General features: G+C 43.3%; 2 protein-coding genes and 1 long non-coding RNA gene across 5 annotated transcripts in view; 2 read left to right on the forward strand and 1 right to left on the reverse strand.

Annotated features, from left to right (window-relative positions):
• Positions 1-27,644: 27,644 nt before the first annotated feature.
• On the reverse strand, positions 27,645-31,447 carry LOC118944366 (uncharacterized). The gene is made up of 3 exons (XR_016491560.1): positions 31,327-31,447; positions 28,999-29,038; positions 27,645-27,826 (listed from the first exon to the last, which is right to left on the reverse strand). It is a non-coding gene; the product is annotated as an uncharacterized LOC118944366 (long non-coding RNA).
• On the forward strand, positions 30,796-59,547 carry LOC110505766 (G2/M phase-specific E3 ubiquitin-protein ligase). 2 transcript variants are annotated; one of them, XM_021585195.3, is made up of 15 exons: positions 30,796-30,967; positions 32,342-32,426; positions 32,603-32,700; positions 33,069-33,170; positions 44,710-44,834; positions 46,505-46,673; positions 46,893-46,999; positions 53,347-53,463; positions 53,580-53,704; positions 53,852-53,963; positions 54,328-54,641; positions 56,124-56,305; positions 56,969-57,141; positions 57,327-57,538; positions 58,747-59,547. In XM_021585195.3, exons 2-15 carry the CDS (start codon positions 32,384-32,386, stop codon positions 58,992-58,994), a joined length of 2,127 nt encoding a protein of 708 aa, XP_021440870.1. In that variant the 5' UTR covers positions 30,796-30,967; positions 32,342-32,383; the 3' UTR covers positions 58,995-59,547. The 2 variants fall into 2 exon arrangements, with proteins under 2 accessions (XP_021440870.1, XP_021440871.1); XM_021585196.3 differs by lacking the exon at positions 30,796-30,967 and adding an exon at positions 31,533-32,143.
• Positions 59,548-61,653: 2,106 nt separating this feature from the next.
• The window catches only part of LOC110505767 (sec1 family domain-containing protein 1), a 15,811-nt gene continuing 5,375 nt past the window's right edge, over positions 61,654-72,089 (forward strand). For both annotated transcript variants that reach the window (XR_016491559.1, XM_021585197.3), the window contains exons 1-15: positions 61,654-62,218; positions 62,932-63,091; positions 63,473-63,563; positions 63,786-63,908; positions 64,138-64,225; positions 64,382-64,471; positions 64,887-64,942; positions 65,407-65,492; positions 65,892-65,991; positions 66,720-66,859; positions 69,431-69,521; positions 69,643-69,722; positions 69,833-69,914; positions 70,157-70,253; positions 71,310-71,380. Coding sequence is in view for 1 of the 2 variants with exons in the window: in XM_021585197.3 (XP_021440872.1) it covers positions 62,188-62,218; positions 62,932-63,091; positions 63,473-63,563; positions 63,786-63,908; positions 64,138-64,225; positions 64,382-64,471; positions 64,887-64,942; positions 65,407-65,492; positions 65,892-65,991; positions 66,720-66,859; positions 69,431-69,521; positions 69,643-69,722; positions 69,833-69,914; positions 70,157-70,253; positions 71,310-71,380 (1,386 nt within the window). In the remaining variant the exon portion in view is untranslated. The remainder of the gene's footprint in view (positions 62,219-62,931; positions 63,092-63,472; positions 63,564-63,785; positions 63,909-64,137; positions 64,226-64,381; positions 64,472-64,886; positions 64,943-65,406; positions 65,493-65,891; positions 65,992-66,719; positions 66,860-69,430; positions 69,522-69,642; positions 69,723-69,832; positions 69,915-70,156; positions 70,254-71,309; positions 71,381-72,089) is intronic.

Genomic DNA, 72,089 nt, shown 5'->3' on the forward strand with positions numbered 1-72,089 from the left:
AAGGATTTCCCTACTTGCCAAACCCTCCCTAACCCGGACGACGCTAGGTCGCGGCCGGTTACGACAGAGCCTGGGCGCGAATCCAGAGTCTCTGGTGGCGCTGCAGAACAGCACCCTTATGATGTTGTTTTAAAGGTACAAAATGAACATATTTAATCATATTGGTTACCGTGATGACATTTCGCCCTCAAAACAACAGTTTACGTTCATAATTTTCCACGTCACAATACTCTGACAAATTACATTAACAATGGTAATTCAACCTGTTTATGCCCAGTGGGCTTGCATTTCCCTAAAGCAATAAAAACACATTTGACCTTGTGCTTGAGCTTAATTACTATCATAATAATTCAAATCTGAATACAACACTGACAATTTTATGCATGTAGAGTCATATGCAAAAACATTTAACCCAAAACATTCTTGGAGCAGGTGACAAACACTGACTAATTAGTTCGCCTCACTATGCCTCCATAGTTTGTTCTACTTTTAACCTCCATTATGTTCTCTCTCTGTAGGGCAACAGCGTCTTCCAACTCACATTAAGTCACATCAAACATGAACACTCAATCTAACACATCCCCCACGTGCTGAGGCAGGCAGCATTGAGGCAACATTTGTTATGGCAATCTGGCACAGTTGGGTGACCCAAGTAAACTGTAGCTAGTGTTGTTGAAGAGGAACCCTTAACACAGAAAACACAGCATATAAAATCAATTCAGAATGAATTAAATGAAAATACATTTTCAGTTTGAATAAATTGTGTGCAACTTGTACCAAATTATTTTTGAGGCACCACTTTTGAGAAAATATGGAAAACTAGTAGAATATTTACTATATATTAGATCCCTCTTTTGGATCCATGTAATCTACTGTACACACCGAAACATCTCTGTCACTGTATGAATCAACAGGAAAAATCACTGACGAACCTTGATGGCCTAACCCTAGTCTGTAGTGTCCATTATCAACTTGACGACTGAGGATCAGTTTCAAATCATAAATAAATCCAGGAACAAACACATATGCCCCCCCCCCCCCTTCATGATGCCAGATTAAGGGGCTCTGGGGGGGCTGTAGTTGGGTTACCTGACATGCTCCCTCTCCCCTGACCTTTTAGAACTGCCGTCCTTGTCACAACACATTTCCTCTGGGCTATGACCTACTACTCCTCTGTCCACCCTCCCCTGGCTCAGGCAGGCTCACTCTCTCTCCCTAGGCAGCACAATATCCAGCACACACACACTTGGCATGGATGGAATTAAGGCGCCTAGTGTATTTGGGGCAAGGATAATCCTCCCCGTATATCTCAGTATGGATCGCGGAGCGAGGAGAGGCCAGTTTGGGTTAACTGACAGAGCCAGGCCCAATGTTAGAACTGTTTATCCTCAACTACAAATGGCAGGTTTCTGATTATAAAGATTCCCTTACTTCCTGTAAAGAGGAACTAGGAATTTTTTAAATATGATCTGGGTATAAATCTAATTTTTATTGGTCACATACACATGGTTGACAGACGTTATTGCGAGTCTAGCGAAATGCTTGTGCTTCTAGTTCCGACCATGCAGTAACATCTAACAAGTAATCTAACAATTCCACAAAAACAACCTAATATACACAAATCTAAGTAAAGGGATGGAATAAGAATATATACATATAAATATATAGATGAGCAATGACCGAGCGTCATAGGCAACATGCAATAGATGGTATAAAATACAGAATATACATATGAGATGAGTAATGCAATATATGTAAACAATGTTATAGTGGCATTATTAAAGTGACTAGTGACCCATTTATTAAAGTGGCCAATGATTTCAAGTCTAAGTAGGCAGCGGCCTCTCTGTGCTAGTGATGGCTGTTTAACAGTCTGATAGAAGCTGTCTCTCGGTCCCAGCATTAATGCACCTGTACTGACCTCGCCTTCTGCATGGTAGAGGGGTGAACAGGCAGTGGCTCAGCTGGTCATCAGTCCTTGATGATCTTTTTGGCCTTCCTGTGACGTCGGGTGCTGTAGGTGTCCTGGAGGGCAGGTAGTTTGGTATATACCTGAGGTTGTGACATCCTAACGGACACTATTCTGACATTTATTTGTTATTATTTGCATATGAAATGACTGTTATAGAACGAACATGTAGAAATAAATACTGTACTGCACTGAAATAAGGGATCTCTCTTTCCCTTTAAAAGTGTTTTCCTTTTAGACTTGCCAGACATCCTTAACACATCCTCCTCATGGTAGACTTACTGTACTGTTGTAGTCTGCTGAAGAATGGTTATTCAACATCCTGGCACCCCAGTCAGTTGTGGGACGTAACTCGACAGTACGTGGCACCCTATTCCCTAAAGTGCACTACTTTTGACCAAAACCCTATGGTCCCTGCTCAAAAGTTGTGAATTTCATAGGGATTAGGGTGCAAATTGGGACGCAAGACTGGAAGTCCTCTCATAACCACCATCTGTGTTGGAGTGAATTCAGGAGGTCATTGCGCATTAATGAACTGAAAGGAATGCGTCTACAGTAGCATCAGAAAAAGTAAAACACACTCATGGTTTATCTACATGTACATTATACATTAGTAACTCTATTCACGTATACAGTAAAAACATGTTCAGAGTGCATGTGTTTTACTAATACAGTGTGATGGTGAGATTTGGCACATACAATGTGAACACTGCATTATCTACCGCATTATCTACCAAGAGAATTCTCTTCGATTATAATCACAGCCGTATATATTCCCTCCCAGCAGACACATCGATGGCCCTGAACAAATTTTATTTGACTCTATGTAAACTGGAAACCATATATCCTGAGGCTGCATTCATTGTAGCTGGGGATTTTAACAAGGCTAATCTGAAAACAAGACTCCCTAAATTCTATCAGCATATCGATTGTGCAACCAGGGCTGGTAAAACCCTGGATCATTGTTATTCTAACTTCCGCGACGCATATAAGGCCATCCCCCGCACACCTTTCGGAAAAGCTGACCACGACTCCATTTTGTTGCTTCCAGCCTACAGACAGAAACTAAAACAAGAAGCTCCCGCGCTCAGGTCTGTTCAACGCTGGTCCGACCAATCGGATTCCACGCTTCAAGACTGCTTCGATCACATGGATTGGGATATGTTCGGCATTGCGTCCAACATCAACATTGACGAATACGCCAATTCGGTGAGCGAGTTCATTAGAAAGTGTTACTAGCCACTTTAAACTAAGCCACTTATGTTTACATACCCTACATTAATCATCTCATATGTATATACTGTACTCGATACCATCTACTGCATCTTGCCTATGCCGTTCTGTACCATCACTCATTCATATATCTTTATGTACGTATTCTTTATCCCTTTACACTTGTGTGTATAAGGTAGTAGTTGTGGCTATTTTAGGTTAGATTACTCGTTGGTTATTACTGCATTGTCGGAACTAGAAGCACAAGCATTTCGTTACACTCACATTAACATCTGCTAACCATGTGTATGTGACAAATCAAATTTCATTTTGATTTGAACAAACGTGAGGTTTTCTTATTCTGTGGTTTGCCTGGTCTGTGACATATGCTAAGCCAGTACCTGGCCGAAAAAGCAAAAACATTGATCGGGAAAATGGCAAAAATAGCATTATATACTGTCATTTTGATGTATCCAAAATGGTATCACTATAGATCGAAGATATTGAAGATGTGTCCTTAAAATTACACACAATTCTAGCGCTCATAGAACCACTGAAATATGTACCTAACTGCAGCTCCCAGATTACGTGACATTCCAATTTGTGTAATATTTACAGTTACCAAATCAATCTATGATGATTTATCAAAATGAATGTGCAAAATGTACATGTAAACATTCAACCGACAAACCAACAAATAAATCAAGGCGAATAATATGTAGTGTAGTAGGTATAGTAAATATACTGATAAGAATATCTACTGTAGTATATATATATATATACAGTTGAAGTCGGAGGTTTACATACACCTTAACCAAATACATTTAAACTCAGTTTTTCACAATTCCTGACATTTAATCCGAGTAAAAATCCCCTGTCTTAGGTCAGTTGGGATCACCACTTTATTTTAAGAATGTGAAATGTCAGAATAATAGTAGAGAGATTTATTTCAGCTTGTATTTCTTTCATTACATTCCCAGTGGGTCAGAAATGTACATTCACTCAACTAGTTATTTGGCAGCATTGCCTTTAAATTGTATAACTTGGGTCAAACGCTTTGGGTAGCCTTCCACAATAAGTTGAGTGAATTTTGGCCCATTCCCCGTGACAGAGCTGGTGTAACTGAGTCAGCTTTGTAGGCCTCCTTGCTCGCATATGCTTTTTCAGTTCTGCCCACAAATGTTCTACGGGATTGAGGTCAGTGCTTTGTGATGGCCACTCCAATATCTTGACTTTGTTGTCCTTAAGTCATTTTGCCACAACTTTAGAAGTATGCTTGGAGTCATTGTCCATCTGGAAGACACATTTGCGACCAAGATTTAACTCCTGACTGATGTCTTGAGATGTTGTTTCAATATATCTACATAATTTTCCTCCCTCATGATGGAATCTATTTTGTGAAGTGCACAAGTCCCTCCTGCAGCAAAGCACCCCCACAACCTGATCCCCCCCCCCCGCTTCACGGATTGGGATGGTGTTCTTCGGCTTGCAAGCATCCCCCTTTATCCTCCAAACATAACGATGGTCATTATGGCCAAACAGTTCTATTTTTGTTTCATCATACCAGAGGACATTTCTCCAAAAAGTACAATCTTCATCCCCATGTGCAGTTGCAAACCGTAGTCTGGCTTTTTTATGGAGGTTTTGGAGCAGTGGCTTCTTCCTTGCTGAGCGTCCTCTCAGGTTGTCAATATAGGACTCGTTTTACTGTGGATATAGATACTTTTGTACCCGTTTCCTCCAGCATCTTCACAAGGTCCTTTGCTGTTGTTCTGGGATTGATTTGAACTTTTCGCACCAAAGTACATTCATCTCTAGGAGACAGAATGCGTCTCCTTCCTGAGCGGCATGACGGCTGCGCGGTCCCATGGTTTTATACTTGCATACTATTGTTTGTACAGATGAACGTGGTACCTTCAGGTGTTTGGAAATTGCTCCCAATGATGAACCAGACTTGTGGAGGTCTACTATTTGTTTCTGAGGTCTTGGCTGATTTCTTTTGATTTTCCCATGATGTCAAGCAAAGAGGCACAGAGTTTGAAAGTAGGCCATGAAATACATACACAGGTACACTTCCAATTGTCTCAAATTATGTCAATTAGCCTATCAGAAGCTCCTAAAGCCATGACATCATTTTCTGGAATTTTCCAAGCTGTTTAAAGGCACAGTCAACTCAGTGTATGTAAACTTCTGACCCACTGGAATTGTAATACAGTGAATTATAAGTGAAATAATCTGTCTGTAAACAATTGTTGGAAAAAGGACTTGTGTCATGCACAAAGTAGATGTCCTAACCGACTTGCCAAAACTATAGTTTGTTAACAAGACATTTGTGGAGTGGTTGAAAAACGAGTTTTAATGACTCCAACCTAAGTGTATGTAAACTTCTGACTTCAACTGTAGTAAATATACTGACATCTACTGTAGTGTGTATATATATATACATACTAGTAAATATACTGAGAAGAATATCTACTGTAGTATATATATTAAATATACAGAGACACAGGGACACAACTCTGCTATTCCTATGCTGTAGCCAGCTCCTGCAGTCTCTCAGAGCTCTCCTCCTTCCCAGCCTCTCTCACTCTCCCTGGCTTTCTGAATGGCCACGCAGTGATAAAGCATGCAGTCAGGCTCCTGCAGCTCTGGGTCTCTGTCTGAATGGCCAAGCAGTGATAAAGCATGCAGTCAGGCTCCTGCAGCTCTGGGTCTCTGTCTGAATGGCCAAGCAGTGATAAAGCATGCAGTCAGGCTCCTGCAGCTCTGGGTCTCTGTCTTAATAGAAAAGCAGTGATAAAGCATGCAGTCAGGCTCCTGCAACTCTGGGTCTCTGTCTGAATGGCCAAGCAGTGATAAAGCATGCAGTCAGGCTCCTGCAGCTCTGGGTCTCTGTCTGAATGGCCAAGCAGTGATAAAGCATGCAGTCAGGCTCCTGCAGCTCTGGGTCTCTGTCTGAATGGCCAAGCAGTGATAAAGCATGCAGCCAGGCTCCTGCAGCTCTGGGTCTCTGACTGAATGGCCAAGCAGTGATAAAGCATGCAGTCAGGCTCCTGCAGCTCTGGGTCTCTGTCTGAATGGCCAAGCAGTGATAAAGCATGCAGCCAGGCTCCTGTAGCTCTGGGTCTTTCCCGTGCCATGCTTCGCTTTTTTTTTTCTGTCAGAGTTTGCGTGCCGTTTTATAATGTTTTCATTGATGTCAAGACCTTGGTATAAAACATGACTAGCACTGCACTAATTCCCCTCGTGGTCCCCTGTGTCCTACCCTACCTTCCTCCATCAGCAACTGACATAGCTGCAGGACTATTTACTCTACGCCTTATTTCCCCTTTATCTTAGATGTCCCAGGATGTCAAAGGCTGTGAATTTAATATTGATTTTATAAAGTACTTTTACTGTAACATGTCCGTTTGGATTAGGCTCAGAGGCAGCCAGGCTTACGCAGTGAGCTGGGTTTGCACGCAATGTGGCTGTGCCTGCTCTCATGGAGTGGCTAGCTGGAGCGAGCGCTTTATTTATTAAAGTGACAGTCTGCTGTGAAAGCAGGGACAGCACACAGCTCCCAGCTATCTCGGTGTCTTGTGTACACAACGTCCATGCTCTGTGTATACATTATGCCTCAAGACGAGAGTGGATTGGAGAAACGTATCATTAGCTGCTATGTAAACAGACAGATGAGTTTATAGATTGTATTAAACCCCAGTGGCTTTATGTGGACTGGCGATGGAAACAGGGGGCATGCAGGGTGGCTTGCTGTGTGACCTGAGTCCCAGTGCCGCCTCCTCTCTCCACCAGTCTTCCCCCACACTCTTCCCCCCTCTGTGAGCTGTTGGGGTGGAGGATATTGTGTGTGGCAGCCATCACATCCCCACAGTCCTGATACACACTGATAATGTCTATTGGTGGGGAAGGCTGCTTGTTACAGCATTGACCATATCAACACACCTTCATATCCAAAACAAACATGATATCCCCTGTGCTCACACAAACGGTTATCTGGGATTTGGGAAAACACAATTACACATTCCTATTGCTACAGTACACTTCAAACATTATTGCATGCAGTCGTTATTGGTATAAAACTAAATGATAACTACAAATATACATTACAAATATACAAATATACAAATATACGTCACAAATTCACTGTTTCAGATTTTGGAAATCTGTGAGAAACAGTAAAAAATAAAAGACAAGCACCACTGTGCTCATGTGACTGGTTGTTCGCTAATTGCTAGTTCTGATGGTGGTGTCAGCCCACCCATCAAGTGAACTTTCCTCTGCCAAGTTCAAATATTTTTCTGGGAATCTGGGTTGAGGAAAAGGCGGTAGAAGGCAGCTTATTGGGCCATACTGCCACCAGCCAAAACATTTATCATATTTCAGAGTCAAACAGACATTTTCATCATTGATTAACATCATAAATTAGGTGGTTCGAGCCCTGAATGCTGATCGGCTGACAGCTGTAGTATATCAAACCGTATACCTCAGATATGACAAAACATTTATTTTTACTGCTCTAACTGCCTTATTGCCATTATAAACCTGGATAGAAAAATAGGTCATTTGTTTAGTTTTTTTGAACTCAAAGATGTTTTACATGGGTAGATACAAATGATAGAATAACATGTCAACATGCATAATGAGGTTGAGAGGGCAGTGCTGCCAGAAAATCCTTCCTCAACCACCTCTGGCCCTGAATACAACTCCTCAGCACGCACGCTTATAAAATATGCAGCACATATTGAATTTTAGATGCAGCCCAGTTTATACACAGCAGCTGTCCCGGGGACTCAGATAGCAAACATCCTAGACAGAGGCTGGAGGATGGTTGACATCCTGCTCTCTTGTCTGTCCGTGCACAAATCCCAAGATGCCAAAACTCAGCTTGTTACTATTCAGTTGGCAGTTGCTTTTAACTTAATTGAGATATTTTTTAAATTAGCCCTTGTGTTGTGTCCCTGTCTCTTTACACAGTAGGTGATTTTCAAAAACAGATGAGGAACATGTTCTGTCAAAGATGGATAGAATCGTCTACAGAACTCTGTCTAAGACAGTGTTTCTAATTTGAAGAGGGGAGGACCTATACCAACATTGCAAGCCATACAACTCACCAAGCTCTTCCTGATGGAAATATTGTTTGACAGACACTATCAAAGGGAGGGGAAAAAGAGAGAGAAATGTCCCTTGTTCTCTCCCTCTATTGTGTGTTCTCTGAGGCGTGTTGTATTATAAACACATGTCCATTTTGTAGTGTGAGGGGGTTCAGAGTAGTCGAGTCTCTGCTCTTATCCATGCTTCATTAGGCTCCAGCCAAAACTGGTATGTGGTCTTCTCACCCAGGAAAGCCCCTTGGCAGGAAGCGGGAGGCAAGGGGAGACAGGAGAGACCAGGGGGGGCGAGGAGAGACCAGGGGGGGGAGAAGGAGAGGAGAGACCAGGGGGGGAGGAAGGAGAGGAGAGACCAGGGGGGGAGGAAGGAGAGGAGAGACCAGGGGGGGAGGAAGGAGAGGAGAGACCAGGGGGGGGGGAAGGAGAGGAGAGACCAGGGGGGGGGAAGGAGAGGAGAGACCAGGGGGGGGGGGGGAGGAGAGGAGAGACCAGGGGGGGGGGGGGGAGAGGAGAGACAAGGGGGGGGAAGGCGAGGAGAGACCAGGGGGGGGAAGGCGAGGAGAGACCAGGGGGGGAGGAAGGAGAGGAGAGACCAGGGGGGGGGGGAAGGAGAGGAGAGACCAGGGGGGGGGGAAGGAGAGGAGAGACCAGGGGGGGGGGGGGAGGAGAGGAGAGACCAGGGGGGGGGGGGAAGGAGAGGAGAGACCAGGGGGGGGGGGAAGGAGAGGAGAGACCAGGGGGGGGAAGGAGAGGAGAGACCAGGGGGGGGGGGAAGGAGAGGAGAGACCAGGGGGGGGGAAGGAGAGGAGAGACAAGGGGGGGAAGGCGAGGAGAGACCAGGGGGGGGGAAGGCGAGGAGAGACCAGGGGGGGGGGAGGCGAGGAGAGACCAGGGGGGGGGGAAGGCGAGGAGAGACCAGGGGGGGGGGAAGGCGAGGAGAGACCAGGGGGGGGGGAAGGCGAGGAGAGACCGGGGGGGGAAAGGCGAGGAGAGACCAGGGGGGGAAAGGCGAGGAGAGACCAGGGGTGGGAAGGCGAGGAGAGACCAGGGGTGGGAAGGCGAGGAGAGACCAGGGGTGGGAAGGCGAGGAGAGACCAGGGGTGGGAAGGCGAGGAGAGACCAGGGGTGGGAAGGCGAGGAGAGACCAGGGGTGGGAAGGTGAGGAGAGACCAGGGGGGAAAGGCGAGGAGAGACCAGGGGGGAAAGGCGAGGAGAGACCAGGGGTGGGATGGCGAGGAGAGACCAGGGGGGAAAGGCGAGGAGAGACGGGGAATCAAGGGAGTCCGAGTGAAGGAGGGGAGACGAGTTAGGGAAGCAAGGGAGACCGGAGGAAGCAGGGGAGTCCGGGGGAAGCAGGAGGAGAGCAGGTGGAAAGAAAGGAGAAACCAGGGGGAGAGCGGGTCGGGCTAGCCCAGCCTAATAAGGTCTGGAAGTCAGGGAGCCTGGACATTTTATAATCCAGAGAGGAATTCCAGCGGGGCATCAGACCTGAGTGGTTGGGGTTTATACACTATAGCTGGCAGAGCTCTGATCCGTGTTCTTCCCATCATTAGCACCGATCCAGGCCTGCAGAGCCTGACCTGGCAGAACAAATTAGTCCACCTGCAGGCCCCCTGCCAGGTTAAGACCCAGGATCCATCTTGTCAGGTTGGCTGGGGCCCGCTTGGTCGGCTTATTAATGAGTACATATTTTCATCCAGAATGAGCTCAACACTCAACTCTCTCTCATCATTCAAATGGATTTCTTTGCTCAAACTTTTTTCTAAAACATAGGGATGCTGTACTGACTGAACTATTCCTCATCCTAACCACCATGTTGTGCATATGCTCCCCCAGAAACCTTACTGATTCCGCCAACACTTGTCATAACACTAACGATAATGCATGTACAACAAATTGTTCAAATGTCAAATCAGATTTAGATATGCATCAGTTTCGTTTCAGTGCAGGAGGCGGCACAGCTGTGCTCGTTGGTTGTGGGGTTGTGTTATTTAGGAACCAAACAGGTGAAACAGGACTGAAACAGAGAGGGACTACCTGGATTTATCCAGTAAGAAGTGATCATTTTCATTTTCCGTTTTGCAACAGTGTGCCCTAATAATTATGACACTGCTTGTCCACTATACTGGAACACTCTTAATCCTTTGGTTGAGACCTTGAGTGCCTCGGATGCACGATGGTCCTCCCACAACCCTCAATATTTCATTAAAGCAATTAAGAGGGCCGGCGCAGATGCTCCCCCGTTGACAGAATCACTCACTGTTGAGAAACGTCTGCACTATGATGTGTTGCCTGAACCAAACCATTAAAAGAGCATGAAAACAATTGCCCTGTTTGCACCAAGTCTGCTCCTCAACCACAGCTCAGAGCTATTGATGTCAAGTTGGATTAAGAGCGCAGCATTGCGCTCTGGGGCCCGGGTCGGACTGTTTTTGCATGTGAATTTACCCATGATGAAGCTGTGGTTCACTAATCTCCTAAAAGCTGATTAATAATACTCAGGAATTCAACTTAACAAGGCTGAAAAGACCAGTCCTAAAATACAGGGTAAAGGGAGGCTGCGACCTGGGGCTGGAGAGGAGGATGGAAGAGGAATATACTGTATAATCCAATTACAAATGGCTGGTGATCCAGCCATGATTCAGACAGGCATTTCTCACACGCATGACGCTCATGATTTCAGTACCTTTTCTCTGAACAGTTTTGGTGTCACGCCGGGCCCCGCTCCCATCATTACGCACACCAGGCACCATCATTACACGCATCTGCGCAATAATGAACTCACCTGGATATTGGACTCATTACTTTGTTGATTGCCCCTCTATATCGGTCCGCTCCTCTGTTTGTTCCCGGTGTCAGCATTAATGTTATGTTTTCCATGTCAAGATGCTGTCCTGTTTCATGTTTGTTTATTCATTAAAAATGTTCACTCCCTGTACTTGCTTCTTAACGCATAGCGTTGGTCCTTATAGAATGCTGACACCACAATTTGAAGAATCAGGGAGTTTTTTGTTTTTGTAGGTGACGTCGGGTCTCAGCTGGCTTGGCAGGCTCCCATCCCACATCATGCCTCAGCCAGCTCGTTGGGCTCCCATCCCACATCACGCCTCGTTGGGGCACCCACGCCTCAGCAGTCTCGTCGGGCTCCCATCCCACATCATGCCTCAGCCGGCTCGTCGGGCTCCCATCCCACGTCACACCTCGTCTGGCTCCCATCCCACGTCACACCTTGTCGGGCTCCCACGCCTCAGCAGTCTCGTCGGGCTCCCATCCCACATCATGCCTCAGCCGGCTCGTCAGGCTCCCTTCCCACGTCACACCTCGTCGGGCTTCCACGCCTCAGTCGTCTCGTCTGACTCCCATCCCACGTCACACCTTGTCGGGCTCCCACGCCTCAGCCGTCTCGTCGGGCTCCCACGCCTCAGGTGGCTCATCGGGCTCCCATCCCACATCACACCTCGTCGGGCTCCCACGCCTCAGCCGTCTCGTCGGGCTCCCATCTCACGTTACACCTCGTCGGGCTCCCACGCCTCAGCCTGGCTGAGCCTGGCTCAGCCTCCCACGCCTCAGTCTGGCTCCCATCTCACATTACACCTCGTCGGGCTCCCACGCCTCAGCCGGCTCGTCGGGCTCCCATCCCACGTCACGCCTCGTCGGGCACCCAAGCCTCAGCCATCTCGTCGGGCTCCCATCCCAATGACATGAAAGTATATAGATCAACAGAATTCTGTAAGTTTGACCCATTATTTTAGTAGGTAGAGTATTTGAAAAGGAATGGTACTGGTGTTGGAAACAGTATCCCAAGTATGGATTTCCCATGGTATTCCATTCTATCCCAGTCGAAGAGATTACACAGGAATAATGGTATTACCATCTCACTGTACAAGTGTCTAATCTTCCTGTTGAGCATGACCCCAATGGCAACAAGCAATTTACAGAACTTGATTGTGTGGCATTGTTTTCCAACCGGCGGGCGTCTAGCTTAAGCTGTGGGTGTTGCTAGTTTTCCAATGTTGTCAATAAGAACATAATGCCTGATTCTGAAAGCCCAGATAATCCAGGGAATTGCCTGCCAACTCGAAGGCCCAAGTGGAGCGAACTTAACCTAACCTCCGCTTCGCACTAAGCACCCCTGGCTTTACCCTGCTGTGTGGAAGGAAGCACGCTTGGAAGACTGAGCCCTGGTTAATTATGCATTGCTATGTTGGTACTGGATTTATAGAGCATTTATGTGATTGGAAAGCAGCAAGAAATAGAGAGAAGGGCCATTTTCCCTGACTGGGGCGCATTTTACTTTGCCCTATTCATTAGATGGCTGAGGGATGGAAGGCTAGGCTATTAGGGGCTGTAGCTAGCTGCGTAGTTAATGAATAACATTCTGATTTTGATTGGTGCTCCTGTAAATGTTTGTCTTGAACGATGACCTTGGAACGACCTCAATCTAGGAACTAGCAAATTTGTCATTATAATAATAACTAGTAGTAGTACTGCTAGAGTCAACCAATCAATCTTTTTATTCTATAGATGAAGTATGACAGTGAAATGAAAGACAAATATGATGCCCATGTTAATGACTTGAATTTCATTATCTTGACAAAACATTCAATGTTGAATAAGACATTATGTTTTTCTTTTTAAATTATTTTATTTTTTGTTCAAGGTACCTCTCCTTGGTTTATCCAACTTGATTCTTGCTCCTAGGGAGAAAAGAATAAAAAAATTCAACACTCAAACACAATAACAAGAACATGTATTCTATACTAGTAGGAGTGAGAATAATAGCAATAGCTTGTGGCAACAACAATACATTCAATAAAATGGACATATGGACAATATTGCTTTTGTTGTGGCCTATACAATGCTGCTCATCACAAAAGTACGATATTGTCAGCACCTCTCATCCAGAAAGTAAAACACAATAGCTGGGAAATATTTAGCTGTTGCCAATGGTTACCTCCAACAGTTCAAACAGGGGCAAGTTGGGTTTTCATCCTTCATTAGTTTCTAGGCAACATAGTTCTGCACTTCAAACTGTACCACTGATAGTCTACAAATAAACATCCTCATTCTCAAGTAAACTGTATTAATATTATTACAGTGGTTACTATGTGCCTAATATTCTTGGATTGATTATTCAGTATAAATATTATTGATTATAAATATTAGTAAGTATTGTTTTGTCTTGATATGGTAACAACATTGCTAAGTTTAGCAGTTGTAGTAAGTGTAACAGCTCCATTTGTCAACGTTGTTGAAATTGCCATATCAAGAAATTACTTATCAATATTGTATGTCATTGTCCATACTACAAACAAAGTCTGTTAACATCTAAGGGTTACTACTGTACTCTGTGGGAAAATGAAAACACATTTGCAAAGCTGAAAATCTCCCTACAAAAAGGCACTGTAGTGAGTGCAACAGTTCTAACAGTCTTATGTCATTATGACATAACATAAGCCTAACAACTACAGCAGGGGTTTGCTTTATTTCTGGCACAGACAATTCATCCTTTTTCCCACAGTTTGATATCAAACTATGTTCTTGAAGAACTATTCCACTGTGCTCCAAGATAAATACTAAGGGAGGACTCCTGAAACAAAGGCTGTGCCACGGTTCCATCAAACATTGATGTCTAGTGCTAGCTGTCCCACTCGAGATCCTGGTTTGAGTCCAGGCTCGGAAGACCCATGGGGCGGCGCACAATTGGCCCAGCGTCTTCCGGGTTAGTGGAGGGTTTGTACCCGGCCGGAATGTCCTTGTCCCATCGCCTCTAGCGACTCCTGTGCATGCTGACACAGTGGCCAGGTGTACGGTGTTTCCTCCGACACATTTTGGTGTGGCTGGCTACCAGGTTAAGCAAGCATTGTGTCAAGCAGTGTGACTTGGCTGAGTCGTGTTTCGGAGGACGCACAACTCTCAACGTTCGCCTCTCCCGAGTCAGTGTTGCAGTGATGGAACAAGACTGTAACTACCAATTGGATACCACGAAATTGGGGGGGGGGAATAATGCGCTACAATAACTATATTTTTTACATCTCGGCTACAGTTTGCTTGTTGTATAAACATACAAATATTTACCTCAAAACAGAAAATCAACATTGTTTCTGATATTAGAATGGGCAGAATATTTATACCACCAGATAGTCCTGTCTAGCTGCATGATTTGCTGTGGTGCAGGCAGGCAGGATTTGAACCCGATAAAGCATCATCAACAGGGATAGGCCATGCCAGCTCAAGTGCAGGGCATATGCTGATCTCCTTGTGGATTTCGATTAAGGGGCTCAATGCTCACAGGGGTCACGACACTGAACCAAAGGGGGTTTAACCAGGAGCACATGGCAGCCGAGAGTTGGGTTAAGCAGGGGGCCTGCAGTACAGTGGGGTCACAAGGTCATGATTAATGTGTAGGCTGTCAAAAGAGGGTGTCTGCTTAGCACAAGCAGACCCAATGGTTAATGCTACGTAAGCCAACCGAACCGACCCACATCACCCATACAACTGATGACGAGAAAAAATAAGACTGGACGATTGTAGTCCGTCTGTGGATGACTGTCACTTATGATGAATGATAAGCTCTCATGCTTGCGGATAGATTATTAACGACAGTGTAATATATCAAATATATTTTATCACATGCACCAAATACAGCAGGTGTAGACATTCATATAAAATGCTATTATGATTTTTGTTTGCTAAAAAATAAAGGAAATAGTAACAATTAAAATAACAATAACGAGGATATATACAAGGAGCACATGTCAATGAGTCAATGTGCAGGGATATGAGGTAGTTGAGGTAATTGACATTATATGTGCATGTAGGTAAGGGTAAAAGTGACTAATAAGGGTAAACAGAGTAGCAGGAGAGTTAAAACGGCAAGCTTCAGTCAGGTGATTCTAGCAATCCCTTCCGGTTAGTTCTAGTTGGGCAGCTTAGTCTCCAATTCTGAGGACCCCCACTTTTGTTAGTGTCTCATTGGTCAAGGTCACGCCAAATACTTGTCATCACATCTCCTTCTGCCTATCAGTGGCCTTGATTCCCGCGACTTCAGTTTCAGTTAGTCTATGACCCCAGCACGCTTTGTGGTCAGAAACGTGCTTTCCCCATCCTGGTGAGCACATCCACAGTTTTCCCTCCTGCTGAACTTTTCCTCCTGTGGACTGAATCCCTGTTGGTCTGATGTTTAATTGTGCGTGCATCTAAATGACCACATAGTTAATGCCAGTTCTCACTGAACATGATTCTCAGTTATCTGAACCATGAATAGTCAGATTTGTGTGTGATGTGAACATCTTCCATTTAACTCCCCTTAACCTGGACATCCGCCTCATCCTTGTTCTGACCGGACATTCTGTAGTGGTTACTACCGGTCTTAAGCCAGCACTTAAGATTTCTTATTACATTCATGGTCCTTCGATTCTCTACAACCATAACCCTATTTTTCAAGCAGCATATGGAAAGAATGTGAAAGTGTATGAGTAGGGCTGGGTGGTATACTGGTATTGATGCACGGATCGGGTTTTTACTTTAACTTCTTAACGGTATTTTAATATTTGGTCAATGCAGCATATGCAACCTTGTTGATGACAATGATGCAGCTACCACTTTTCCTAATATAAATCCACAAGTGTTCAATAATTAAACTTTGTTTGTGTTTCTTACATCTGCAAACAGCTAATTTGTATTTCCTTAACAAGTTTTAGTTCAACCGTGTTAGCCGCTAATTAGCTAGCTAATAAATGTACTGAGTCAGATCAAATGTAGCTAGCTAATACAGCCCGATACCAGTGATGGTGTAGGCCTAAATCAGCATGTTGCTTGTGTAACAGTATCTTCTAACAAAGAGGAATAGGCGAAGCATGAATATGTTGCCTACATGGGCTGCCTTTCAAACGCATAAAAGACACACTCTCCTCCACTTACCCACACCTTATGCCCTTGGGGGAAACCCTGTTGCCATCTTTGCTGCAGCCACAATTAGCCAAGCAAGGGATGTTGGCAAAGTATGCCCTTCAGCCCTCATTTATGATTGAGTTTGCGAGTGTACAATACTGTTCACTCCAGGGCCTGAAACACCCTATAATTCAATTTGGGATGATTGTACATCCGCTAAGAAAAGTCTTCCAAAACTTAAAACCAACATCAATATGGAGAAGTCAACATACAAGTGTAAGTAAAAATTAATGGAAATAAGTTAGAAATTGTGCTACTAAGTCACATGATGGCACAAACACGTATCGTAAAAGTAATTATGTTTTTGTTTGGTTAGCTTTTGGAAACGTTAGCTAGTGCATACAACTTTCCCTGACATCACACTCAATTTACCTGATATCGTCGGATGACTAAAATTCGACGTCTTCGGATGCGTTGTCTTCTAGCCAAGATATGAAATGCAATCATAATTGACTGAAGCACACATAAAAAACACACAACAGCTACCGGTGGTTCCATGATGACTGAAAACCCAACCATGGGACAAACGAGTGACAAAATTCATTCATTCATTCTTCCCTCGCCCTGCAAGTGTCAACTCATCATACATAATGATACATCATTAGAAGTGTCCACTTGGAGGGCTGAGGGTGTATTTTATGCGTTTGGAATGCAGCCATGAAGAAAAATGTAATGCAGCCAAACATTATCTGGTCCCCTAGAAAACACTGACCAACATTATGGTTCCTACCCTGTAGCAATAACTTCTCCTTGGCATGTCAAACAACAAAAAGCTTGCTATTATTTATATTAGAACTATATAATTAGAATAAACATATTTCCATGATTCCAAAAGTTCACCCAAGTGTTTTGATCTAAAATCACAAGTAAAAATCGCAATTGCAACATATTTGGTTAAAAAATACAGCAGAGATTTTTTTGCCAATATCATGCAGCCCTACATGGCATTATGGAAATTATCTCAAATGAGTGCAGGAAATGCAGAAATAGATGAAAATGTAGGAAATAATTTTGGGTTGAAGTTTATTGTATTATTATTGTATTATTGAAAACCATAAAATAATGTCAAACACCAAAAATGTAATAAAAAAAAGAGATATGATATGTTTGCCATATCGCCCAGCCCTATGTGGGTGTGTGTGGCATCAATATGCATGTGTGTTTGTGTGAGTATGTAGAGTGAGAGTGGGTGTATGTTGCGGTAACAGTGTGATGTGTGAGTATGTGGGTCCGGTCACTGTGCATAGAGCCAGTACAAGAGAGTCAGTGCAGAGTCAAGGAGGGGGGGGGGGGGGGGTCAAACATATAGTTCGGGTAGCCATTTGATTAACTGCTAATGGCTTGGGGGTAGAAGCTGTTCAGGAGCCTTTTGGTCCCAGACTTGGCGCTCCGATACCGCTTGACATGCAGTAGCAGAGAGAACAGTCTATGACTTGGGTGGCTGGAGTCTGACAACTTTTAGGGCCTTCCTCTGACACCGACTGGTATAGAGGTCCTAGATGGCAGGGAGCTCAGCCCAGTGACGTACTGGGCCATAGGCACTACCCTCTGTAGCTCCTTGCGGTCAGATGCCAAGCAGTTGCCAAACCAAGTGCTGAAATAGTATAGAGAAATGACCCCTATGACTCAGACTAAACAACTAATCCAATTGGCCAATCCAGACAAGCCACCACTGGGATATACTGTGTGTGTATACACACACACACCTAGTGGTTAGAGCGTAAGGTAAAAATCTGTCGTTCTGCCCCTGAACAAGGCAGTTAACCCACTGTTCCTAGGCCATCATTGAAAATAAAAATTTGTTCTTAACTGACTTGCCTAGTTAAATAAAAAAATACACAGGTCATTTTTTGTTGTTTTATAGCCAATTTCCTACAATTCTGCATTTTGCCATGAGGCTAAGATCAAATGTAGCAGTTTTAAAGCAAATGTCCTACATTTCTACACCTTTTTCAATGGCTTATGACGTGTTCATATGCTATTTGGGGGCACCCCGATCTCCCCGACGCAAGTGCCCTGCGTTCCTGGTTGGTAATCCAGCCCTGATGCTACAGACAGCCCCACAGCTGCTGTCTATCCAGCATGATAGGACTGGGAATGTTATGTCTTGAGGGACTATACATGCCAAATGCAGAGTCAATTTAACAAGCACTTTACAATAGCCCTCAGCCTTTTCTGGGGAAATAGTGTATTGTGTGCATTATTTAATAATGTAATGCAATGTGAGCATGAAATTACAGTATATGGAACAGATACATTCTAATGTTGAAAAGTACCCCGAGATTAAATTCAGGTTTGTAGCATTGTCTTCTCCCTATATGTTACAATAAATGTATAGCAAGTTATGCCTTCTCCCAGAGGCTTCGACCCGCTGCCGTTCATTCTAGCTCTATACGAGAGCTTATCTATTTCTTCACCATGTATGCTGTTAAATTAATTATATTTTAACTATTTGACACCTTAAACATTTTGACAATAATAAATTATGTATTTGAATATTAATTTACAGTCCTTAAAGTGTTTCACTCCTTTCTCTTTGGGGATAGCACAGGTGTTAACACGTATGGCTAATTGACAAGCTGAACCAATTAAGGCTTGGCATAAATGAATAATAGCCTAATACATTATTCTAATAACTCTGCTATACCTACAGAGCTGCATATGGGATGTGCATGGAGCCACAACAATTATCTGCATTTAAAAACTATTTATTTACTTACTCATTGGCTGAATAAGATTTTCTGTATATTTACTAACTTCGAATAACTTCTATCTGCCATAACAAGGGCAACTGTTATCATAATTCTTCACTGCCAGGAGGACCTAGTCTTAGTGATTGTTACTTCAATAAATATTTTCACATCATTGTGCCAACCAGAACCGTACTGTGTTGGCTCAGGTATTTTATTTTTTGCATTGTTATTTCCAGCATAGTTCCAGCAACTATGCTGAATGCGCAACTAGGCCAGCACAGTAAAGCTTAGCTTGGCTTTCTTCAGCTTGGCCCAGTATAGTGAAAGGGCATTACAGTCCTGTCTGTCTCCAAGCCTGAACCTGTCAACCCCCAAACCCACCAATCCCAGCTCAACTCCTCCCTCGGCCTGGCCCGGAGCAGTTGCTATGAAACAATCTTGCATAATTCATTTACCAAGCTGCATGCAAATATGTGGACAATTAACCCCCTTTGTTTGCATAATAAATGTAGATATTTAATGGGAGCTCATCTGCACGCACACTGCTGGCAGGAACAACACAAAGCAGTGGTATTGTGAGAGAGGCAGAACACACACCCCATGTCCATCCTCTCCCTGCAATCATTCCCCCCAATACCTGATGTTATAGATGCGCCAGATAGAGACTGAATTAGCCCTAGCACTGCCACACTACTGTAATTACAACCCTGCATGATGCACCAAGAGGCCCATTGATGTGCAGATGAAGATGGCCTGTGTGTGTTGCTCTGAAAGAACCCATGTTTTGGTTGTGCTCCATCAAAAGAACAGCTGGGTTGCCATTTTCTCTCAAATTAGATTTCCACTGAAGCACTGTGCTGTAAAATTCAAAGGCACATTATAATAAATGAAAGGGGAACAACTTTGATAAAGAAGAGGCATGAGGGCAGAGTGACAACTAAATCTAGAGCGATTCAAATTTGGCAAAAGGAGGGAAAAGCTATATCCTCTATTATAAATTTGAAAGGTTGAAAAGGTAAATGGTGGCTTCTATAAGTTCTGTCATACACAAAACAGCTGGTATGACTTTGGGGATTTGGATTGAACTGAAAATTATATTAACTAGTACATATCTGGGTAAACGATTCAAAAATGTAAAATCTACTGCTAACATATTCAACTGCTATACATCAATGTGTGTGGAAAAAAAACGCCAACTGATTAATTGCCAAACCTTTAACTAACCAAGCGTTTCTCCAGTCTTCTCAATTGAGATGACATACTTGAATAAATCCCACTCACACACTCACAAAAAAAAGAAAAAAATCCAAAATAGCTGAAATGTTGAAGAAAAAAAAAAAAGAAAAAAAAAATCACAAAATGAATAAGTAGTTAGTTAAAGCTCAGGAAAAGTTATTACCTCTGTGCAGTATCCTGGGCTTTCAGTAGTCTGTGTAGCTCCTCTCCCTCTGTTTGTTTTCATTTGGCAGTTAAAAAAAATATAGATATAAAAAATTTAAAAAAGAGGGTGTTACTCCTTTGTGGGGAAACAGTGGTCAGTGATACCCCTGCCATCACGTGGAGAGACACTGGAGATCCCAAACATAGGCTCCACCCTCTTTGGAACTCAGTGCCCTGAGGATGACATGCAGAGTTAGGGTTGAGGGATAGGGGAGAGCAAGCAAAGCTCAACTCCCCTGAAACCTCACTGCCATCAGGACATCCCCAGTCCCAACCCTGTCATCCAATCAGAACAGTCATAACATGCCAGTAATAAACAGAACACTGGATATGTAGAATACTTCCTCACATACAATCATAAGACAGTAATCTACCTAATGCTGCATATGTGTAGCATACTCCCTCACGTCCAATCAGAACAGGGCTCTACAGTGCAACCCTTTTACTCACATACACGCCTAAATATTTTGCTATGTGACCCAGAATTTTATTTGGGAGTATCAGTGCGCCTAGAAAAATTAAGGATTCAAGCGTTATTACATCAAATACATCCTACATTTCTGTGTGCTCACCTACATTTCTCTCACCTACGTGCTCCTTTTTTTTTAAAGAAAGAGTCCTGCATAATATAGTCTTCTACGCTATACTGGTTGTGTCTCTAATTACTTATTTATTACATAAAAACTATGACATTTGGACTCATCAGACCAAAAAGACAGATTTCCACCGGTCTAATGTCCATTGCTCATGTTTCTTGGCCCAAGCAAGTCCCTTCTTATTGGTGTACTTTAATAGTGTTTTTTTTTTGCAGCAATTCAACCAGGGAAGCCTGATTCACGCAGTCTCCTCTGAACAGTTGATGTTGAGATGTGTCTGTTACTTGAAATCTGGGGGCTGCAATTTATTTGGGCTGCAATCTGAGGATCAGATAACTCTGGGTATTCCTTTCCTGCGGTGGTCCTCATGAGAGCCAGTTTCATCATAGCGCTTGATGGTTGTGACTGCACTTGAAGAAACTTTCAAAGTTCTTGAAATGTTGCAGATTTACTGACCTTCAAGTCTTAAAGTAATTAAAGTAAAGTAATGTCATTTCTCTTTGCTTATTTGAGCTGTTCTTGCAACAATATGGACCTGGTACCAAATAGCGCTATCTTCTGTATACCAACCCTACCTTGTCACAACACAACTGATTGACTCAAAAGCATTAAGGAGGAAATAAATTCCCCCAATGAACTTAAGGCACACCTGTTAATTTAAATGCATTCCAAGGGACTACCTCAAGAAGCTGTTTGAGAGAATGCCAAGAGTGTGCATAGCTGTCATCAAGGCAAAGGGTGCCTAGTTTGAAGAATCTCAAAAATAAAATATATTTTGGTTTGTTTTTTGGTGACTACACGATTCCATAGGTGTTATTTCATAGTTTGGATGTCTTCACTATTACTCTACAATGTAGAAAATAGTAAAAAATAAAGAAAAACCCTTGAATGAGCAGGTGTGGCCAAACTTTTGACTGGTACTGTATATCTGTGGAGAGGATTTTACAGCCTTTTAGCCAACACTTTCTTTTTGATCAGTGTTGATATTTTCCTTTTCGGCTACTGTGACAATAAATTCCTACCTCGTGAAGTGGTACATATCAAATATGTATATGAAACACAAACACAGAGTTTTGGGAACAATTATCAAAATGTGTTACTGTTATTCAAACAATGCTACCTTACCATCTTGTGATTAACTACAAGTATAGACACATGTACTTTTTGACAGAAACCATAGACAGGTTGTAATAAGAGTAGAGTTCTGAAAGGAGAGTCAAACAGTGTGACTTCCTAAAGCCTAGTGTGATTTGGATTTATTCAGTGGAACGAGAGACAGCAAGAAAGTAAGGGACCTGGTGTATCAGGGCTCAGAGCCTTTTCAAATGTCTGATTAGCAGTCAATTGTAGAACTCCAAAGACAACTCAAATTTCGTTGAGGGGGTCAGGAGGCAGGCAGGGCTGGAGGGATGACATGGTGACCCTAGTGAGCCGAGAACTGATAGACTTTGGGTCAAAGGGACAGAATTATTTGGGTTGTATAGACAGCAATTTCCTCAAGCCACATGAGATATTACAAGCTGTTACAAATGGTACAGGGAATCCATGCGAGAGTGTTCGAAGTCAATTTGATATTTTCCACCGAAATCCCAATATTGAAAGCTCCAACTAACTAGGGACCAAATCATTTTATTTGACTCCTTTCGAAGGGAAGGGCTGTTCCTCAGTCTCAGCATTGCCTTCAATTTCAGGGTCTGGTTGAGGTCCCAGCTCTAACATAGCATGATACTCATGTCGGATTCCTCCTCGCTTTATTTCAGACAAGTTGGATCTCGGGTTACGGTTGGTCATATGACAGTCATGTCACTGTCACTCATCAAACATGGTTGAAGTTAATTAAGGGTTTGACGTCTCCTGTGTATGCTCTTCCACTTGGCCCATAAAAAGTGCATTTCAGTGAGCTATGCCTATATAGGCTACTGTACTGTATGTGTATATGAGTGGAACCCTGTGTCCAAGCTCACAAAACAGACTTGAAAAGATTATGGAAGAACAGGTATCCCAATCTATGACTCAATAGTCAACACAAGGATTTGTTTTAAGACAGTCATAGCATGGATCATGTAGCTATTTGATTTTTAGGACACTTTCAGGCATTTACAAAATATTACATTTGGCCTTTCCTACTGTAGCCCATAGAAATGCATTGATTAAGATTCATAAATGGCAAAAAAGACAGCCAAAAAATAAATCACAACGGATAAGGTTTTGAAGTGTCTGTCGTATATACACTGCTCAAAAAAATAAAGGGAACACTAAAATAACACATCCTAGATCTGAATGAATGAAATATTCTTATTAAATACTTTTTTCTTTACATAGTTCAATGTGCAGACAACAAAATCACACATAAATGATCAATGGAAATCAAAATGTATCAACCCATGGAGGTCTGGATTTGGAGTCACACTCAAATTTAAAGTGGAAAACCACACTACAGGCTGATCCAACTTTGATGTAATGTCCTTAAAACAAGTCACAATGAGGCTCAGTAGTGTGTGTGTGGCCTCCACGTGCCTGTATGACCTCCCTACAACGCCTGGGCATGCTCCTGATGAGGTGGCGGATGGTCTCCTGAGGGATCTCCTCCCAGACCTGGACTAAAGCATCCGCCAACTCCTGGACAGTCTGTGGTGGATGGAGCAAGACATGATGTCCCAGATGTGCTCAATTGGATTCAGGTCTGGGGAACGGGCGGGCCAGTCCATAGCATCAATGCCTTCCTATTGCAGGAACTGCTGACACACTCCAGCCACATGAGGTCTAGCATTGTCTTGCATTAGGAGGAGCCCAGGGCCAACCGCACCAGCATATGGTCTCACAAGGGGTCTGAGGATCTCATCTCGGTACCTAATGGCAGTCAGGCTATCTCTGGCGAGCACATGGAGGGCTGTGCGGCCCCCCAAAGAAATGCCACCCCACACCATGACTGACCCACCACCAAACCGGTCATGCTGGAGGATGTTGCAGGCAGCAGAACGTTCTCCACGGCGTCTCCAGACTCGGTCACGTCTGTCACATGTGCTCAGCGTGAACCTGCTTTCATCTGTGAAGAGCACAGGGCGCCAGTGGCGAATTTGCCAATCTTGGTGTTCTCTGGCAAATGCCAAACGTCCTGCACGGTGTTGGGCTATAAGCACAACCCCCACCTGTGGACGTTGGGCCCTCATACCACCCTCATGGAGTCTGTTTCTGACCGTTTGAGCAGACACATGCACATTTGTGGCCTGCTGGAGGTCATTTTGCAGGGCTCTGGCAGTGTTCCTCCTGCTCCTCCTTGCACAAAGGCGGAGGTAGCGGTCCTGCTGCTGGGTTGTTGCCCCCCCTACGGCCTCCTCCACGTCTCCTGATGTACTGGCCTGTCTCCTGGTAGCGCCTCCATGCTCTGGACACTACGCTGACAGACACAGCAAACCTTCTTGCCACAGCTCACATTGATGTGCCATCCTGGATGAGCTGCACTACCTGAGCCACTTGTGTGGGTTGTAGACTCCGTCTCATACTACCATTAGAGTGAAAGCACAGCCAGCATTCAAAAGTGACCAAAACATCAGCCAGGAAGCATTGGAACTGAGAAGTGGTCTGTGGTCACCACCTGCAGAACCACTCCTTTATTGGGGGTGTCTTGCTAATTGCCTATAATTTCCACCTGTTGTCTATTCCATTTGCACACAGCATGTGAAATTTATTGTCAATCAGTGTTGCTTCCTAAGTGGACAGTTTGATTTCACAGAAGTGTGATTGACTTGGAGTTACATTGTGTTGTTTAAGTGTTCCCTTAATTTTTTTGTTCAGTGTATATCTAGGAGAAAAGAAAGCTCAGGAAATATACAGAGCCTTCTTTAAATATTTAGACCCCTGGACTTTTTCCATATTTTATTACGTTATAGCCTTATTCTAAAATGGATAGGATTGTGTTGAGGCACATATTTGGGAAACATTTCTGCAGCATTGAAGGTCTTCAAGAACACAGATCTCTAGAGTTCCTCTGCAGAGATGGGAGAACCTTCCAGAAGGACAACCATCTCTGTCGCACTTCACCAAACAGGCCTTTATACTAGAGTGGCCAGACAGAAGCCACTCTTCAGTAAAAGGCACATGACAGCACGCTTGGAGTTTTCCAAAAGGCACCTAAAGACTCTCAGACCATGAGAAACAAGATGGTCTGATGAAACCAAGATCGAACTCTTAGGCTTGAATGCCAAGCCTCACAACTGGAGGAAACCTGGCACCATCCCTACGGTGAAGCATGGTGGCAGCATCATGCTGTGGGGATGTTCTTCAGCGGCAGGGACTGGGAGACTAGTCAGGATTTAGGGAAAGATGAACGGAACAAAGTACAGAGATCCTTGATGAAAACCTGCTCCACAACGACCCCAAGCACACAGCTAAGACAAGGCAGGAGTGGCTTCGGGACAAGTCTCTGAATGTCCTTGAGTGGCTCAGCCAGAGCCCGGACTTGAACCTGATCGAACATCTCTGGAGAGACCTGGAAATAGCTGTGCAGCAATGCTCCCCATCCAACCTAACAGAGCATGAGAGCATCTGCAGAGAAGAATGGGAAACTCCCCAAATGCAGGTGTGCCAAGCTTGTAGAGTAATTTCCAAGAAGACTCGATGCTGTAATCACTGCCAAAAGGTGCTTCAACAAAGTAATGAGTAAAGGGTCTGAATACTTATGTAAATGTGATATTTCTGATTTTTAAATTAGCAAATATTTCTAAAAACCTGTTTTTGCTTTGTCTTTACGAGCTATTGTGTGTAGATGAGGGGGGGAAACAATTTAATCAATTTTAGAATAAGGCTGTAATGTAACAAAATGTGGAAAAAGTCAAGGGGTCTGACTACTTTTTATTACACACATTTAACCCCTTTTTTTGGGGAGGCACAAAACTACCTCCATGCAAGCTGTAGAGCAAAACACCACAGATTATGGAAAGATGACATTCTCACAGAGTGGTCATATTAGTTTGTAGGCCAAACCAGTCAGACGTTACAGATGTTTTCCATGAGAACACTGATTTTCGGGATATCTCAGGGTCTGAGAAACACCGCTGTAGCTTGGTGACCTTCCACCGCAGATGCGGAAGGCTGCCATAGGCGAAGATGGTGGATTGAGACGCAGCCCATGCAAAAAAAATCTATATCTCGAGCTTAAACGGACGGATTTTGATGGGGATTTTTTATTTGTTTTTACTTAGTTTGACACACCAATAGACTCTAGGGGGTTTTAATAGGGTGATGGGCCACCACAAGAACAGCTTCAATGCACCTTGGCATAGATTCTACAAGTGTCTGGAACTCTATTGGAGGGATCCAACACCATTCTTTCATGAGAAATTCCATAATTGTGTGCATTTTTGATGGTGGTGGAAAACGCTGTCTCAGGCACCACTCCAGAATCTCCCATAAGTGTTCAATTGGGTTGAGATCTGGTGACTGACACACACACACCCTTTAAACCCCCTATGCTGCTTTGAGATGCATCTTTCAAGTCACTGAGGTCCCTTCTTCTAGCCAGGGTAGCCAAAATAATGGGCAACTGTGCATTTTCATACATGACCCTAAACATGATGGGATGTTAACGGCTTAATCAACTCAGTAACCTGCTTTCAATATACTTTGTATCCCTCATTTACTCAAGTGTTTCCTTTATTTTGGCAGTTACCTGTGTGTTGATGTGTGATGTGGTGTTGACTATTTGGCCATCGTTATGTGAACAGTCATTGTGCTTAGGTCTTATAAACACTTCTGCACATTAGTTGCATGCACATGTGAACAATGTAGCCCCGTTATTATATTGAAATGCTGAACACTGTTACAGTACCATGATTGGACAGGTAAGATCACATCAAGTAAACATTTTTATCTGAATAAATGTGTCTATCATAGAAAATCTATTGAATCCTTCAAACAAAAGAGAAACCATGAAACTTTCCAGTGCACAACCAACCAACCCCCTCCTCCTCCTCTCTGCAGGCAGCATTGTATTTTGTCAGTCCAATACAACAAAATGGTCTTGTCATATAAAAGGTGTTTTGCTGTGAGACAGAAGCTAGTGAAAAATCACAGGAAGCCAACAGAGGACAGATGTGCAATTATACTATTTTTACTGCCAGGAGCACAGTATGTGAGAGGGGAATTAGCATCACACCTGTGTATAATTGGCTAAATTAGCTTGTATAATGCCGGCTCTGAATAGTGGTGGACTTCAGGGGGAGGTGTGAGCAATGTTAGAAATCCAGCGTGTTGTTTAGACTCCCTTAGGAAACTTTTCAGGGGAGGAGAGTAACGGTCTGTAATCTTGAGGCTCGGGGCAAAGGAACACTTGTGTGTCCTCACAGTGGTGTTGACAAACAAGGTAAATCAGTTCAGTTAGCCGTACAGTAATGCTCATGTTACACGTCAGAGGGAGAGAGGCTATATAGTTCAGTGTTTGAGACGCCTAAACTGAGTCTCATTACAATATACCATGCCTCGATTCCCAATTAAATTAGACTATGCATAGTCCTCCTGTAGAATATTGTCATGAATTCATGGCATGTTCTAGTTACTGTGTAGGGTGGCTACTGTACATCATCTGGTCAATGCAATAAGTGAAAAACTGAAGGAGGGACAGGGTGGGGAGATCATTATAGTATTATCTTATATTAGAATGGGACTTACATACTTTACTTATGGGGGTGCAATGTGCCAGACGATGGCATGCCATAGCTCTCTGTTGTTCATGACAGCTGGTAGGTCCTCTGTTCTGAGACCAGTGTCTCGGCAGATGTTGCCCATGTTTCATGTGGTCATCCTGGAGGTCTTCGCCTATCAGGGTACCCGCAGTACGAGACAGCTGGTGGCCAGCTGGGAATGGGACATGACAGAGAAACTTGGACATCTCTCTGACTTTCCTCAGCTACATTTTGTTCAAGTGATGTTTATGAATTTGCAAAAGATCAATCTTGCCAAAGATCATGTTTTGGTCCATGATTTTGTTAATTCTGATCAAATATCTCAGATTATGCACACCCAAAAATGACACTTTCAGAAACTTAACCCACCCTATTTTATAATGTGACAAAGAGAATTGTGAAAAGAGGATATTCTGATACAGTATTCCAGTTGAACATTCGTCAAACATCCTTAAAAAAACGAATGACAAAAATATTTAAAATGTTTTTTTAGGACCTTGACACTTTCAAAAGCCTGAAATAAAACTAACTATGAAAAGGAATTTATTGTCTATTAGCGCCATCTATTGGTGCAGTGAGACCAAAACCTTTGGCGATACGGAGTTAATCATTTCTGTCCACCAGATGCAGAACATAGCCTTATGAAAATACAATTCATTTAATCATAAAGACGTTATGGAGCTCTATAAAGCAATGCATTCTTAAAGCATAGACACTTTTGGTTTTATGTAACCTGGTGCCCCCAGATACGTTTTTGTTATTTAATCATATGCTCTAATTGAATTCAATATTTTCCTTGACATGTGCACCACACCAATACTTTTCCACAGTACAAGAGTTCCCAGTACCAGTATTTCAGACAAAAATATTTACCTCAATAAACCTATATAAAAAGACCAGAGTACGCCTGTGAATCAAGTATACTTAGAACATTGTATATTCTAGATAGAAAGTCATAGGGCCTATGTCTCCGTTTGTTTTGTTGCTTCAGGGCCGGCTTAGGGACCCTATTTATTTTTATGAACTCAGTCAGGGTGTCAACTTACTGTTGAGAGTTGGAAAAGTAGAATACACAAGGTGCAACTTTGACATTTGGTTGTGCATCAGCAATTTTTCTGTTATTTCAGTCACTCAATTAGCCATGTTAGCTAACAATTTTTAGATTGGTAAGTCGGTAAGTTAGCTGGCTATATGGCTATATATATGGCTATATATATGGATTATTTATTTATTTTGAGCATGGCGTTGTTTCCATTACAGCATATTGGATGACTGTAATTGTTATATTCCATTCACCCAGCTCAATGTAACATCGATAGGTTTAGGCTACTGCATGATACTCACATTTTTCTCTGTACCCATCATGAGGTTGCCACAACCTTGCCTATGAATGAAAGTTTACAACGTCAAGGTGACAGACAGTGACACATTTAATACTGTCTTGCACACTCTTGCCTGCATCTAGCTGATCTAGGGTGTAATCATTAGTCCAACAGTTGAAAATTAGAGTTTCTATTGGGCAAATTCAGGTATGTTTATCCTTCTTTCGTTTAAAAACATTTTTCAACAGAATCGGCAGAATGAGTACACCCCTGATCACACGCAAACACAGTTCACTTTCATAGCAGCCACATAAAAACAGTACGATCACTTTGCTTGTTGTGTGTATATATAAAATTCTGTCTCGTAAGTATCTACACGCTCTCCTCCTCACCTTTTCCCTTCGCTTGTGGACTTCAGTGCACAACACATAAGCTGTCTGTGACCAGGCAACAAAAAAAAACATTTCAAGCCAAACCTTCATATTATGACCGCTAACCACTACACACAGCCTACATCGTTGTCACGTCATAGTCAACATACTAGACTTATCGCGTTAGTAACCACCTACAATCATGCAGTACCTTGTACAGTCAGAAAGCAGTTTAGCAGCTGCACCGGCAGGCCACAGTGGCAATAAATAAATCAAACCAAAAGCTTACCTTGACTTGGAAGAGTTCCGGTGTTGGATAGCCATAGCCGGCTGACTAACATAGCATCCCTCTCTGAGCCAGGTAGGATAACCTAGGTAGCTGCATTCACTAGCTAAGTGAAAGTTCTCTCTCGCTTCTCCTTTTTGTTCAAAACTGTCATCTTTCACTCTCTGAGTCAACTACTCACATTTTATGCACTGCAATGCTTGCTAGCTGTAGCGTATACTTTCACTACTAGATTAATTCTCTGATCCTTTGATTGGGTGGATATGTCAGTTCATGCTGCAAGAGCTCTGATAGGTGGGAGGACATCCTCCGGAAGTTGTCATAACTACGGTGTAAGTCTATGGGATGTGTGACAACCATGAGCCTCCTAGGTTTTGTATTGAATTAAATGTACCCAGAAGACAGAAGCTAGCTGTCCTCTGTTTACACCATGGTGCTAACCTAGAGTGCTGCTGAGGGTACTGTAGACCTTCATAGCAAAACAGTGTGTTTTAATCAATTATTTGGGGATGTTAATATATTTAGTATAGTTTTAGCTAAAATGTGTAACTTTTTAAAAGTGTCACTATTTTCATTTTTATGAAATTCACTTGAGATATGGCCGTGTGTGACACTAACCCTATAAAAATGTGTATAATTTTTTATTATTGTTTCTTGCTGGTATGAAAGATAAGCAGTGCTTGATTTGGGCAGGAGTTAACCATAGCGGAGTACCAGCACCTTACATGATCTACTGCCTGAGCTCCTGTTCCTTTTACAGAATATTAGCTCAAACGTATTGTGGAGCTCCTGCACCTAAATATTAACAGTACTGGCACCATATTTCAGTCCCAAATCAAGCACTGAAGATAAGGTCCTTATGCTTCCACAACCGTGCCGCAAGCAATGCTTGTTCATGTTCACACCGAGCGTCAGGGCTCTTAACAAAACCCCACCTTACATAAGACGCCTTCGTCCAATGACTTATGTGTAATGCAATGGAACCGAGGGTCACGATCAAAGGACTGGAGCCGGCCCTGTATTGCTTACTTAGTCTATATTTCAACATGACTATAATTAAATCAAATTGAATGGCTCCCCTCCCAGATCTTGTAGAAACATGAATATCAGTGGACTATATGCATTCGTTCCTGTTTTTATTTACATTTTCAGATAGGCTTTTATTCTGAAAATAATTAGCAGATTCTACCGGAAATCAACGTTGTGACTCTTCCCATTTCCGAATGTTTTGGTTCGGTTTGAAATTTACCCTCCAAAGACGAAGGGCGACGAGGGAAATTTAAAATCATGGAAAACCAAAGAAACTAGATTAAGTCCATATAAATCGAGTAAAAGTAAGATGCACGTTTTCATTCAATGTGTATAGTAGATAACTAGATTTTAGCTATGCACTTCTGCAACATACTTTATTAATTAGCTAGCTACTTAGCAAGCGAATGTGTTAACATATCATTGGCTTGTATTTTTGGAAAGCACTATAATTCACCGCTAAAGCTATCTAAATATCGAGAACGTCATTACACGAATGCGTAGATCTCGTTGCTACTTATATGATACAGATAACGACTATGAGGAAGACTTTTGGAAAAAAAATATGCATCTAAGCTGAAGCTATTTCTAAATGCGCACGCATACCCATAGCTCTGGTTCACCGCTCTGGCACGTTTCCCCCCAGTTTTGTTTCGTAACTCACCAACGTGAAGATATTGCTAGAGTAATTTCAAACGTTTCTCTGTCCACTAAAACGACTTGGGCATTTTATCAGCTGATGAGCCATCTTTGGCTGTATGGAACTGAAACCTGCAATTCGGGACGTTCCCACATGTGGGCACCCCCCCCCCCCCCCCCCCCCCACAAAAAAAAAATCGAGTATCCCATTGGTTCCTTCATGAACCACACCCCTCGAACATCCCTTTTGTTCCTGCATGACCCCCCCTCATGCTTGTGTGAAACTTTTGGATGTGGGTCAAAAGGGAAATACAAGTATTCTCTTTGAGTCTGCTGTGTACCGGTGTCGTCCTTAGGACTAGTTTGCTAAACTAGCACACTGGGTCCTTCGCTCCCGCCAGCTGAGCACTTGCTCTCGTCATCGTTAACAGAACTGCGGGATAACTGCCCGACAGGCGGGGCGGTTATCCAGACAGAAAATATTTACACCAGAAACAATCTAATATCACACAGTCAAAACTCGCCGTCGTTTAGTTAAGTTCACGATTCTGCGATTCTCACTGCGTCCACCCCTCTTTGGAGTTTATCGTTGGTTGGCATCCAACGTTATGGTGCGTTACTGGATCTAGGTTACTGGACCTATAAAAGGAGGGGTTGAACGCCCAGAATTGCGGGTTGCAGTTACACCCTTCTCGCTGCATGCTCATCCGACATGTGCATGGACCAGAGCTAACATACCCGGAGAGTGGGTCCTGGCCCACCTGCATAAAGTAAACAATGGAGCCAATGTATTCCCAGACAGTTTCACATGCAAATAGCTATGATTGTCTGTAGTGCCCAAGGTATGACATTCCATGCAACAGTAAGGTATTTGAGGTGCGCTCAATTCAGCTTGTAGTTTGCACTTTTGGGACTATTCCATTAGTTCCATTCTACAAGGCAAACTAGCATAAGTTAAGCACAGCTCCAGTATTTGACATGTATCAGACAGTCTGGTATCTTGAAAGTTTGCTGATACAGCTATGACATTTATTTTTCAGGCAATTTTTATGTGAAGAATCAAGTTCCTCTTTCTATTAAAAATGAAGAGGAGGATTCGGAGATCCGAGCAGGAATACTTAGACCGTGAGTAATCAGTATGAAGGCCACTATGTTGTTGTAGTATAACATTTTATCACTTTTTTTTAAAACACTGACTTTGATGACAGTGGTGAGCACACACATGATCAAACCACCCTACCCAAAAGTTAAGGTACTTGTTTATTTACATTGAACTTGAAATGTCTTCTTTCTATTTTAAGGTTGTGCACTTTGTAAATGCAGTGAGAATTGTCCAGACAAATATGGCGAGAAGATCACACTTAAGTCACAGGAACTCACTGTGCACTACTTTTGCCTGGTAAGAGAGAGAGAGAGAGAGAGAGTCTGTGTGTGTTAGAATTACTCATTGTTCATGAATTATGGCCTAGCTCAAACCAAAATATCTTGTCATTGTGGAATACTATTACTCAAACAGTAATAGTTTTTGTTTTATCATTCAGTTGCTTACTGAAGGGACCTTAAATGTACAGAATGTTTACAATGTCAGATGAAAGGTGGCAACTTAAATTCCCTGGTTTTCCAGAAATCTTGTTTAGAGGACTCTGGATTTTCTGCTTATTCCCTCCTGATTCCGGTAGTCCTCCAATCGGGATTTCCGGAAAACCAGGGAATTTATTGAAAGTTCCTGGGATTTTGCAATCCTATTCAGAGGTTTTTATATTCCAGCTGATGTCAAGCGGCGTGTATCAGCGTGGAGAGGAAAACGAAGGGATCTATGGCTTCTTGGTGGATGATATTAAACAGGAGGTTCGCAGATCCTCCAGACTAGTAAGTCAGTGTGTTCATTCATATTGAGGGCGTATTTATTTATCCTACTTTCATTATAGGCAAGGTACCATTTAGCCCTTGATTATGACTCAACAGTCTACCTCTGAAAATAACATATAGTTTCAAGTTGTAATGTCACATGCGCATGTGAAGTGAAATGCCTTTCTTGCAAGCTCAAAACCCAACAATGCAATAGTCAATAACATTGTAATACAACAAATAACATAAGTTAGATCAAAAACACAAGAACTAGAAATGAGAAGAATATGAGAAAGTAAGTAAGAATACTATAAATAGGGTCAGTCAGTTCCAGTACCAAATCTACAATGTGCAGGGATACTGGAGTGATAGCTGTAGATCAGGGTTCCCCAACTGGCGGCCTGCATTTTATTTTATTTGGCCCAAGTTTTCTGAGCAAGACAATTATTATGTTTTAGGCAAATATACAGTACCAGTCAAAAGTTTGGACACAACTACTAATTTAAGGGTTTTTCTTTATTTGTACTATTTTCTACATTGTAGAATCATAGTGAAGACATCAAAACTATGAAATAACAAAGGTAGGGGTGGTATACAGAAGATAACCCATAAAAGACAGAGTCCATATTATTGCAAGAACAGCTCAAATAAGCAAAAATAAATTACAGTCCCATCATTACTTTACGACATGAAGGTCAGGCAATCCGGAAAATGTCAAGAACTTTGAAAGTTTCTTCAAGTGTAATATTCTCTGTTTCACGGAAACATGGCTCTCTCGGGATATGTTGTCAGAATCGGTTCAGCCACCGGGCTTCTCCATGCCGACAGAGATAAACACCTCTCTGGGAAGAGGAAGGACGGGGGTGTATGCTTTATGATTAACGACTCATGGTGTAATCATAACAACATACTGGAACTCACGTCCTGCTCACCCAACCTAGAATTCCTTACAATGAAATGCTGGCCATTTTACCTACCAAGAGAAATCTTGTCAGTTATAGTCACAACTATGTATGTTCCCCCTCAAGCGAACACCAAGACGGCCCTCAAGGAAATTCACTGGACTCTATGTAAACTGTAAACCATATATCCGGAGGCTGCATTTATTGTAGCTGGGGATTTTAATAAAGCAAATTTGTGAACAAGGCTACCTAAATTCTATCAGTATATTGATTGCATGACTCGCAGGGCTAATACTCTCGATCACTATTAATCTAACTCCCGCAATGCATATAAAGCCCTCCCTTCGATGCCATCTTGATTGTTCCGTCTTATAGGCAGAAACTCAAACAGGATGTACCAGTGACGAGAACCATTCAACGCTGGTCTGACCAATCGGAAGCCACGCTTCAAGATAGTTTTGATCACGCGGACTGGAATGTGTTCCGGTCAGCCTCAGAGAACAACATTGTCTTATACGCTGACTCTGTGAGTGTGTTTATTAAGAAGTGCATTGGAGATGTTGACTATTAAAACCTACCCAAACCAGAAACTGAAGCTGAATGGCGGCGTTCACGCAAACTGAAAGCGCGATCCACCGCATTTAACCATGGAAAGAGGTCTGGAAATATGGCTACATTTAAACAGTGTAGTTATTCCCTCTGCAAGGCAATCAAACAACCGAAATGCTGGTACAGGGACAAGGTGGACACAAGACGTATGTGGCAGGGTTTACAGGAAATCACGGACGTCAAAAATAGCCACGTCACTGACACTGACATCATGCTTCCAGACAAACTAAACACGTTATTTGTCCACTTTGAGGATAATACAGTGTCACTGTCGCGACTTGCTAACAAAGATTGCGGCCCCCCCTCTACTTCTCAGTGGCTGACGTGAGTAAAACATTTAAACTTTTTAACCCTCGCAAGGCTGCTGGCCCGGACGGTATCCCTAGCGCGTCCTCAGAGCATGCGCAGACCAGCTGGCTGGTGTGTTTACGGACATATTCAATCGCTCCCTATCGCAGTTTGCTTTCCCCACATGCTTCAAGATGGCTACCATTGTTCCTGTACCCAAGAAGTCAAAGTTTGCACACTGCCCCAACAGGTCCACAGATGACGCAATCGCCATCACACTGCACAGTGCCCTATCCCATCTGGACAAGAGGAATACCAATGTAAGAATGCTGTTCCTGGGTCTCAACCCCTCCCTGTGCAACTGGGTTCTGGACTGTCTGATGGCCGCCCCCAGGTGGTGAAGATGGAAAAAACGTCTCCACTTCGCTGACCCTTAACACTGGGGCCCCACAAGAGTGTGCTCAGCCCTCTCCTGTACTCCCTGTTCACCCATGACTGTGTCGCCATGCAAGTCTCCAACTCAATAATCAAGTTTGCAGATGACACAATAGTAGTGGGCCTGATTACCAACAACGACGAGACAGCCTACAAGGAGGAGGTGAGGGCACTCGGAGTGTGGTGTCAGGAAAACAGCCTCTCACTCAACGTCAACAAACAAAGGAGATGATCGTGGACTTCAGGAAACAGCAGAGGGAGCACCCCCTATCCACATTGAAGGGACAGCAGTGGAGAAGGTGGAAAGTTCCTGGGCGTACACATCACAGACAAACTGAAATGGTCCACCCACACAGACAGTGTGGTGAAGAAGGCGTAATAGCGCCTCTTCAACCTCAGGAGGCTGAGGAAATTTGTCTTGTCACCTAAAACTCGGACAAACTTTTACAGATGCACAATCGATAGCATCGCGTCGGGCTGTATCACAGCCTGGTACAGCAACTGGACAGCCCTCAACTGCAAGGCTCCCCAGAAGGTGGTGCGGTCTGCACAACACATCAACGGTGGCAAACTACCTGCCCTCCATGACACCTACAGCAACCGATGTCACTGGAAGGCCAAAAAGATCAAGGACAATAACCACCCGAGCCACTGCCTGTTCACACCGCTATCATCTAGAAGGCGAGGTCAGTACAGATGCATCAAAGCTGGGACCGAGAGATTGAAAAACAGCTTCTATCTCAAGGACATCTGCTAAACAGCCATCACCAACTCAGAGAGGCTGCTGCCTACATTGAGACCCAATCACTGGACACTTTAAATTGATCACTAGTCACTTTAAACAATGCCACTTTAATATTGTTTACATATCTTACATTTCTCATATCATATGTATATACTGTATTTTATACCGTCTACTGCACCTTGCCCATGCGCTTGGCCATCGCTCAACCAAATATTTATATGTACATTTTCTCATTCATCCCTTTAGATTTGTGTGTGTTAGGTACTTGTTGGGGAATTGTTAGATTACTTGTTAGATATTCCTGCACTGTCGGAACTAGAAGCACAAGCATTTCACTACACTCGCATTAACATCTGCTAGCCATGTGTATGTGACCAATGAAATTTGATTTGATTTGAAGTGCAGTGGCAAAAACCATCAAGCGCTATGATGAAACTGGCTCTCATGAGGACCACCACAGGAAAGGAAGACCCAAAGGTACCTCTGCTGCAGAGGATACGTTCATAAGAGTTAACTGCACCTCAGATTGCAGCCTAATTAAAAGTTGCACAGAGTTCAAGTAACAGACACATCTCAACATCAACTGTTCAGAGGAGACTGTGAATCAGGTCTTCATGGTTGAATTACTGCAAAGAAACCACTACTAAAGGACACCAATAAGAAGAAGAGACTTGTTTGGGCCAAAAAATATGAGCAATGGACATTAGACCGGTGGAAATCTGTCCTTTGGTCTGATGAGTCCAAATGTGAGATCTTTGGTTCCAACTGCCGTGTCTTAGTGAGACGCTGTAACGGGTGTCGTCGTCGGATGAGGAATAATCGGACCAAAGCGCAGCGTGGTAAGTGTTCATGACTTTTATTTAAACTGAACACTATAACAAAGAGCGTAAACGAAACCGAAACAGTCCTGTAAGGTGCAGAAAACATTAAACAGAAAATAACTACCCACAACACAATGGAGGGAAAAAGCTACCTAAGTATGGTTCCCAATCAGAGCCAACGATAGTCAGCTGTCCCTGATTGAGAACCATCCTTAGAAAACATAGAAATACAAAACATAGAAAAAGAACATAGAATGCCCACCCAAAATCACACCCTGACCAAACCAAAATAGAGACATAAAAAGCTCTCTAAGGTCAGGGCGTGACAGACGCAGAGTAGGTGAATGGATGATCCCGAGTGGCGCAGCGGTCTAAGGCACTGCATCTCAGTATAAGCGGCGTCACTACAGTCCCTCGTTTGATTCCAGGCTGTATCACATCTGGCCGTGATTGGGAGTCCCATAGGCCGGTGCATAATTGGCCCAGCGTCGTCCAGGGTTTGGCTGCGGTAGGCTGTCATTGTAAATAAGAATTTGTTCTTAACTGACTCGCCTAGTTAAATAAAGGTTACTTTTTTTATCGATGCATGTGTTTTTCCCACCGTGAAGCATGGAGGTGTGGGGGTGCTTTGCTGGTGACATTGTCAGTGATTTAGTTAGAATTCAAGGCACACTTAACCAGCATGGCTACCACAGAATTCTGCAGCGATACGCCATCCCATCTGGTTTGTGCTTAGTGGGACTATCATTTGTTTTTTAACAAGACAATGACCCAACACACCTACAGGCTGTGTAAGGGCTATTTGACCAAGATGGAGAGTGATGGTGTGCTGCATCAGATGACCTGGCCTCCACAATCACCCAACCTTAAACCAATTGAGATGGCTTGGGATGAGTTGGACCGCAGAGTGAAGGAAAAGCAGCCAACAAGTACTCAGCATATGTGGGAACTCCTTCAAGACTGTTGGAAAAGCATTCCTGGTGAAGCTGGTTGAGAGAATGCCAAGCGTGTGCAAAGCTGTCATAAAGGCAAAGGGTGGCTACTTTGAAGAATATAAAATATATTTTGTTTTGTTCAACAGTTTTTTGATTACTACATGATTCCATATGTGTTATTTCATAGTTATGATGTCTTCACTATTATTCTAAAATGTAGAAAATTGTCAAAAAAAAATAAAACCCTTGAATATGTTGGTGTGTCCAAACCTTTGGCTGGTATTGTATCTGTTTGGGCTTCTTGTGGTACATTTTTAGTCTACAAATTGATTGTAATTATATTCCGGCCCTCTGACCATCCGCTCAAGAAAAAAAACGGCCAGCGACTGAATCTAGTTGATGATCCCTGATGTAGATACGCTACATGACCAAAGGTATGTGGACACATCTCATTCCAAAATCATAGGAATTAATATGTAGTTGGTCCCCCATTTTCTGCTATAACAGCCTACACTCTTCTGTGAAGGCTTTCCACTAGATGTTGGAACATTGCTGCGGGGACTTGCTTCCATTTAGCCATTTGTGAGGTATGGCACTGATGTTGGGCGATTAGGCCTGGCTCACAGTTCAAGTTCATCCCAAAGGTGTTTGATGGAGTTGAAGTCAGGGCTCTGTGCAGGCCAGTCAAGTTCTTCCACACCGATCTTGACCAAATCCATTCCTGTATGGACCTGATTTGTGCACTGGGGCAGTGCCATGCTGAAACAGGAAAGGGCCTTCCCCAAACTGTTGCCACAAAGTTGGAAGCACAGAATCGTCTAGAATGTCATTGGACTGTATGCTGTGGTGTTACGATTTCCCTTCTCTGGTCTAAGGGGCCTAGCCCGAACCATGAAAAACGTCCCCAGACCATTTTTCCTTCTCCACCAAACTTTACAGTTGGCACTATGCATTCGGGCAGGTAACGTTCTCTTGGCATGTGCGGCTACTTGACCATGGAAACCCATTTCATAAAGCTCCCGACAAACAGTTATTGTGCTGACGTTGCTTCCAGAGGTAGTTTGGAACTTGGTAGTGAGTGTTGCAACCGAGGACAGACAGTTTTTATGCGCTTCAGCACTCAGCAGTCCCGTTCTGTGTGCTTGTGTGGCCTATGACTTTGCGGTTAAGCCGTTTTTTCTCCTAGACGTTTCAACTTCACAATAACAGCACTTACAGTTGACTGGGGCAGCTCTAGTAGGGCAGAAATTTGACGAACTGACCTTTTGGAAAGGTGTCCTGTGACGGTGCCACGTTGAAAGTCACTGATATCTTCAGTAAGGTCCTTCTACTGTCAATGTTTGTCTATAGAGATTGCATTTCTGTATGCTCGATTTTATACACCTGCCAGCAACGGGTGTGGTTGAAATAACCAAATCCACTAATTTGAAGACGTGTTCACATACTTTTGTATATACAGTGCCTTCGGAAAGTATTCATTCCCCTTGACTTTTTCCACATTTTGTTACCTTACAGCCTTTTTCTAAGTTGTTTTCCTCATCAATCTACACACAATACCTGATAATGACAAAGAATAAACAGGTTTTTAGAAATTTTTGCTAATTTATATTTATTTTTTTACTGAAATATCACATTTGCATAAGTGTTCAGACCCTTTATTCAGAACTTTGTTGAAGCACCTTTGGCAGCGATTACAGCCTCGAGTCTTCTTGGGTATGACGCTACAAGCTTGGTACACCTGCATTTGGGAAGTTTCTCCCATTCTTCTCTGCAGATCTTATCAAGCTCTGTCAGGTTGGATGGGGAGCATTGCTGCACAGCTATTTCCAGGTCTCTCCAGAGATGTTAGATCGGGTTGCAGTCCTGACTCTGGCTGGGCAACTCAAGAACATTTAGAGACTTGTCCCGAAGCCACTCCTTCGTTATCTTGGCTGTGTACTTAGGGTCGTTGTCCTGTTGGAATGTGAACCTTCGCCCCAGACTGAGGTTGTGAGTGCTCTGGAGCAGGGTTTCATGTAGGATCTCTCTGTACTTTTCTCTGTTCATCTTTGCCTTGATCTTGACTAGTCTCCCAGTCCCTGCCGCTGGAACACATCCCCACAGCATGATGCTGCCACCACCATGCTTCACCGTAGGGATGGTGCCAGGTTTCCTCCAGATGTGATGTTTGGCATTGAGGCCAAAGAGTTCAATCTAGGTTTTGTCAGACCAGAGAATCTTATTTCTCATGGTCTGAGAGTCTTTAGGTGCCTTTTGGCAAACTCCAAGTGGGCTGTCATGTGCCTTTTACTGAAGAGTGGCTTCCGTCCAACCACTACCACAAAGGCCTGATTGGTGGAATGTTGCAGAGATGGTTGTCCTTCTGTAAGGTTCTCCCATCTCCACAGAGGAACTCTGGAGCTCTGTCAGAGTGACCATCGGGTTCTTGGTCACCTTCCTGCCCTCAGTTTGGCTGGGCGGCCAGCTCTAGGAAGAGTCTTGGTTGTCCCAAACTTCTTGCTGCAGACATTTTTTTGTACCCTTCCCCAGATCTGTCTCGACACAATCCTGTCTTGGAGCTCTACGGACTATTCCTTCGACCTCATGGCTTGGTTTTTGAACTGACATGCACTTGTCATCTGTGGGACCTTATATAGACAGGTGTGTGCCTTTCCAAATTATGTCAAATCAATTCAATTTACCACATGTGTATCAAGGATGATCAATGATGCACCTGAGCTCAATTTAGAGTCGCATAGCAAAGGGTCTGAATACTTATGTAAATAAGGTATTTCTGTGGAAAAAGTCAAGGGGTATGAATACTTTCTGAAGGCACTGTATGATGTATGCATAGAGGTAAGGTGACTAGGCATCAGGATACAGTGGCTTGCGAAAGTATTCAACCCCTTGGTATTTTTCCTATTTTGTTGCCTTACAACCTGAAATTAAAATTGATTTTTGGGGGGGTTTGTATAATTTGAAGATGCAAAAATGTTTTTATTTTGAAACAAACAAGAAATAAGACACACAAAAAAACAGACCTTGAGCATGCATAAATACCCCCCATAGTCAATACTTTGTATTTGTAGCCACCTTTTGCAGCAATTACAGCTGCAAGTCTCTTGGGGTGTCTCTATAAGCTTGGCACATCTAGCCACAGGGATTTTTGGCCATTCTTCAAGGCAAAACTGCTCCAGCTCCTTCAAGTTGGATGGGTTCTGCTGGTGTACAGCAATCTTTACAAGTCACACCACAGATTCTCAATTGGATTGAGGTCTGGGCTTTGACTTAGCCATTCAAAGACATGTAAATGTTTCCCCTTAAACCACTTGAGTGTTGCTTTAGCATTATGCTTAGGGTCATTGTCCTGATTGAATGTGAACCTCTGTCCCAGTCTCAAATCTCTGGAAGACTGAACGGGTTTCCCTCAAGAATTTCCCTGTATTTAGCGCCATCCATCATTGCTTCAGTTCTGACCAGTTTCCCAGTCCCTGCCAATGAAAAGGTGGTGGACCCCTTGCTTAGTGGTGTTGCAGACTCTGGGGCCTTTCAGAACAAGTGTAAATATTCTGAGATCATGTGACACTTAGATTGCACACAGGTGGACTTTATTTAACTAATTATGTGACTTCTGAAGGTAATTGGTTGCACCAGATCTTATTTAGGGGCTTCATAGCAAAGGGGGTGAATACATATGCATGTACCACTTCAGTTTTTGAATTTTTTGAAACAAGCTATTTTTTTCATTTCACTTCACCAATTTGGACTATTTTTTGTATGTATGTCCATTACATGAAATCCAAATAAAAATCTATTTAAATTGCAGGTTGTAATGCAACAAAATAGGAAAAATGCCAAGGGGGGTGAATACTTTTGCAAGGCACTGTATATGATAAACAAAGTTGCAGCAGCATATTTAATTATTGTATGTGAGGCTAGAGTCAGTATAAATGTATGTGCATATTATGTGTTTGTGAGCAAATGATGGAGTGAATCTTTGTGTGTTTTGGGGTGTCAGTGTGCGTGAGTGTACAGTGCCTTGCGAAAGTATTCGGCCCCCTTGAACTTTGCGACCTTTTGCCACATTTCAGGCTTCAAACATAAAGATATAAAACTGTATTTTTTTGTGAAGAATCAACAACAAGTGGGACAGAATCATGAAGTGGAACGACATTTATTGGATATTTCAAACTTTTTTAACAAATCAAAAACTGAAAAATTGGGCGTGCAAAATGATTCAGCCCCCTTAAGTTAATACTTTGTAGCGCCACCTTTTGCTGCGATTACAGCTGTAAGTCGCTTGGGGTATGTCTCTATCAGTTTTGCACATCGAGAGACTGACATTTTTTCCCATTCCTCCTTGCAAAACAGCTCGAGCTCAGTGAGGTTGGATGGAGAGCATTTTTCAGTTCTTTCCACAGATTCTCGATTGGATTCAGGTCTGGACTTTGACTTGGCCATTCTAACACCTGGATATGTTTATTTTTGAACCATTCCATTGTAGATTTTGCTTTATGTTTTGGATCATTGTCTTGTTGGAAGACAAATCTCCGTCCCAGTCTCAGGTCTTTTGCAGACTCCATCAGGTTTCCTTCCAGAATGGTCCTGTATTTGGCTCCATCCATCTTCCCATCAATTTTAACCATCTTCCCTGTCCCTGCTGAAGAAAAGCAGGCCCAAACCATGATGCTGCCACCACCATGTTTGACAGTGGGGATGGTGTGTTCAGGGTGATGAGCTGTGTTGCTTTTACGCCAAACATAACGTTTTGCATTGTTGCCAAAAAGTTCAATTTTGGTTTCATCTGACCAGAGCACCTTCTTCCACATGTTTGGTGTGTCTCCCAGGTGGCTTGTGGCAAACTTTAAACTACACTTTTTATGGATATCTTTAAGAAATGGCTTTCTTCTTGCCACTCTTCCATAAAGGCCAGATTTGTGCAATATACGACTGATTGTTGTCCTATGGACAGAGTCTCCCACCTCAGCTGTAGATCTCTGCAGTTCATCCAGAGTGATCATGGGCCTCTTGGCTGCATCTCTGATCAGTCTTCTCCTTGTATGAGCTGAAAGTTGAGGGACGGCCAGGTCTTGGTAGATTTGCAGTGGTCTGATACTCCTTCCATTTCAATATTATCGCTTGCACAGTGCTCCTTGGGATGTTTAAAGCTTGGGAAATCTTTTTGTATCCAAATCCGGCTTTAAACTTCTTCACAACAGTATCTCGGACCTGCCTGGTGTGTTCCTTGTTCTTCATGATGCTCTCTGCGCTTTTAAGGGACCTCTGAGACCATCACAGTGCAGGTGCATTTATACGGAGACTTGATTACACACAGGTGGATTGTATTTATCATCATTAGTCATTTAGGTCAACATTGGATCATTCAGAGATCCTCACTGAATTTAGAAGAGTTTGCTGCACTGAAAGTAAAGGGGCTGAATAATTTTGCACGCCCAATTTTTCAGTTTTTGATTTGTTAAAAAAGTTTGAAATATCCAATAAATGTCGTTCCACTTCATGATTGTGTCCCACTTGTTGTTGATTCTTCACAAAAAAATACAGTTATATATATATATATATATATTTATGTTTGAAGCCTGAAATGTGGCAAAAGGTCGCAAAGTTCAAGGGGGCCGAATACTTTCGCAAGGCACTGTATATGGCCCTTTGAGTGTGCGGAGAGACAGTGATAGAAGCTGTTCAGGAGCCTGTTGGTGTCAGCTGTATGACTTTTTGAGGATTTGAGGGCCCATGCCAAACCTGAGGGGGAAGAGTCGTTGTCATGCCTTCTTCATGACTGTGTGTGTGGACCTTTTTAAGTCCTTAGTGATTTGGACAACGAGGAACTTGAAGCTCTTGACCTGCTCCACTGCAGCCCCATCGATGTGGTCCACAATAAGCTCCTTGGTCTTACTGACATTAAGGGAGAGGCTGTTGTTCTCGCACCACACTGACATGTCACTGGTCTACCACTGTCGTGTTGTCAGCAAGCTTAATGATGGTGTTGGAATCATGTGTGGACACGCAGTTGTTGGTGAACAGGGAGTACAAGAGGGGACTAAGTACACACCCCTGTGGGTGATGAGTTTGGAGTGGACAATGGTGTTGAACGCTGAGGTGTAGTCAATTAACAGCATTTTCAGATAGGTATTCCTCTTATTTAGGTGGGTGAAGGCAGTGTGGAGTGCAATTGAGATTGCGTCGTCTGTGGATCTGTTGGGGCGGTATGTAAATTGGAGTGGGTCTAGGGTGTCTGGGATGATGGAGTTGATGTGTGGCAAAACCAGCCTCTCAAAGCACTTCATGATTACAGATGTGAGTGCTACAGGGCAGTACTGTAACGTTAGGCTCCTTTAAGAGTACAGGGCTAGGTACCATTCAACCTCTTCAGCTCAGCAGGCACTTTGAGTGATGCTTGTCACCATGGAAATATAGTATAAGGCATGCACAATATGTTCTATTTAATTCTGTGCTTGCCATGGCCAACATGGCCTCGGCTGTTTCGGTAGAGGAGAGTTTACGCAGTGGCTTGACACCAGGTAGAGGTCAGGAGCTTGATCACTCACCAAGCAGAAACTTTTTGTCTAAGGCTGATAGGCTCACTCAGCACCAACAGTAGTGCCGTCCATACAAGTTATTTAGTATGATGTATGGTTGTATTAGGGTTACCCTAATCCTAGAGTATTTGTCCACTCCAAGACTAAGCAGCACTTTTATTACAAAACGCATACAGTACATATTTTAGATGTTGCCTTCAATCGTTTCTGATTGCTTGGATTCTTGTTCAAAAACATCATTATCATGTCCTAAATGTACTTTTTTGCTTTCTGTGTACCCTGTGTTTAGAAATGTGCAGTCTGCAAGAAGAATGGTGCTTCAGTTGGGTGCTACGTCAAAAGCTGCCAGAAAAAGGTCCATTTTCCATGTGGCAAACAACACCAATTCATCTTTCAATTCACAGATTTATTTCCGTAAGTGACGATGATTATATATCACCAGTATGTATTAGAGCTCCGAAAATTATCAACACTGACATTGCCTTCCTCTTACCGAAGCATTTTGCATATGGCGGTAATTTTGCTACAGAACATTATTGTAGATTGTTCTAAAAACCATTATTTGGTCAACAGTAATAGCCTATGCATTATGTTGATTCCTGCTATAAAAGTGTGTACCTATCCCGGTTTCGCTGTCGACTGCTGACTCTCACTCCCTTTCCGCACTGTGCACTCCTGAGGGGGGAGAGATGCATTCTGAGAAGCCCAAGCATATGATCGTTGCTTAAAATTGAATTGCGGGAGAAATGCTGTTTTCAAAGCAACTAATGTTGTTCTAGTAACAGAGGAGAGACAACTTTCTGTGACTATATACTCTATTTCTCAGCTCTTAATATTGAGTTCAGGACAACACCACTACAACCAGAGTAGGCCGTAGTATGGTTTTGATACGACCGCGGAGCTGAGCGAGCCATTTGCAGCGAATATGCCTACATAACTAGCCTAGGAATAGTGCTGGAAAGTACTGATTTACTGATAGATCAATAAATTAGCCTACATGGCTATTTAGCGACAATATCATATTTAGATTTAGCAATCTAGCTGTCTTTGAGTTGCCATTTCCTCAGTTGGTGAATAATATAGTCTATAGGCCAATATATACAGAGATGTCGGCAAATTCTCTGAAGAGCCTAACATAAATGTGATCATTCTGGATCCTATTTTGACAGGCTGCATATCAAAATATCAATCATGCATTCCCTGGATATGTTAGATGAAATAGCTTTCTGTTTGAATAGTAGGCTCCCATCTCAGGTGTCTAACTTGGCACTGAAAAACCCCCATCTAGAGCCTTGCCACTAATGGAAAGTTATTGTTATCTAGTAAAATAGTTACATTTATTACGATATTACTTTTGATCCATATTGCCCAGCTCTAGTATGTGTTGTGTCTGGAGATTCTAAACCTAATAGACAGCAGCCATGGCAAACGCAGTAACAGGGGATAATTAGGCTCAGCTCTTGTTTTAGAGATTACAAATATATAATTCATTCAAAAACAGTACATTCATATTCGCCTTCATCAGAATGAAATTACAGCTGTGCCTATTTTCTCCCTGTGAACTTTATTTTTGTTTTTAATTTAATCTTTAACTAGGCAAGTCAGTTAAGAAAAAAATATGATTTACAATGACGGTCTAACAAAAGGCCCCCTTGCGGCAACGGGTGCAGGGATAAAAAATTCAATAAAAATATAGGACGAAACACACATCATGACGAGAGAGACACCACAACACTGCATCAAGAGAGACCTAAGACAACAACATAGCATGGCAGCAACTCATGACAACACAGCATGGTAGCAACACAACTTGACAACAACATGGTAGCAACACAGCATGGCGGCAGCACAACGTGGTAGCAGCACAAAACATGGCAGCCACATTATTGGGCACAGACAAAGGGCAAGAAGATAGAGACAACAATACATCACGCGAAGCAGCCACATCTGTCATTAACAGTGTCCATGATTGAGTCTTTGGCTACGCCTCTACTTTTAGTTGGTTGAAGTACTCTTATCTCTCGGAAACATTAACAACAAGCCATGTTTTATACCATGGTGCGTCTCTGATTGTATTCCCCCAGGTCCTACTGTAAGGATCACAGTCCCACCCAGTCCTTGCCAGTGTCGGCTTGTGTCAGTGAGCCTATGTCCTGCTCAGTGTGTCTGGACCCCATAGAGCCTGTCCTCTCCTACTCCATTCTCAAGTGTCCTGCCTGCCATGGCAGCTGGTTTCACAGAGACTGTGTGCAGGTAGCTACATCCCATGATTTTTCATACTACATAAAAGGTGTTGTAACAGTTCCTTGCAATGTGCTACAATGTGCATAACCCTTATTTCTTCCCTCTATATAGCATTACATTTGCATATATGGGCTTTGTGAAGCATCTATGATGGCCGTATGAAGAGTTTATGAAGGCTTGTAAGTGACTACATGCATTCTCTTATTTATTTCCTATGTATTCCTCCAGAACCAGGCTCATAGTGCTGGCATGTTCTTCTTCAGATGCACTCTGTGCAACAACAAGGACATGTTCCAGCAGGAGATGCTCCAGATGGGAGTCCACATACCTGAGAGGTATTATTTACCTTACAGAACATTCTGCCCTAAGCCTTTTTAATTGTCTACTGTACTGTGTGGTCCAGGCTCTACTGGTCCATGCTCTACTGTATACATGGTCCAGGCTCTACTGTGTATGGTCCAGGCTCTACTGTATGCATGGTCCAGGCTCTCTGTATGCATGGTCCAGGCTCTACTGTATGTATGGTCCAGGCTCTACTGTATGTATGGTCCAGGCTCTACTGTATGTATGGTCCAGGCTCTACTGTATGTATGGTCCAGGCTCTACTGTATGTATGGTCCAGGCTCTACTGTATGTATGGTCCAGGCTCTACTGTATGCATGGTCCAGGCTCTCTGTATGCATGGTCCAGGCTCTACTGTATACATGGTCCAGGCTCTACTGTATACATGGTCCAGGCTCTACTGTATGTGTGGCCCAGGCTCTACTGTATGTATGGTCCAGGCTCTACTGTATGTATGGTCCAGGCTCTACTGTAAGTATGGTCCAGGCTCTACTGTATGTATGGTCCAGGCTCTACTGTATGTATGGTCTAGGCTCTACTGTATGTATGGCCCAGGCTCTACTGTATTGTGTTTATGGTCCAGGCTCTACTGTATGTATGGTCCAGGCTCTACTGTATGTATGGCCCAGGCTCTACTGTATTGTGTTTATGGTCCAGGCTCTACTGTAAGTATGGTCCAGGCTCTACTGTATGTATGGTCCAGGCTCTACTGTATGTATGGTCCAGGCTCTACTGTATGTATGGCCCAGGCTCTACTGTATGTATGGTCCAGGCTCTACTGTATGTGTGGTCCAGGCTCTACTGTATACATGGTCCAGGCTCTACTGTATGTATGGTCCAGGCTCTACTGTATTGTGTTTATGGGTCAGGCTCTACTGTATGTATGGTCCAGGCTCTACTGTATGTATGGTCCAGGCTCTACTGTATGTATGGTTCAGGCTCTACTGTATGTATGGTCCAGGCTCTACTGTATGTATGGTCCAGGCTCTACTGTATGTATGGTCCAGGCTCTACTGTATGTATGGTCCAGGCTCTACTGTATTGTGTTTATGGGCCAGGCTCTACTGTATGTATGGTCCAGGCTCTACTGTATGTATGGTCCAGGCTCTACTGTATGTATGGTTCAGGCTCTACTGTATGTATGGTCCAGGCTCTACTGTATGTATGGTCCAGGCTCTACTGTATGTATGGTCCAGGCTCTACTGTATGTATGGTCCAGGCTCTACTGTATGTATGGTCCAGGCTCTACTGTATGTATGGCCCAGGCTCTACTGTATTGTGTTTATGGTCCAGGCTCTACTGTATGTATGGTCCAGGCTCTACTGTATGTATGGCCCAGGCTCTACTGTATTGTGTTTATGGTCCAGGCTCTACTGTAAGTATGGTCCAGGCTCTACTGTATGTATGGCCCAGGCTCTACTGTATTGTGTTTATGGTCCAGGCTCTACTGTATGTATGGTCCAGGCTCTACTGTATGTATGGTCCAGGCTCTACTGTATGTATGGTCCAGGCTCTACTGTATTGTGTTTATGGTCCAGGCTCTACTGTATGTATGGTCCAGGCTCTACTGTATGCATGGTCCAGGCTCTACTGTATGTATGGTCCAGGCTCTACTGTATGTATGGTCCAGGCTCTACTGTATTGTGTTTATGGTCCAGGCTCTACTGTATTGTGTTTATGGTCCAGGCTCTACTGTATGTTTGGTCCAGGCTCTACTGTATGTTTGGTCCAGGCTCTACTGTATGTATGGTCCAGGCTCTACTGTATGCATGGTCCAGGCTCTACTGTATGCATGGTCCAGGCTCTACTGTATGTATGGTCCAGGCTCTACTGTATGCATGGTCCAGGCTCTACTGTATTGTGTTTATGGTCCAGGCTCTACTGTATGTTTGGTCCAGGCTCTACTGTATGTATGGTCCAGGCTCTACTGTATGCATGGTCCAGGCTCTACTGTATTGTGTTTATGGTCCAGGCTCTACTGTATTGTGTTCATGGTCCAGGCTCTACTGTATGTTTGGCCCAGGCTCTACTGTATGTATGGTCCAGGCTCTACTGTATGTATGGCCCAGGCTCTACTGTATGTATGGCCCAGGCTCTACTGTATGTATGGTCCAGGCTCTACTGTATGTATGGTCCAGGCTCTACTGTATGTATGGTCCAGGCTCTACTGTATTGTGTTTATGGGCCAGGCTCTACTGTATGTATGGTCCAGGCTCTACTGTATGTATGGTCCAGGCTCTACTGTATGCATGGTCCAGGCTCTACTGTATTGTGTTTATGGTCCTGGCTCTACTGTATGCATGGTCCAGGCTCTACTGTACTGCATGGTCCATGCTCTACTGTATGTATGGTCCAGGCTCTACTGTATGTATGGTCCAGGCTCTACTGTATGTATGGTCCAGGCTCTACTGTATGTATGGTCCAGGCTCTACTGTATGTATGGTCCAGGCTCTACTGTATGCATGGTCCAGGCTCTACTGTATGTATGGTCCAGGCTCTACTGTATGTATGGTCCAGGCTCTACTGTATTGTGTTTATGGTCCTGGCTCTACTGTATGCATGGTCCAGGCTCTACTGTACTGCATGGTCCAGGCTCTACTGTATACATGGTCCAGGCTCTACTGTATGTATGGTCCAGGCTCTACTGTATGTATGGTCCAGGCTCTACTGTATGTATGGTCCATGCTCTACTGTATGTATGGTCCGGGCTCTACTGTATGTATGGTCCAGGCTCTACTGTATGTATGGTCCAGGCTCTACTGTATGTATGGTCCAGGCTCTACTGTATGCATGTTCCAGGCTCTACTGTATGTATGGTCCAGGCTCTACTGTATGTATGGTCCAGGCTCTACTGTATGCATGGTCCAGGCTCTACTGTATTGTGTTTATGGTCCAGGCTCTACTGTATGCATGGTCCAGGCTCTACTGTATTGTGTTCATGGTCCAGGCTCTACTGTAAGTATGGTCCAGGCTATACTGTATGTATAGCCCAGGCTCTACTGTATGTATGGTCCAGGCTCTACTCTATGTATGGTCCAGGCTCTACTGTATGCATGGTCCAGGCTCTACTGTATTGTGTTTATGGTCCAGGCTCTACTGTATGCATGGTCCAGGCTCTACTGTATTGTGTTCATGGTCCAGGCTCTACTGTATGTTTGGCCCAGGCTCTACTGTATGTATGGTCCAGGCTCTACTGTATGTATGGTCCAGGCTCTACTGTATGTATGGCCCAGGCTCTACTGTATGTATGGTCCAGGCTCTACTGTATGCATGGTCCAGGCTCTACTGTATGTATGGTCCAGGCTCTACTGTATGTATGGTCCAGGCTCTACTGTATACATGGTCCAGGCTCTACTGTATACATGGTCCAGGCTCTACTGTATACATGGTCCAGGCTCTACTGTATGCATGGTCCAGGCTCTAATGTATGCATGGCCCAGGCTCTACTGTATGTATGGTCCAGGCTCTACTGTATGTGTGGTCCAGGCTCTACTGTATGTATGGTCCAGGCTCTACTGTATACATGGTCCAGGCTCTACTGTATACATGGTCCAGGCTCTACTGTATACATGGTCCAGGCTCTACTGAATGCATGGTCCAGGCTTTACTGTATACATGGTCCAGGCTCTACTGTATACATGGTCCAGGCTCTACTATGTATGGTCCAGGCTCTACTGTATACATGGTCCAGGCTCTACTGTACAGTGCCTTGCGAAAGTATTCGGCCCCCTTGAACTTTGCGATCTTTTGCCACATTTCAGGCTTCAAACATAAAGATTTAAAACTGTATTTTTTTGTGAAGAATCAACAACAAGTGGGACACAATCATGAAGTGAACGACATTTATTGGATATTTCAAACTTTTTTAACAAATCAAAAACTGAAAAATTGGGCGTGCAAAATTATTCAGCCCCTTTACTTTCAGTGCAGCAAACTCTCTCCAGAAGTTCAGTGAGGATCTCTGAATGATCCAATGTTGACCTAAATGACTAATGATGATAAATACAATCCACCTGTGTGTAATCAAGTCTCCGTATAAATGCACCTGCACTGTGATAGTCTCAGAGGTCCGTTAAAAGCGCAGAGAGCATCATGAAGAACAAGGAACACACCAGGCAGGTCCGAGATACTGTTGTGAAGAATTTTAAAGCCGGATTTGGATACAAAAAGATTTCCCAAGCTTTAAACATCCCAAGGAGCACTGTGCAAGCGATAATATTGAAATGGAAGGAGTATCAGACCACTGCAAATCTACCAAGACGTGGCCGTCCCTCTAAACTTTCAGCTCATACAAGGAGAAGACTGATCAGAGATGCAGCCAAGAGGCCCATGATCACTCTGGATGAACTGCAGAGATCTACAGCTGAGGTGGGAGACTCTGTCCATAGGACAACAATCAGTCATATATTGCACAAATCTGGCCTTTATGGAAGAGTGGCAAGAAGAAAGCCATTTCTTAAAGATATCCATAAAAAGTGTTGTTTAAAGTTTGCCACAAGCCACCTGGGAGACACACCAAACATGTGGAAGAAGGTGCTCTGGTCAGATGAAACCAAATTGAACTTTTTGGCAACAATGCAAAACGTTATGTTTGGCGTAAAAGTAACACAGCCCATCACACTGAACACACCATCCCCACTGTCAAACATGGTGGTGGCAGCATCATGGTTTGGGCCTGCTTTTCTTCAGCAGGGACAGGGAAGATGGTTAAAATTGATGGGAAGATGGATGGAGCCAAATACAGGACCATTCTGGAAGAAAACCTGATGGAGTCTGCAAAAGACCTGAGACTGGGACGGAGATTTGTCTTCCAACAAGACAATGATCCAAAACATAAAGCAAAATCTACAATGGAATGGTTAAAAAATAAACATATCCAGGTGTTAGAATGGCCAAGTCAAAGTCCAGACCTGAATCCAATCAAGAATCTGTGGAAAGAACTGAAAACTGCTGTTCACAAATGCTCTCCATCCAACCTCACTGAGCGAGCTGTTTTGCAAGGAGGAATGGGAAAAAATTTCAGTCTCTCAATGTGCAAAACTGATAGAGACATACCCCAAGCGACTTACAGCTGTAATCGCAGCAAAAGGTAGCGCTACAAAGTATTAACTTAAGGGGGCTGAATAATTTTGCACACCCAATTTTTCAGTTTTTGATTTGTTAAAAAAGTTTGAAATATCCAATAAATGTCGTTCCACTTCATGATTGTGTCCCACTTGTTGTTGATTCTTCACAAAAAAATACAGTTTTATATCTTTATGTTTGAAGCCTGAAATGTGGCAAAAGGTCGCAAAGCTCAAGGGGGCCGAATACTTTCGCAAGGCACTGTATGCATGGTCCAGGCTCTACTGTATGTATGTTCCAGGCTCTACTGTATGTATGGTCCAGGCTCTACTGTATGCATGGTCCATGCTCTACTGTACTGCATGGTCCATGCTCTACTGTACTGTATGGTCCATGCTCTACTGTACTGTATGGTCCATGCTCTACTGTATGCATGGTCCATGCTCTACTGTACTGTATGGTCCATGCTCTACTGTACTGTATGGTCCATGCTCTACTGTATGCATGGTCCATGCTCTACTGTACTGTATGCATGGTCCATGCTCTACTGTACTGTATGCATGGTCCATGCTCTACTGTACTGTATGCATGGTCCATGCTCTACTGTACTGTATGCATGGTCCATGCTCTACTGTACTGTATGGTCCATGCTCTACTGTACTGTATGGTCCATGCTCTACTGTACTGCATTTATGGTCCATTCTCTACTGTACTGTATGCATGGTCCATGCTCTACTGTACTGTATGCATGGTCCATGCTCTACTGTACTGCATGCATGGTCCATGCTCTACTGTACTGTATGGTCCATGCTCTACTGTACTGTATGGTCCATGCTCTACTGTACTGCATGGTCCATGCTCTACTGTACTGTATGGTCCATGCTCTACTGTACTGTATGATCCATGCTCTACTGTACTGTATGGTCCATGCTCTACTGTACTGTATGCATGGTCCATGCTCTACTGTACTGTGTGGTCCAGGCTCTACTGTACTGCATTTATGGTCCCTTCTCTACTGTACGGTATGTCTTGTCCAGGCTCTACTGTACTGTATGGTCCATGCTCTACTGTACTGTATGTCTTGTCCAGGCTCTACTGTATGGTATGTATGGTCCAGGGTCTCTGATTGTGTGTACTGTGGGATGTGGTTGACAGCAGTCACAGTACACCAGAAGAGGAATTTCTGATGTAACAGTTAAAGTACAAATAAAGTACTGTTGCATTAGTTTTGTGGCGTTATGAGTTTTAACTAAAGTTTTCTGTATGTGTGCCATAGAGATGCAGCCTGGGAGCTGGAAGAAAATGCCTATGGAGAGTTATTGCAGGTGTACCAGCACTGTGATGCCAAAAAATGTCTCTCCCACAGTGGTCGGACATATTCTTCACGCACTGGGTAAGCTCTAATGTTGTGTGTGTGTGTGTGTGTGTGTGGCTGAAATGGTTGACGAACCAAAATGTGTTTATCTCTAAAATGAATTTGGGTCTCACTCATGTCTTTTTGGTTTTCAGATGGTTTCAAATTCTGCGCTGTGCCCTCTGTGGCTCTAGTGGCACCCATCGAAAATGTGGTTCCCTCAAACTTGACGAGACTAACTGGGCTTGTGAGGACTGTGCAGGATCTGTGGATGGGACAGGTAGGTTATTTGCCGTACTGTGTCTGTTTTGATCTAACTGGGCAGTGAAGTTATGACCAGACCAGTTATGATTGGAATGAAGAACTGTTTTTATTGTCTTTATAAAGTCTATTCTCTCTCTGATAATCATTGTTATTTCTTGTTTAGCTTCACTCCCCAGACACACTGACTCTCCACAGCCCGGTGGGCAGAGAAGAAGCAGGACTTCTAAAAGGAGTCTCACACTGACCCCTCGCCAATCACCCATAGTCTGTAAAAGGTACAGTACATTATTGTTTAGCATTTTTTTCACACAAAAATCCTTGCCGCCTTTCAGCCAGTCTATTGATAGTGACCACACATTGCACCTGGGGGCATAGCTTCAAAACCTGACAGGCACGGCTTCAAGCCCTGACTGCGCCGCTTTCCATTCCAAGTCTCCTCTCTCCCCATCTCAATAACTTAACCATTGTATCTATCAATAAAAACTATCAAATACATTTGGAAAAATACTTCAATTTTTTTGTACTTGCCGTCACAGACCAAGTCCAAATGTTTTCTAGGGGACTTGTTTTTTGGTCTTACCTTATATGTTGTGCTAAGAACACATTGGAGATAAACATAGATTATTTAATGATTGGCAGGCCATTTTTGTTGGGAGGCTCTGCTAGAGAGATCCTACAGGAGCTTGCCAGTCAGACTTCACAGCACCAACTATCCATGCCAGTGGTGGTGAATGGAAACAAGGTCCTGGAGGCTGCCATGGAGCTAGTGAAGAGGAGTGACTTCAACCCGTCCCATGCCCTTGCAGTGAGATTCACAAGCAGCAAGCACAGTTCCAGCCCAGACACCTGCCCTGGCAACACCCGGCACTTCCTCAGGCTCCTGGTGCAGCAGCTCCAGAACACTGTCTTTGAAGGTCCGGATGGTGCCAAGACCCTGACCCTCGATGCACGAGGTAGGTCAATACCACCCCCATACAAACACTCTCCAGCTTTCAGTCATAAACTGACGCTAGCACCATCACTTGCTTGTTGCTAGAAGTTTTGGGTCGTGAACTCACATTCATAGAAACATTTGGGAGTTACAGTTGAAGTCGGAAGTTTACATACACCTTAGCCAAATACATTTAAATTCAGTTTTTCACAATTCCTGACATTTAATCCTTGTAAAAATTCCCTGTCTTGGGTCAGTTAGGATCATCACTTTATTTTAAGAATGTGAAATGTCAGAATAATAGTAGAGAGAGTGATTTATTTCAGCTTTTATTTATTTCACCACATTCCCGGTGGGTCAGAAGTTTATATACACTCAATTAGTATTTGGTAGCATTGCCTATAAATTGTTTAACTTGGGTCAAACGTTTCAGGTAGCCTTCCACAAGCTTCCCACGATAAGTTGGGTGAATTTTGGCCCATTCCCCCTGACAGAGCTGGTGTAACTGAGTCAGGTTTGGCCTCCTTGCTCGCATGCACTTTTTCAGTTCTGCCCACAAATGTTCTATAGGATTGAGATCAGGGCTTTGTGATGGCCACTCCAATACCTTGACTTTGTTGTCCTTAAGCCATTTTGTCACAACTTTGAAAGTATGCTTCGGGTCATTGTCCATTTGGAAGACCCATTTGCGACCAAGCTTTAACTTCCTGACTGATGTCTTGAGATGATGCTTCAATATATCCACATACTTTTGCTCCCTCATGACGCCATCTATTTTGTGAAGTGCACCAGTCCCTCCTGCAGCAAAGCACCCCCACAACATGATGTCTGATTTCTTTTGATTTTCCCATGATGTCAAGCAAAGAGGCACTGAGTTTGAAGGTAGGCCTTGAAATACATCCACAGGTACACCTCAAATGATGTCAATTGGCCTATCAGAAGCTTCTAAAGCCATGACATCATTTTCTGGAATTTTCCAAGCTGTTTAAAGGCACTGTCAACTTACTGTATATAAACTTCTGACCTACTGGAATTGTGATACAGTGAATTATAAGTGAAATAATCTGTCTGTAAACAATTGTTGGAAAAATTACTTGTGTCATGCACAAAGTAGATGTCCTAACCGACTTGCCAAAACTATAGTTTGTTATCAAGAAATTTGTGGAGTGGTTGAAAAACGAGTTTTAATGACTCCAACCTAAGTGTATATAAACTTCCGACTTCAACTGTATATTGTTATCAAATACTGGGGATGTGGTTTCGATCTGTTCTCAGCTTCTGTCAGTGCTTGACTTGGACTGAAATAGGTGCCGGTACTCATTTTGGTTGCTGTATATATTTAGGTGCAGGAGCTACACAATACTTTGGGCTAATATTCTATAAGAGGAACAGGAGCTCAAGTAGTAGAACATTTGAGGTGCTGGTACTCAGCTCTGGGGAGCTCCTGCCCAAGTCAAGTGCTGGCTTCTCTATGTTGTCTCATTTCTATGTCCTGTTTCCCTAGCTCTGAGGGAGGACGTCTACTTTGACGTGGGGTGTCTTCTGTCCCTGAGTCTGGTCCACGGGGGACCTCCTCTGGGCTTCTTCTCCAGGGCTCTCTACCTGTGTCTGTTCAACTTCCCCAGGGATACACCTCTCACTGTGGAAGACATGGGCAGCACTGTGTTCACAGACAAAGTCAAGAAGGTACATATTTTAACATGTCTCTTTACTCTCTTAGATGCTGAATAGATTGATTTAGTTGGACCTTCTAATGTTACAAAGGCTTTAAAGGATTGGTTCACAATTTATGAACCAAATCTCAATTTTTGATGGAAATGGCGTGTTGTAGAAGGGTCCTGTTTTTGAGAAACTGTCCCCACACGCAATATACTTCCTCACTGCTCGTTCTGCAATATGGAGGCTATGGAAAAATATAAACAAGGGTTCCAAAAACACCCAAATACTTCCTTTTGGAAAGGTTCTTCTCTGTGTAGCCCTGCAGAACAGCCAGTAAGGGGAGAACGCTCGAGTCAAACAAAATGGAACATAACTTTGCTAATAAATTCTGAATTACCCAATTTCATGTGTACAACATCTAAAGACCCGTATCACTATAGTGAGAGCTTTGCCGTTGCTAAAAGGACATATTTGGGTGTTTTTGGAGGCTTGTTCACATTTTTCCGTAACCCCATAATGCAGAACGAGCAATGAGGAAGTCTATTACAAGTGGGGATAGTTCCTCAAAACCAAGTAAAATTGCTAAAAAGTGTCTGGACCCTATAGCATGCCATTTACATCAAAAATAAAGATTTGGTTCAAAAATTGTTAACCAATCCTTTAACTCATACGACATCTCTTTTGGTTCAGATTCAGGAATCCAAGTCCTTGGAGGAATTGAGAGAGGCAATGGAGTCAGCTTCAGAATACCTGGAAGTGGCTGGGTGCACAAGACCAGTTGAGAGCCTTTCGGACAAAGATACACTCGTTAAAGACATTGTAAGCTTCCACCTAATAACAAGAATGCAGTTACCCGTCCAAAGGTTTGTATGTCTATGGGTATTTCCTTTAGAAAAGGGGTACCTTTTTGACTCTGTTTCACATTCAACATGTTCTATCATTGCTCAAACATATTTTAAACTGTCACTAGTATTCTACTGTAACTATGTTTGAGACATTGTAATCCTGGTTTCTGTTAAATATATTTTGTTTAACTTTGTGTTTGTAGGTTCTGTGAGGGTCTGAAAACCCTTGGTGTGTTTGACCAGGTCCAGATGTTTCCAGGAGCCTTTGTTGGTCTGTTCTGTTCCTCTCATGACAAGCTGACTGCTGACACCATGGCAGCTCTCTTCACTGTTCAGTTTTCAGACCAGGAAGAGACCGCAGGGAAGGAGACCGCTGTGGTCACCTTTTGGAGACACTACCTATTGGAGTGTGAAGGTATTTGACCTCTAATGACTCAATGATTTGAAATATTTATTTGATCATTTAAGATATACACTAATGTTCAAAAGTTTGGGGTTACTTAGAAATGTCTTCTTTTTTTTTTAAAGAAGAGCACATTTTTTTGGAACATCAAATTGATCAGAAAGAGTGTAGATATTGTTAATGTTGTAAATTACTATTGTAGCTGGAAACAGCAGATTTTTTTATTTAATATCTACATCGGCGTACAGAGGCCCATTATCAGCAACCATCACTCCTGTGTTCCAATGGCACGTTGTGTTAGCTAATCCAAGTTTATCATTTTAAAAGGCTAATTGATCATTAGAAAACCTTTGACTGGTGTTTTGCGTGTACAATTTAATGAAACTGCCAGTTGAGGACTTGTGAGGCGTCTGTTTCTCAAACTAGACACTCTAATTTACTTGTCCTCTTGCTCAGTTGTGCACCGGGGCCTCCCACTCCTCTTTCTATTCTGGTTAGTGCCCGTTGGCGCTGTTCTGTGAAGGGAGTAGTACACAGCGTTGTACGAGATCTTCAGTTTCTTGCCAATTTCTCGCATGGAATAGCCTTCATTTCTCAGAACAGGAATAGACGGACACGTTTCAGAAGAAAGTTCTTTGTTTCTGGCCATTTTGAGTCTGTAATCGAACCCACAAATGCTGATGCTCCGGATACTCATCTAGTCTAAAGAAGGACAGTTTTATTGTTTCTGTAAGCAGAACAACAGTTTTCAGTTGCGTTAACATAATTGCAAAATGTTTTTCTAAAGATCAATTAGCCTTTTAAAATGATAAACTTGGATTAGCTAACACAACGTACCATTGGAACACAGGAGTGATGGTTGCTGATAATGGGCCTCTGTACACCGATGAAGATATTCCATTACAAAATCTGCCGTTTCCAGCTACAATAGTTATTTACAACATTAACAATGTCTACACTGTATTTCTGATCAATTTGATGTTATTTTAATGTACAACATTTTTTACATTTTCTTTCAACAACAAAGACATTTCTAAGTGACCCCAAATTTTTTAACGGTAGTGTACATATCAAGCCAAGAAGAACAAGCCGTACAGACACTTGAAGGCCGTTCAGACAGTGTACTCTACTATTACAATGATATTCAGTAAAACTAACACAATCACATGGATGTCCCCGCCTGTCTCCATATATCACCAGTCTCTGTTCTCTGGTTTCAGTTGGCAGATGTGCAACGTCGCTAGAGGACGTGCTCATCTTTGCCACCTCAGCTGATGTGGTACCAGCTGTAGGGTTCAGCCCCAGCCCTACCTTATCCTTCCTCCATCCACTGGACCCGGCCGGGGCCTTCCCTGTGAGCCAGCCCAGCTCCAACCGCCTCCTGCTGCCGGTGGTACCTTCCTACCAGGCCTTCAAGAAGCACATGGAGTATGCAGTGTGCCAACTCACAGTCTTGCAGATCATTTGATCACAGACACACAGACAGTATTGATCTATATAAGCTCAACTTTAATAGACTGTCAATGAACTTGTAGGACACATTTCATTTGGATTCTGTACTTCAGTTGATATTTACTCACCTCATAGAGTTTCAGGTTTGTGTAGGGTATTTCCACCACGACAGAGATAATGCGTTTTGTATTATAGGCTTTAGCTGTTGACTTTTAGAAACTATTTTACACTAATTGAATTGTTAGAAAGAGCATTAGTTTAGGTGCTACAATTGTTTGAATGGTCTTTTCTTTGTTTGAATGATATGTTTGGTATGAAATTTTTCTTTCTCTTTTGGGATTGTCTTTGACATATTTTATGTTGTACATACTGATGTGTGTCAATGTTTTCTGTAAAGTTATGTCAATTATATGCTACATTTTCTATTTTTGTGTTCTGTTGTTTTGTATGTACTGTTCAGGTTGCATGCCTTATTTGTTTTGGCTTTGTATGTATTTTCTATGTTTATTAACTTCAGTCTCAAGCATTTTACTCATGCCAAATTAAACATTTGCATTTACTCTCTGAAATATTCCTGCAATGGTCGATTCTCCCCCCCGCAACATCGGTATTCAAAATGCATGAGATAAGTGCATTTCAGTAGACCCTATTACTTTGCCATCATATTTCCTAGTGAGGATCTGGGAATCCTAATTGAGTCAAGCAGACCAGTGATGTAGATTTGATTTCCTATTTACAATCTAAGAGTAAAGTAGGGGCTACTCCATCAAAATGTGTGATAGCAAAGCCCAGGTACACCCTCATGTACATGATGTCGTTCAAAACAACTCTTGAGTTCAGAAATCTCTGACTTCCCAAGACAACTGGGAACTGGGGGAAAAGAAACAAGCTCCGACTAGGAAAAATACACTGAACCAAAATACACTGCTCAAAAAATAAAGGGAACACTTAAACAACACAATTTAACTCCAAGTCAATCACACTTCTGTGAAATCAAACTGTCCACTTAGGAAGCAACACTAATTGACAATAAATTTCACATGCTGTTGTGCAAATGGAATAGACAACAGGTGGAAATTATAGGCAATTAGCAAGACACCCCCAATAAAGGAGTAGTTCTGTAGGTGGTGACCACTTCTCAGTTCCTATGCTTCCTGGCTGATGTTTTGGTCACTTTTGAATGCTGGCGGTGCTTTCACTCTAGTGGTAGCATGAGACGGAGTCTACAACCCACACAAGTGGCTCAGGTAGTGCAGCTCATCCAGGATGGCACATCAATGCGAGCTGTGGCAAGAAGTTTTGCTGTGTCTGTCAGCGTAGTGTCCAGAGCATGGAGGCGCTACCAGGAGACAGGCCAGTACATCAGGAGACGTGGAGGGGGCCGTAGGAGGGCAACAACCCAGCAGCCGGACCGCTACCTCAGCCTTTGTGCAAGGAGGAGCACTCACAGAGCCCTGTAAAATGACCTCCAGCAAGCCACAAATGTGCATGTGTCTGCTCAAACGGTCAGAAACAGACTCCATGAGGGCCCAACGTCCACAGGTGGGGGTTGTGCTTTACAGCCCAACACCGTGCAGGACGTTTGGCATTTGCCAGAGAACACCAAGATTGGCAAATTCGCCACTGGCGCCCTGTGCTCTTCACAGATGAAAGCAGGTTCACACTGAGCACATGTGACAGACGTGACCGAGTCTGGAGACGCTGTGGAGAACGTTCTGCTGCCTGCAACATCCTCCAGCATGACCGGTTTGGTGGTGGGTCAGTCATGGTGTGGGGTGGCATTTCTTTGGGGGGCAGCACAGCCCTCCATGTGCTCGCCAGAGGTAGCCTGGCTGCCATTAGGTACCGAGATGAGATCCTCAGACCTCTTGTGAGACCATATGCTGGTGCGGTTGGCCCTGGGTTCCTCCTAATGCAAGACAATGCTAGACCTCATGTGGCTGGAGTGTGTCAGCAGTTCCTGCAGGAGGAAGGCATTAATGCTATGGACTGGCCCGCCCGTTCCCCAGACCTGAATTCAATTGAGCACATCTGCTCCATCCACCAACGCCACGTTGCACCACAGACTATCCAGGAGTTGGCGGATGCTTTAGTCCAGGTGTAGGAGGAGATCCCTCAGGAGACCATCCTCCACCTCATCAGGAGCATGCCCAGGCGTTGTGGGGAGTTCATACAGGCACGTGGAGGCCACACACACTACTGAGCCTCATTTTGACTTGTTTTAAGGACATTTCATCAAAGTTGGATCAGCCTGTAGTGTGGGTTTCCACTTTAATTTTGAGTGTGACTCCAAATCCAGACCTCCATGGGTTGATACATTTGATTTCCATTGATAATTTTGGTGTGATTTTGTTGTCAGCACATTCAACTATGTAAAGAAAAAAGTATTTAATGACAATATTTCATTAATTCAGATCTAGGATGTGTTATTTTAGTGTTCCCTTTATTTTTTTGAGCAGTGTATAAATGCAACATGTAAAGCGCTGGTCCCATGTTTCATGAGCTGAAATAAAAGATCCCAGAAATGTTCCATATGCACAAAAAGCTTATTTCTCAATTACATTTTGTGCACAAATGTGTTTAAAAACCTGTTAGTGAGTTGAGGAGGATTTCTGTCCGTGATAAAGCCATTTTGTGGGGAAAAATGTATCTGATTGGCTGGGCCTGGCTCCCCCGAAGTGGGTGGGTTTATGCCCTATCAGGCCCACCCATGGCTGCGCCCCTAACCAGTCATGTGAAATTCATAGATTGGGGCCTAACTAATTAATTTAAATTGACTGATTTCCTTATATGAACTGTAACTCAGCAAAATCTTTGAAATTGTTGCAAGCTAGAGCTCCGACTTTCCGAACTGAAGATCACTGACGTCATGATTTGCGCTCGTATTTGACCGAGTTCCCAGTTGTCTTCTGCCGCGTTTAAAACAACTGGGAACTCGGAAAAATACTAGATCTAGGCCCGAGTTGCCGAGTTGGAATTCCGAGTTGGGTGGCCGTCCTAATCGAATTTTCCCAGTCGGAGCTCGTTTTTTTCCGAGTTCACATTCATGTTGAACGCACGGAAATCGGAGATTTTCGAGTTCTCGGTTGTTTTGAACGCGACATTGAAAGCACCACTTGAGATCGCGGTAATGAGCGATATAGCAGACATCGAACGAGACTTGCCTGACCGGTCATCCTATGCCCGGTGTGATTGCATAAACAGAAAAGATGGCCGCCTCCGTCCGTGAAAAGCAGGCAGGTCTGTCAATGGTTTAGTTTATTCATTCCTAATCAGCATAGGCTGTCGAATAAAATCTACTATTTTATCTGACCCTAGCTATCTACATGTTGGGGGGGGAAACGATCTGCCACGGCGACCAACCAGTTCACGAGAAAAGTAATGCTAAGCTAACTTACTAGCTGGCTAATTAACTTTACAATAGTATTATAAAACAGCAAGAACTCGGATGGCTAGCCTAAACGTACCTCTACTCTTGAATTCACTAGACACTGATGTGGCTGTCATGTTAAGAAACATGAATGCAACGCACTGAATGTGTTGTCGCCGGACACACTGAAATACAGCTAGACAGACTGCTATGTTCCATTTCCCCTCATTAAAAGGTGAATGGGTATCTAACATTAGCTAGTTAACTATTTCACTCATCTAACGATTTCATAATTTCACTCAACATTGAGTGGCAGAAATGGTATAGCAAAGTCCCAGTTACCCCTGACCTGTGCAATGTTTAGTGGGGCAAAAGTGGTGGCTGTAGTAAAAAGTGGTGGCTGGGGCGGCAGGTGGTCTAGTGGTTAGAGCTGAAAGGTTGCAAGATCGAATCCCCTAGCTGACAAGGTACAAATCTGTCGTTCTGCCCCTGGTCAAGGCAGTTAACCCACTGTTCCTAGGACGTCACTGACTTGCCTAGTTAAATAAAATAAACTGTCCCATGGGTTCTTCCATGTCCCCAGCTGCCTTGAAGCGCATGCTGAATTTCAATGCTCCTCCTTTGAAAAACACTGCTGCTGAGCCAGTATGGAAGGTGCTGATCTACGACAGGTGTGGCCAGGACATCATCTCCCCTCTACTGGCAGTCAAGGAGCTACGGGACATGGGGATCACGTTGCACTTGTGAGTAGGCCTAACTCACAATTTGACATCACTGTTATCTATTAGTCTCCTTCACAAAAGGTACATTTAGAAAAAGCTAAAATCATGATATGCCATGATAAGGCTGTAAAGACATTTTTGTGTAACAACCCATCAACTGGTGAGTCTTTTGGTAATGAAAGAGCTGTGTAGTATATTTCAAAGGACAACAACAGTTTGGAGAAAAGGAATTTGTGTCAATACTGAATTTGTGTCAATACTGAATTTGTGTCAATACTGAATTTGTGTCAATACTGAATTGAGCAATTGCAAATAAGTCCAGCACAGCATTGACTTGGTGTCAATCAATAGAGGATACAGTCATCTAGAAAGCTCTCCAATGTATTTTATCTTTCTCTATAGGTTGCTTCATTCAGACAGAGATCCCATCCCCGATGTGCCAGCCATCTATTTTGTGATGCCGACAGAGGAGAACATTGACCGGATATGCCAAGTAAACATCCCTCACTCAGAACTTCAACATGACATCGTCAGATATGTTTAAACGCTGGATAGGCCAGATGATAAGGATAAATGTCTTTGGCCACCGAGTCTATGAATTTGGTGGCTTTGCCCAGATAAAATGATTTGTTGTCCAAATGTAACATCCCAGACATGTAACATCCTACTAGTCAGTATATTGTTCCATTCCGTTGTTTTTTTCTCTCTTTCTCAGGACCTTCGTAGCCAGCTGTATGAGTCTTACTATTTTAACTTCATCTCAGCCATATCTAGAAGTAAACTAGAGGATATTGCCAGTGCAGCTCTCTCAGCCAACGCTATCACACAGGTTACCAAGGTGAGTCTACAACACACTAGTTTACCACTCTGCCAGTCTGCATCTCAAATGGTACCCTATTCCCTATATGCTGCACTACTTTGTGCCTGTAGGGCTCTGGTGAAAAGCAGTGTACTATAAAGGGGGATATTGTGCAATTTGGGACTCAGGCCCAGTCATTTTCTATAAATCACATCACAGGGTATTTGACAGCCTTTAAGAGTAAGGTCCTTTTTTTTTGCTTTTGTAGGTGTTCGATCAGTATTTGAACTTCATCACACTTGAAGATGATATGTTCATCCTCGGCAATCAAAATAAAGAGTTCATCTCCTACCATGGTAAGTTCATTGGATTCAGAAACGGGGCAAGATTTGATATTGTCAAAATGAAACTAAAGATAACTGTTTTTATTCACATATTACCTTCAGATCGTCTTCTTGATTAGCTGGCATGATTGTATTTGACATCCTGTTTTCCTATTCCCTTTTGATTAGCAATTAACAAGCCAGACATCATGGACACAGAGATGGAGGCCATCATGGATACGATAGTAGACAGTCTCTTCTGCTTTTTTGTCACTCTGGGTGGGTCCTTCAACACAACGTTATCAATGTCACAATACTATTGAGACTCCTGAGAAAACATTGCTTTGGTATTTCAAAATATACGGTGAGATGCATATACTCAGGTGGCTATACCATTTCTACCTGCTAGATGGCAGCATTACTACCATTTATTACTCACAAGAATCAAAGCAGTACCAAGATAATAGTTATTCTGAGCGAGGAAAGCTGTTTGAAAGTAAAGGGTTTTGTCTGAAAGTGTGACCATATGGATGACACTTTGACAAAACAAACCCACCCTGCAGTCTGTTAAAAGATTCTCAGTTTTATCCTAATGGTGTTCAGCCACCACTAGACTCCAGCACATATAGAGAAGCTCTGCTAAACTCTTCAATGCTCTCTATTGGCAGCTGACAGATGTGTTTTGTTTTCTTAGGTACTGTCCCCATAATCCGCTGTCCAAGAGGGAATGCTGCGGAGATGGTCGCGGTGGTAAGCATCACCCTCCCTCATTTAAAACCATCTGAAGTTTCCTCACCTCAGCCGCTGTCAGGGGCGCAGTCTGTCTGAAAACTCTTTATAATACGTCTTGGCAGTGCAGAGAGGCCTGGGAGAGTAGTACCCATTCCCCGTAGGCACAGTGAAAGGGGAAATGAGTCATTTGAGGACCACCCCAAATCCAACCACCCCCAGAATCTCAGCATTTGCAGACTGTATTTGCAGGTGGAATGTTGATGCAGTCTGTGGAAGCTGATCCTCCAGGGGCCTTAATGGATGGGTAGAGTGATTCTCCTCTAGTCACACAACACTGCTCTTTGTTCCATGTAGTGCTGTGTTGTGGTGCTGGTCTTAATGCAGGACTGTGTGCTTAGTCTTTATTTGGTTCAGAAGATATAAGGCCTCTTGCCTCGCTAGTTAAGAGACTAAAACATCTTAACCCAGTTTCTCTATTTCAGAAACTTGACAAGAAGCTTCGGGAGAACCTGCGAGACGCCAGAAACAGCCTGTTCACTGGGGACAACATGGGGGCCAGCCAGTTCAGGTGATTCAGGGTGCTGTAGACTAGTAAACTGGGTATGAACCATAAAGAGAGCAGACTAGATGTAGACATTCATCCCATTGTGTACTTTACCATGGAAAGTCTACTCCATTCCATATGACAAACACATACAATGGCTTCCCACACACACTGTTTCACCATGTCTTTGTTTAACTCTGAGGTGGAAATGTGCTCTCCTGCTGTTCTCTCCAGACCCACTGAACAGTTAGCTAGGCCTTCACTAAGTGGTGGATGAAGATTAAACAGTCATGCCTCCTCTGTGAAAATCTAAGCTGGATCCATTTCAAATCTTCTTTTGTGGTGGAGCATAGAGAGCCTAGTCAGTGGGGAACTCTGGGTACATATGTCATCCTCCGTTTCATCTCTGTCTGTCTCTCTCAGCTTCCAGAGACCCTTATTTGTACTTGCTGACCGCAACCTGGATCTTGCCACCCCCCTCCACCACACATGGACCTACCAGGCCCTCATCCACGACGTGCTGGTAAGACTGACAGGATACAGGGAGAGAGAAAGAGAGGAGCAGATCTGTTTGTCGTTCTCCCACCACAGTGTTATGATGGACTTAACAGACACATCATACACTTTGACAAATCTAAGGGCTTACTAATGAGAAACCTCCACTCTACAGTCTGGACTCATTCCTGGTGAATTGTGTTGGGTGTATGGTATTTTACACTGAGTCTGAACTGGTCTGCTCAGTAGTGTGAATAGGGTATATACAGTACACCAAGGTGTGAGTGGTTTTTCAAGGTAGCAAACAGATTTAACTTGGAATGTTATTTCTGAGATACTGTAATTACTTTGTGTGTAAGATAAAGAGGAGGGTAAATGGTATGTGCTCAGTGCAATGACATGTGTCAGAGGTCATAAATATTAGTGAGGAACCATTTTCCACCATCTGTGCCTTAAAATGATTTGTGGTGTAGAGTGGACCAACCAGTCTCCTATTCAACCATTGGTTTTCAGCATTGCAGGTCCTTTGTTTTAGCCTCGATATATGTATGACAACGGTTGTTATTTTGAAGGTAGGCTATGATGATGTTAGTAGATATCAATGTTTATTCCCAGAGGTATCTATGGATCAGTATGTTTTCTAATGTTTTGAGTAGAAATATGACCAGACTTCACATCCAATAGGATCTGTGCCAGCCAACAAACACAGAGTAACTAGTGTCTGTACCGGTGTCTGTTTATTTGTGTGTCCCCCAGGACTTCCACCTGAACAGGGTTAGTATGGATGAGTCTGTGGGGTCAGAATCCTCTCCTGCCGGAGCCAGACCCAAGAAGAAGAACAAGAAGAGTTATGACCTCACATCAGCCGACATGTTCTGGCAGAAACACAAGGGCAGGTTTGTATTTGCTATGCAACATTTTTCCAGCAAAATTAAGGCAGTTATACATTTTTGAAAACATTACAATGCATTCACAACAGATTTCACAACATTAAGTGTGTGCCCTCCGGCCCCTTCTCTACTACCACAATTCTAAATCACAAAATCCACGTGTTCGTGTGTGTATGTTATTGTGTGTTTGTATGCATGTCTGTGCCTATGTCTGTGCCTATGTTTATGTTGCTTCACAGTCCCCGCTGTTCCATAAGGTGTGTTATCAGTTCATTTTTTTCTTCTAGATTTTTACTGCTTGCATGAGTTTCTTGATGTGGAATAGAGTTCCGTTTAGTTATGGCTCTATGTAGTACTGTGCACCTACCCATAGTCTGTCCTGGACTTGGGGACTGTGAAGAGACCTCTGGTCTTGTGGGGTATGCATGGGTGTCCGAGCTGTGTGCCAGTAGTTCAAACCGACAGCTCGGTGCATTCAACATGTCAGTACCTCTCACAAATACAAGTAGGGATCTCCTCCACTTTGAGCCAGGAGAGATTGACATATTAATATTAGCTCTCTGCACGTCCAAGGGCCAGCCGTCCTGCCCTGTTCTGAGCCAATTGCAATTTTCTTAAGTCCCTCTTTGTGGCACCTTTACCACACGACTAAACAGAAGTCCAGGTGCGACAAAACTAGGGCCTGTAGGACCTTCCTTGTTGAAAGTGCTGTTAAGAATGCAGAGTAACTACTGTTGTCAATATGTTTTGACCATGACAGTTTATAATCCAGGGTTACTCCAAGCAGTTTAGTGTCCTCAAATTGCTCAATTTCCACATTCATTCTAAGATTTAGTTTGTCCCAAATACAATGCTTTTTGAAATATTTAAGACTAATTTATTCCTTGCCACCCATTCTGGAACTGACTGCATCTCTTTGTTAAGTGTTGCAGTCATTACAGTTGCTGATGTGTATAGTGTTGAGTCATCCTCATAGATAGACACACTGGCTTTACTCTTTACGCATGTTGTTAGTAAAGATGGAAAAAAGTAAGGTGCCTAGACAGCTGCCCTGGGGAATTCCTGATTCTACCTGGATTATGTTTGAGAGGCTTCTATTAGAAAACACCCTCTGTGTTCTGTTAGACAGGTAACTCTTTATCCACAATATAGCAGGGGGTGTAAAGCCATACAAGTTTTTCCAGCAACAGACTATGATTGATAATGTCAAAAGCTGCACTGAAGTCTTAACAAAACAGCCCCCACAACCTTTGTATCATCAATTTCTCTCAGCCAGTCATCAGTCATTTGTGTAAGTGCTGTGCTTGTTAAATGTCTTTCTATAAAAGCATGCTGAAAGTTTGTCAATTTATATTGTATCTGGTCAAACACAATTTTTTCCAAAAGTTTACTAAGGGTTGGTAAAAGGCTGATTGGTTGGCTATTTGAGCCAGTAAAGGGGGCTTGACTATGCTTAGGTAAGGGAATAACTTTTGCTTTCTTCCAGGCCTGAGGGCTCACACTTTCTAGTAGGTTTAAATTGAAGGTATGGCAAATAGGAGTGGCAATATCATCCGCTATTATCCTCAGTCATTTTTCGTCCAAGTTGTCAGACCCAGGTGGCTTGTCATTGTTGATAGACAATTTTTCTTCCACACTTACTTTACGGAATTCAAAATTACAATGCTTGTCTTTCATAATTTCGTCAGATATACTTGGATGTGTCGTGTCAGCGTTTGTTGCTGGCATGTCATGCCTAAGTTTGTTAATCTTGCTAATGAAAAAATCATTCAAGTAGTTGGCAATATCAGTGGGTTTAGTGATGAATGAGCCATCTGATTCAATGAATGATGGAGCGGAGTTTGCCTTTTTGCCCAAAATTTAATTTAAGATGCTCCAATGCTTTTTAGTATCATTCTTTGTTTCATAGTGTAGTGTGTTTTATTCAGTTTAGTCACATGATTTCTCAATTTACAGTACGTTTGCCAATTACTTGTACAGCCAGACTTATTTTGCCTAATCCTTCTCAACCATACAATTTTTCAAATCCTCATCAATCTATGGGGATTTAAGTTATTACAGTCATTTTCTTAATGTGTGCATCCTTATTAGTAACTGGGATAAGCAATTTCATGAATGTGTCAAGTGCAGCGTCTGGTTGCTCATCATTACACACCATGGACCAACAAATATTCTTTACATCAACAACATAGTAATCACTACAAAACTTGTTGTATGACCTCTTACACACTATATTAGGCCCAGCTTTCTAGATATGGCTACAATATTGTGATCACTACATCCAATGGATTTGGATACTTCTTTCAAACACATTTCTGCAGATTTAGTAAAGATGTGATCAATACATGTTGATTATTTCAATCTTGTGCTGTTTAACTACCCTGGTAGGTTGATTGATAACCTGAACCAGCTTGCAGGCACTAGTTTCAGTTTGAAGCTTTCTTAGGAACTCGTGATCAATTACTGATTTAGAAGGTAGTCTGCAGGGGATGCTTTATTACTCGGTAGAAACAATCTATTTGGAGCATTGCCATAGTGAAGTTATTCTTGCCTGAGAGGTCGTTTTGACTCTTCCAGCCCGTTCCCAGAGGTGGCTGAGTCTGTACAGGAGGAGTTAGACACATACCGAGCCCAAGAGGACGAGGTGAAACGCCTCAAGAGCATCATGGTAAGCGTGGCACACAGGTGGTTTTATAGAGCTGTTCAACGAAGTAGTCTCACTGAAAACATTAAGACGACACTCACACTTGCATATTCCCCACTAAAATAACTTTAATTTTCTTCTCCAGGGTTTGGAGGGTGAGGATGAGGGACCCATTAGTAGTATTAGTATGTCAGACAACACCGCAAAACTTACCTCAGCTGTCAGGTAAGCGTCAATGTAGAATATACAGGATTTATCATTATTATTATTTATTCATAACGGCACCATTATTGACAGTTCTCTCAGTCCGTACCAAACTGTGTTTCCTCTAACAGCTCTCTGCCAGAACTTCTGGAGAAGAAGAGGCTGATTGACCTCCACACTAATGTAGCCACTGCCGTTCTGGATCACATTAAGGTCAGTGTTTAGCACTGTCTTGGCCAGACAGGGTGTTCTCTGTGTCTAGAGAGAGAGGGTTCTCTTTATGTCCACAGTGAACAGCGTCCCATTAACACTATTCTCAGATATTGTACACATATGGAAGACTGTTGTGCAGTGCAATCGCAGTTCTACTATCTCATATAAAGTTACTACATCTGTCAAAGGGTTGCCTAAAAATCCTCTTGAACTAATCTACACCTTATGGGATGTATCCACAGAGCCGTAAACTAGATGTGTACTTTGAGTACGAGGAGAAGCTGATGAGCAAATCCACCCTGGAGGAGTCTTTACTGGACATAATCAGTGACCCTGACGGTAGATGTGCCTCTGTGCTTATCTTACCCTGACGGTAGATGTACCACTGTGCTTATCTTACCCTGACGGTAGATGTGCCTCTGTGCTTATCTTACCCTGACGGTAGATGTGCCTCTGTGCTTATCTTACCCTGACGGTAGATGTGCCTCTGTGCTTATCTTACCCTGACGGTAGATGTGCCTCTGTGCTTATCTTACCCTGACGGTAGATGTGCCTCTGTGCTTATCTTACCCTGACGGTAGATGTGCCTCTGTGCTTATCTTACCCTGACGGTAGATGTGCCTCTGTGCTTATCTTACCCTGACGGTAGTTGTGCCTCTGTGCTTATCTTACCCTGACGGTAGATGTGCCACTGTGCTTATCCTACCCTGACGGTAGATGTGCCTCTGTGCTTATCTTACCCTGACGGTAGATGTGCCACTGTGCTTATCTTACCCTGACGGTAGATGTGCCACTGTGCTTATCTTACCCTGACGGTAGATGTGCCACTGTGCTTATCTTACCCTGACGGTAGATGTGCCACTGTGCTTATCTTACCCTGACGGTAGCTGTGCCTCTGTGCTTATCTTACCCTGACGGTAGATGTGCCTCTGTGCTTATCTTACCCTGACGGTAGATGTGCCTCTGTGCTTATCTTACCCTGACGGTAGATGTGCCTCTGTGCTTATCTTACCCTGACGGTAGATGTGCCTCTGTGCTTATCTTACCCTGACGGTAGATGTGCCTCTGTGCTTATCTTACCCTGACGGTAGATGTGCCACTGTGCTTATCTTACCCTGGCGGTAGATGTGCCACTGTGCTTATCTTACCCTGACGGTAGATGTGCCTCTGTGCTTATCTTACCCTGACGGTAGATGTGCCACTGTGCTTATCTTACCCTGACGGTAGATGTGCCTCTGTGCTTATCTTACCCTGACGGTAGATGTGCCTCTGTGCTTATCTTGGCCAGAAATGACATGCATCATGCATATGTGTGCTACTTTGTCAAGGGTTGGAAGTACCTGAGATGCCTGTTTTTGAAGGTTTGGCAAACAACAGTTTTTCTCTTTGTAACAGCGGGAACACCGGAGGACAAGATGAGACTCTTTCTGATTTTCTACATCACAGCCCTGCAGCCCACTTCAGAGGTGAGGCCTGGGCCCCTTCTATCCCTACCCTTAATCCCTCCTATCCCTTACCCTAACGGTCTAAGCCTAAACTCTGTCCCTATCAAAAACATACTAGACTCCCATCACACGTTCTGTCCCCATCAAATGCATGCCAAACTAGACTATCACAGGTCAGGGGAGGACCCACAGGCCCCTCTGTTCGGGAACTCTATGCTGATCCACTGCAGTCATATCAGTATCATGTCCAATGGACCAAAACAACACACTAGCAACCTGAATGGAGACACTTTGTGGTTTCACTGTAGAAATCTTAACAAAAACACAATACACACTTTGAAAAACCTTGGGCTTGGCTTTGATTTAATTATGTAGAACACCATTAAGCAAAACACCAATTCCCAACATTTTCATTTTTGATATGCTTTTCTTCTGACAACATTCAAAATCTTTATTGTTCGATATGACGCATGTAGAGGCAGGTTCTAGGAACATTGAAACCCTTTGAAGCCGCGGCCAAACATCATTACTCCAGAAATCCAATAATGCTAGCCTGTTCTGTTCTGGGCATCTCAAGGCCCTCTGTATAGGAGACCTTCCGACTCTCCACAATGACTGCGGGTTCTACGTCCCACCTGTTCTCTTCAGTGAGATTACCCCTGTCCTTATAACCTTATTCATTATCATCTAAAAGACACAACTGATCCCAGAACAGCACTTATACTCTGAG

Source organism: Oncorhynchus mykiss, chromosome 25, assembly GCF_057628025.1.
Source record: "Oncorhynchus mykiss isolate SJ-2025 chromosome 25, ASM5762802v1, whole genome shotgun sequence".
Classification (NCBI taxonomy): domain Eukaryota; kingdom Metazoa; phylum Chordata; class Actinopteri; order Salmoniformes; family Salmonidae; genus Oncorhynchus; species Oncorhynchus mykiss.

Coding starts and splice junctions, on each gene's coding strand:
- LOC110505766 (XM_021585195.3), top strand. CDS start 32,384: ATGAAGAGGAGGATTCGGAGATCCGAGCAGGAATACTTAGACC. Junction 32,701..33,068: donor CTGTGCACTACTTTTGCCTG/GTAAGAGAGAGA, acceptor TTTATATTCCAG/CTGATGTCAAGCGGCGTGTA. Junction 53,964..54,327: donor TCACCCATAGTCTGTAAAAG/GTACAGTACATT, acceptor AATGATTGGCAG/GCCATTTTTGTTGGGAGGCT.